Source organism: Lepisma saccharinum, chromosome 14, assembly GCF_977018435.1.
Source record: "Lepisma saccharinum chromosome 14, izLepSacc3.1, whole genome shotgun sequence".
In the NCBI taxonomy this organism is placed as follows: domain Eukaryota; kingdom Metazoa; phylum Arthropoda; class Insecta; order Zygentoma; family Lepismatidae; genus Lepisma; species Lepisma saccharinum.
Genome location: NC_139242.1, coordinates 34,770,045 through 34,842,133, shown reverse-complemented (window position 1 = coordinate 34,842,133; position 72,089 = coordinate 34,770,045). Strand labels below are relative to the sequence as shown.

General features: G+C 36.9%; 1 protein-coding gene across 1 annotated transcript; it reads right to left on the bottom strand.

Moving 5' to 3' along the window:
• Nucleotides 1-25,232: 25,232 nt before the first annotated feature.
• Nucleotides 25,233-69,247, bottom strand: LOC145998473 (prostatic acid phosphatase-like). Its single transcript, XM_083134885.1, has 7 exons — nucleotides 69,140-69,247; nucleotides 66,500-66,598; nucleotides 63,846-64,085; nucleotides 53,029-53,208; nucleotides 51,684-51,807; nucleotides 50,356-50,570; nucleotides 25,233-27,230 (listed from the first exon to the last, which is right to left on the bottom strand). The coding sequence occupies exons 1-7, from the start codon at nucleotides 69,224-69,226 to the stop codon at nucleotides 27,033-27,035; spliced, it is 1,143 nt and encodes a 380-aa protein (XP_082991011.1). The 5' UTR covers nucleotides 69,227-69,247; the 3' UTR covers nucleotides 25,233-27,032.
• Between the last annotated feature and the right edge of the window lie 2,842 nt (nucleotides 69,248-72,089).

The following is a 72,089-nucleotide window of genomic DNA, read 5'->3' as shown; positions in this document are numbered from 1 at the left end:
GACAAGCAGAATTTAAATATTTTAGCAGAAAATGATGAGAAATATATTGCTATTAGCTAGATAATTAAAGTTAATGGTGTTCCCATTCACTTAAGATTTCTTGATTCCTACAGAATTCTGTCGGCTAGCCTTGCCACACTGGCCAGTCAATTATCTGATGATCAATTCAAAATCACATGTGCTTTGTTTCCAAATCAGGACCTGGAATTAATTAGGCGGAAGGGTGTATACCCATATGATTATGTTACAGATTTTTCTAAATTTGATGAGTGTGCTCTGCCACCACAACAAGAGTTCTACAGCAAAATCAGAGCATCTGGAATCACTGATGATGATTATCACCATGCCCAGTTGATGTGGAACAATTTAAAATGCCAGACATTTGGTGATTATCACAAGGCATATTTAAAACTTGATGTCACTCTCTTAGCTGATATACTTCAGGCATTTAGAAAATCTTCCATGGAAAATTATAAGCAGGATCCAATGTATTTTTACAGTGCACCAGGCCTAGCATGGTCTGCAATGTTTTTGAACACTAAAATGCAGTTGGATCTGATCCAAGATCAAGATATGTATCTGTTTATGGAACAATGTATAAGAGGAGGCATGGTGTAATGTTCTCAGAGATATGCCAGAGCCAACAACAAATATAGTTCTGATTATGATCCAGCACTGCCATCAAATTATATACTGTATGTGGATGCCAACAGCCTGTATGGTTATGCTATGATGGATAAACTGCCATATGCAGGGCTTGAGTGGGTTGAAGATTTCAATATTGAAGATCTTCAGGATTTTGATGATAGTAACTATGGTCTGTTCTTAGAGGTTGATCTGACAATTCCTGATGATTTACACAACAAATTGTCTGATCTGCCCCCAATTCCTGAGGTTGAGTGTTCACCTAATTCTAAACAGAAGAAATTGATGATGACTCTAGAGCCAAAACAGGGTTATGTCATATATTACAAAAACTTGCAGTTTCTGATGCGTCATGGTGTTAAAGTAACTAAGGTTGGCAAAGTTTTGAGGTTCAGGCACTCAAGATGGTTGAAGCCATATATTGATACAAACACAGAGCTTCGAACATCTGCAATGAGCCAATTTGATAAAACTTTGTTTAAATTGATGGTAAATTCAGTGTATGGCAAAACCATAGAAAATGTCAGAAAACATACTGATGTTAAATTAATTACTGACCCCAGCCTGAGCAAAAAATTGATTGCAAAGCCTAATTTTAATTATAGAAGAATTTATGATGAAAATATGGCACTCTTCAACATGAAAAAACAAAGATTAAGTTTGATAAGCCTATTTATGTAGGGGCTGTGATATTGGAATTGGCCAAATTACACATGTTAAAATTGTATTATGATGTGTTGAAGCCTATTTATGGTGATTGTGTAAAATTGATGTACATGGACACAGATAGTTTTATTCTTGATATTCAGACAGAAGATGTCTATCAAGATACGTCACAGCCTGCATTGCTTTAATATTTTGATACCAGTGAACATACAAAGATTCAATCCCACAACAAAAAGGTGCCTGGCAAGTTAAAAGATGAGACACTTGTTGATGTTATTGTGGCATTTGCTGGGTTAAGGGCCAAGATGTACAGTTTTGAAGCATGTAGTGGTGCTGTTGCAAAAAAGCCAAGGGCATTGGCAGAGTAACTGTAGACAAAGAGCTCCAATTTAAGATTACAAAAATTGTCTCAAATCACAGAGTTCAATCAGAACATCAGAATGCAGAATTCAGAGTGTAGATCACTTGTTGACTAGCAATATTGTAAGTAAAGTAGCTCTGGACCCACATGATGATAAGAGATGCATTTTATCATGTGGCATACATACTCTACCATGGGGTCATTGTGATTTGAAAAGTGGTAATCAATGCCCAATTACAAAGCATGATTTGAAATAAATAAACATGCCTATGAACTTATGTGGGTTCAAAAAACAGGCTATTATGGACCTGCCAACACCAGCACCCTCTTCTGATATAATATCTAAACTAAGTGCTTTGTTAATTATTCATCTGAACAGCATACTTACAGATGTTGATGATGAAACAGGTAAAACATTGTACATATTTAACAATAATTTAAATTATTACCAATTACCTGTAGGTGGTCAATTACAATTTATTACAACCCCCAAGGGTAATGTCAAGATTTCAATAGGGAGAAATATTTACAGGATTAAGCACTCAAACATGGTTTCTGGCACTGTATATACTGTTTCTGCTGGTGACTGCTTATATATTGAGGTCCCGGGATCCTATGACAAGCTTATACCTTTTTTTATAGAATTAAGAATTAGATATTCAATAATAAATAACCACTAAATCAAAATGCCTAATGATATATTTGGCCATGCAAGACATGAAGATCACAGTGATGAGATTCTGATGCTTGATGTCAGAGTAAAAAAATTAAGAAGTGATTTACAAGCTTTACAAACCACACTCAATGCCAGTCTTCAACTAGAAATTACAAATTTACAATCACAATGCATGGACCCTCTTCTTAAAATTGATTCAGAACTCAAATTGCTGCTTCAAAAATATACTGATTTGGCTACATTAGATAATTTTCAAAATTTAGAGGAAGCTGTAGCAGCTCTTCAAGCCAAATTTAAGACTCAGGCTACCAACTCTGAGCAATTGAAACAACAATTGGAAGAGCAGATTAATAATGTCCAGACACAGCTCCAAACAATTGTCAAAAGCATAAAATCACAAGAAGATTTTGATCTAGTGATTTCCACTCTAAAAGAACAGATTCAATCACTGGAGATTCCTAATCTGGGCCCTCTAAACAATGCCATAGCCGAGGTTAAAGAAAAAATTGAGACACTTGAAAATTTTATGAACAACTTGCCATCTTCTGATGCTTTGAGTGCTATAACTCGGAGTGTTGCTAACATTAAGCTGCAACTTGAAACATATGAAGATTTTGGAAAAATTCAAAGTACCATAACCCATCTTGAGGGTACAATAGCAGCAGTGCAAAGTGATTTGACAAATGTACAAGAATCTCTAGAATCCCGATTCCCTGGTATTGTAGACACCCTTGTCAGTGTCCAGCAACAGATCACAAAACTTGAAAACCTCAACACTGAATCTGAGCTATCTCATTTTCATCACTTGATCGATGATATCCAAACAAAGCTTGAAATTTTACAACAATCAACACCCACTCAGGCAGACATAACCCTGCTCCAAGATGCTATGCAAAGTGTGGCTGATGCTTCTGAATTAAATAATGTGAAATTGGCACTTGAATCTTTGCAGAATACTGTATCAAATCTGCCTACATCACAGGAACTTAAAAATATTAAGAGAGCTGTGAATCGCATATTGAAATCAGAAGATATCAAGAATATCCAGACAGAGATCAAACAACTTACTCAGACAGTGGCCACTCTACCAACCAATCAACATATTAATGAACTACATGCCCTGTTTGAGGATATCAGAAGACAAGTCCATGATCTTACTGCTCAAAATTCAAAATTGGCAGTTGTTGAAAATTTACAGCAAATTGTAGCTAATATCAAGCAACAGCTAGGAAGCATGGAATCCAACCAAGCAAATGCTCTATCTGTTTTTGCCACACAGCTTCAAGAGATTGTACAACAATACAAGAAACTTGCTGTGGACATAAGGATCAAGCCAGGGCACGATGAGATTGTTAGGACTATCAATGAGCACCTTGAATCTGTAACAAGTAGATTGCTTACAGCAGAAAAAGAAATAACTGGCATAATCGAGAATCCTAAACATACAGTAATTCTTGAATTGTACAGTATCCCCAACAAAGAATATGATTCACCATTTACACCAGGTGGCAAAATATATATGCTGTCCCCTGCACAATTTTATTACCAGTTTTTTGTTGGGGGCACACTTAGACCAATCAAGATCAAATATTGGCTACAACCACAGGCACACCACTACCCTACCTTATCAATAACAAATGCTGACAACAACCCAAAAATCACCAGTGTAGAGTTAGAGGATTTTACAGACCCCAATACATTAGAAACATCTTATGCTGAAGATGATGGTTCTCTTGAATTTAATATACAAATAGGAGACAAACTGTATTTAGAAAATCCTGTAGTATCAGCTGCTGAACACCCCATAGTTGCAATATTCTTGTTTACATACTATGTCTAGACAAATTATTGTTGATGAATTACACAGACAAACCAGACATAATTATAAGAGACTGCCAGTGGTTACAAAAGGCATAGATGATTTATGGCAGTGTGACTTGGTTGAGATCGCAAGTGGACAGCTGAAAAACTTAGACAAGATCAACAAGGGCTACAAGTATCTACTCACTGTCATAGATACATTTTCAGCATTTGCCTGGGCTATGCCACTCAAATCCAAGACTGGAAAATGTGTTACAGAAGCTTTCAGGACAATCATCAATCAGAGTGGAAGATCACCGCGCTATCTACAAACAGATAATGGCAAAGAATTCTATAATTTGGTGTTCCAACAATTTATTAAAAGCCAGTCAATACAACATTACTCGAGTTACAGTGATCTCAAGGCCTCTATTGTTGAAAGATTCAACAAAACCCTAAAAAATCATATGTATAAACAATTCACCCTTCAAGGTAATTATAAATGGCTTACAATCCTACCAGAACTTTTAAATAGATATAACAACTCGGTCCATTCCACAATCAACATGAAACCCTCTGAGGTAACTTCATCTGATGAGCAAAAATTGATCAGTACTGTTTATTATCCTAGATACCAGCCAACAACAAGAAAAGCCAAATACAAGGTGGGTGATCAAGTAAGAATAAGCAAATATAAGCACTTATTCAAAAGAGGCTTTACCAGAAACTGGAGCACTGAATTATTTACAGTGGTTCAAGTTAAACCTGGGACCCTTAACACATATATAATAAAAGATCACCGAGGAGAAATTCTCAAAGGCAGGTTTTATGAAGAAGAACTCAGCAAAACTAAGCAGCCTGACACATATCTCATAGAAAAAATCATCCGCAGAAAAGGCAACAAGATACTTGTCAAATGGCTAGGACTTCCAGAACACAGCTGGATCGAGGCAGACAAAGTGATACTATGAACACCTGGGATGTTATAAAGAGACTGCCAGAGCCTGAACAGCAGATTAAGAGAAATGGCAAGCTGCTGCCTGATAATATTAGATGTCTTATTGTTGGGCCATCGGCTTGTGGTAAAACTACACTAATGATTGATAATTTTTTATTGGCACCCAACTGGTTAGACTGGAAAAACAGGCACTTGTATATCTTCTCTAAGAGCTTGGAACAATTAAAATATCAGCAGCTGATGAAGCTATATGATGGACTGGATAACCACTTTTGAACTAGATGTTAAGCCACTCCATGAATGTCTCGATAATTCTGTTGTTGTGTTTGATGATATTATACTGGATAATCAAAACAAGGTTAGAAATTTCTTTACACAGGGGCGGCACAAAAACATAGATTGCTTCTACCTGGCACAGACTTTTTCTAAAATACCGAAGCAGCTGATCCGAGACAACAGCAATTTTATATGTGTGTTTCATCAAGATCATACCAACCTCAAACACATACATGATGAATATGTAGGTGGGGACTTGAGCTACAATGATTTTTCCAAGTTTTGCAGTAGGTGCTGGAACCAGGACAGCTATGGGTTTGTCACAATTGATATGACAAGGAAACCCAATAGTGGCAAATACAGAAATAAAATCAACAATTTTCTAGACATTGAAACATATATAAATAACCATGAAAAGGCCAATTATTGATGATCTTAAATTAAGAGATTATCTTGTAAAAAGATTTAAGGGATGGAAATCAGAGAACCGAGGAATCTATGAAAAACACAAGAAAACAGAACAGCCTATTATTGATGCTATTAGTGAATTAGGTAAAAATATCAAAACTGTTACAGAGCAAAATCAAAATTTGATCACTGAGCTTGTAGCTGTAGCTGCTAGGAACATATTAGATTATCCAATCACCCCACTTTCTAGTATTCATACACCTAGTCCTGTTGCTCCTCGAAGAATTGAAGCTACTCAGGATCATATTGAATTGGGTCTTCTTGTTCAAAAATATTTAAGCACACCTAAAGACAACAAAGATGAGGTCTTTGGCTTATATGCTGACACAGAGCGTGATGGTAGCATCATACATAGAATTGGCAATTTCAGAGTAACATTTATGGGAGATGATCTAATTGTATATTCAGAATCTGATCTTGGAGAAAGAGGTGCTTTTGTTAAGTACCCTGGCACACCTGGATTGTGGGAACTGATGTCTAGGAAGAGACCTGGCAACTATACAGATCAAGATTATGAGCATTACAAAGAAATGTTAATATAATCAGATGCTCTATACCAGAACAATGATCCCACACAAAAAAGAGTCAAGTCTAGCAGTGGAGCAAAATACAACAACTTAATCAAGCCCATATGGTCACAGATCAAGACAGGTAGTGGAATCAAACAATACAACACCCTGCCTAAAGAATTTGTGTGGGTTGATGATGTCAGGAAACTTGTAGATAGGTTGCTGGTGATAGCTGGGGAGGAAAATGCTGGCAACCACAATTTTTACAATGAAAAGGTTGGAATTATGGACATGATAAGCACCAAATTGTCTAATTTTATAGTGAATGACACTAAGGGCATTGGATATCTTATAAAAATTATTAATACTCTACCACCTAAATTTTGGAATATCTCTGAGGGTCGGGGGCTGGTTAATGACATCATAAACAAGCTGCCATTTGAACTACACATTCCAGGTTATCAGCATTGTGGTCCCGGTACAAAATTGGACCATAGATTAAACAGAGGTGATCCTGGTGTTAATCCCCTAGATGCTGCTTGCAGAGACCATGACATAGCATACAACACACATTCTGATCTTGATAGGCGACATGTTGCAGACAAGAAATTAGAAGAGGCTGCATTTGGTAGATTTGTAAGCAAAGATGCTTCTTTAAGTGAGAGAATAGCAGCATTGGGGACCACCATAGCTATGAACACCAAACAAAAACTGGGGTGGGGGTTGTGATTATGTATATAATAAACCTAGGATGAAGGCCAAGGGTGTTATGTATCAGATACCTTATGCAGGTCTTAAATCTCTTAAAACTATTGATAGTCTTTTAACCAAAGAGCAGCGCAAGAAGAAAAGTTCTTGTCTTGCCAAGGGCCATGGTATGAAATTATTACTTAGCACCCCTCAATTAAAAAAATTACAGCAATCTAGAACAAAATTGCATACAGGGGGCTTCATATTTACTATCCCGGCCATCTTAGCAGCTTTGGGGGCTGTTGGGAGCTTGGCTGGGGGATCAGCTGCTATAGCAAAAACAGTAATAGATGCCAAAAAAAATAATGCAGAATTAGATGAATTGAAGCGCCATAATCTGGCCATGGAGAAACAAGGCAAAGGTGTTAAGAGAGCCATGAATAAGTTTAAAAAAAACAAGAGCCGCTTACAAACCAAGATATTGAAGCTTTAATCAAGCCACTGGGCATCAAAAATTTTAGAGGTGTGTACATGTCTGATTCTTTACCAGAACAACCACTCAACAAAGAGTGTGGCATAGTTAATTTGGATAAGTACAAAAATCAGGGTACTCATTGGATCTGTTATCTTAAATATTTAAAAGATGAGGCATTTGTGTTTGATTCATTTGGAGGTGTTCCACCTGAAAATTTAGTAAAATATCTAAAATCAACTAATCTTTATTACAATAATGCCCGTGTTCAAAATTTCAAAGATGTTAATTGTGGACATCTGTGTTTATCTGTTCTTAGATATCTGTCTCAAATAAATAAACCATCAATTGAAGATTTTCAAAAGGCCCTGTGGTATCTGAAGCATCATGGGAGTATTCCATCTCACCAGCCAAAATTCAATATTGAAACTTAGATTACATGATGATATAGTGTATCCCAAAACAATAGCTCTCAGAGCATTTTATGGCATGTACTTGATCCCCAATATTACACACCACAACAACAGGATTGCAGTTGGTGATCAAAAAATTGTCATCACTCCAGGGAAATATAATCTATCTACTCTAAATGCTCAGTTACCCAGAGGTAACTGTTACCCAGTGGCCGCGGTGGCTCAGTCGGTAACGCGTCTGACTGCCATGCTAAAGGTCCCGGGTTCGATCCCCGGCCGGTTCAAATCCGGGAACTTTTCTAACGGTGGAAGCGGCCCCGGCGCCTACCCAGCGTCGAATAACATGGGTACCTGGGGGAAACCCTGGGGGGTAAAGGCGGTCAGGGGCATGATGCTGATCACATCACCCCCACTCACGACCGGATCAAGAAAGTGTGGGGCGTTACCCCCACACCCCCTATACGCCTTCATGGCGTGGTGCTATGCACAGGGAAACACTTTACCTTTTACCTTTTTTTACCCAGAGGTATAGTATTAACTCAAAATTCTGTCACTCACAGAGTAGAGATTGTATCTGCTACAGAAACAGTGGATCTGGGTACTATAGGAGAGCTGTTAGGCTTTGAGAACAACACAAAACTTGAACCAGCCATTAAACACACTGCTATTAATATACCTAAATTCTTAGCCATAGAAACTCTGAATATTCACTGTAATGTGGCCGAGGGTATGATCACCAAATCAAATGGCATAGGCACTCACAAACAAACTAGCATCATTGCAACATTCAAACCTAACTCTGAATTTATGGAGCCGATCATCTACACTCCATCACCAACATTATATTTTCCTGTGTGCCATAATAGAATAGATTACATTGAGTTGATGGTTACTAATGAAAAAGAAGAATTAGTTGATTTTGCTGGAGCCACAACAACTGCTATCACAGAAATTAATATTTAAATAAAAATACATACAAGAAAAAAATGGAAAATATTGAGAGTTATGAGCTACAATCATTCCCCCCAAACAGGAGGACCTTTGCAAATTTAAATCAACCCAACACAGAGATTGAGGTTGATCTTGATGTAGGGGATGGCTTTATACACCCCCACAGAGCAGATCTATACATCAAATTTGATGTTGTAAAGCTCGATGGTACCGATTATCCGGCAAATTCAAATATAATATTGGTAGACAATTTTGTGCCACATCTGTTCTCTGAAATTGAGATCAGAAAACATGGTGTTGTTATAAACAGAGTAGATTACCCTGGCATTACCTCTACAGCTTTGGCGACACTGAAATTATCCAAAACCGAGGCATCATACTACAAAATAGGTGGATTTGAGGCTGGTGATAAAATTATATCTAAAAGCCACACAGTATTGTTCCCCATGCGCCTGTTGCCAGGATTCTTCTCAGATTACAAAGATATTATGTGGAAGGGTGGTTTAAGAATCACATTTAGAAGAGCTGCCAATGATAATAATGCTTTGATGAGGTACAGTACATTAAACTCCACTGGGGAAGCTCTGCCTAATACCCTACCTGATGAAGGCAAGTGCCTTATTCAGACTATGGAGCTAAGAATCCCGGTTGTTGAATATGAAGCCAGTTATGCTCTTAAATACAAAGCAGATATTCTAAAAAATCCACAGGTGCCTTTACAATTTTATACATATCAATGTGTGCAGAAGCCTGCCACTGGTAGCTATTATGAGTTTGATGCTACAAATTCATTCTCCAGTATACAATATGACATGCCAGATTTTGTGGTGGTACTGTTTCAGACTGGAAGACACAATAATCAGGAAAAAAATTCAAGTAAGTTTGATAGCTGCAACATCAAGAACATATATCTTAAAAATGGCAGAAATGAGGTATTTCCTAGAGAAAATTATAATTTAAACATGTCGAAGGATGATTTCCTCAAATTATATGAAGCATTTACAGCATACAAAAGGGTCACTACTGGCAATACTGACATGTATTACACACCAGATGAATTCAAAGCACAGAGACCCATGTTTGTCATCAACACTTCAAAAAGAAAACAAGTTGTGGTTAATGACAGGACAAACATTAAAATTATCTGTGAATTCCATGATACACTCCCTGATGACACCATATGTAGTGTTATTCTTATAGGTGAAAAATCATATGTTTATGATGTAAGAAATGAGAGAGTCACAGAGCAATTCTAGAAGGCCTCTGCATATTACATTGTCTTAGTACTAGATATGCAAGTTGAGCCTGGTGCCCAATTGAACTTAAACCGGAAGTAAACCGGAAATAAACCGGAAGTAAATATGTGTGGGTGGGTGTGGGTGGGTGTAGGTGGCTCTTTGGCTTAGTTTTAGGTGTAGCAAAAACAATATCAAGAGGGGCATATTTTTAACAAGCTTATGGACAACAATCTGGCAGATGTGGCTTTTGTAAGTGTAGGCAAATCAATCTGAGGGGGCTCATCATTTCACGGGAAATTCCCGAGGGCATTTTTACAAAAATCTTGTATTAGACAGAGTACCACACTTGAGCAATAAGCTCATATGCACATCTTGAGCTAGTTTTAAGTGTAAGCAAATCTGCCTGAGGGGGGCTCATCATTTCTCGAGTTTATAATACCACAAATACAACTACTCTGTAAAGAATTTAGCACAGAGGCTGAATCGGTTAAACAGTAGACTACTGTCTGTTCGAACATTCTCGACGACAATGGGACATTTTGATTGTTATGAAGTGTTTGAAAAAAAAACCAGTCCAGCTGTTTTGCCACGGTGTAGGAATGACGTTTTTTTTAAAATGCCATCATTTTTTTTAGCATGAAACGTCTCTCAAATTTAGATTTGGTTTTGAAGCTAACTACTAGACATTTTTAAACGGGACAAACAGTGTTTTTTAAAAATTTCGACGGGACGACCGGCGCATGCCTCTGAAACGGGACTGTCCCGGTCAAAACGGGACTTATGGTCAACTTAGATAAGAAACATTTCTCGCCGATTAAAAATCTGAAAATTTAAAACCTTTCTACCTGAATACTATTTAAAGTTTATCAATATCGGTCCACAAGCTTTTTATTTATAGAATTTCAAAAAGAGTGGTTGTTTGGAAAACATGAAAAAACGTAACTTTATTGTTCTCACTATAAATAATTGAAGGCATACTAGAAAAAAATGGTTACAATAGCTTAACGTTGAATAATTCCATAGCATCCATAATTTTTAATGCGATAATAGAACGTTCACTGCGTAACTGAGATTGCCACCCACTACAGCACAGCTATATTGTACAGCACGTCCAATTCGGTTGACAGATTGCTACCGGATCCAGCACCCACACCTTGGAGGACAATTGGCAGAAAATACCTCTCAAGGTTAGCTGCCATTAGAAAAGACCTACAAGATAGCGCATTGGTTTCTGGAATTTATTCCCTATCAGAGAACATAATCAGTGGTTCGAATCACACTTTACCCAGAAGGTCAATACTCAAAGAAATGTTACGGCGGTGGGGAGAGACTATAAAGAAACGCAAGGGACAAAACGCTATTATTACGATTTTCCATGGAAACGCACATGTATCGTTTGAATTATTGATTCAGCACTCACAAGCATGTTTGATTTTCATTTCGCAGCAGAATCAAAGGTAAATACGATACAGATTTGTTGTGTTTTTTTTTTTTCTTGCAACGATTAAGCCTTCACATTTCCATCACTGGTCAACTGTTGGAAAGGTCTTCCAAGCAGAATCAAGCTATATTAAGCTCTCACAATGTTTTCCAGGACGTTGATAGCTTGGTTGCGTGTGAAAACAAATACACCAGTGAAAAGATTTGGTTTCCCAAAGTTATTGTCGTACAATGTTGTAATAATGGTACATTTGGGACAATACAAGACTGTTCACTGTGCTCTTAGACTTTGTATCGTGTCTACTTCGAGTATCCTGTCTTGATCTCCGATGATGTCTGAGTGTTGTCACTTCATGCACAGGTAGGCTAATTCCTAGGGAAGGGATTTTAAGGTGCAGCACCGATCGTTTGAGATATGTATTTTAGAACATGAAATCAAGTAAAATGAACACACTTTGATGCACCTTTTCGTTAGATTAGCACACGTATCCTCTTTTTACCCCTGTTTGATGCTTCAGCACGTTTTTCCTTCCTTTTCTTTCATGTTTTGTTAATGTATTTGTATTTAGTGTTTTAAGTCCACTTTATGCACACTAAGGCTAATCGGGACTGGACCTACAGTTTAAAGTGGGATCCGAACCACTTGTGCCTCCACCGGGAATCGAACCCGAGACCCCTTGATTACAAGGCGACGACATTACCACTGCTCCATCGGGAAGGCCTCATGTTTTGTTAAAAAATTGCACAGAACAATAAACGATTTTCACACTTCATGAGCAGCTAGCTACATAAAAACCTACAGTCTCATTTTGTAGAGAAGAAAGAGAACAATAAAATGGTATAATATAATCATTGCAGCCCCCACAGTTCCCAGGATAATGTAGCAAAACCCGCGAGAGAAAACACGAACTTCAAAAAAACATATTCGGCAGAACCAGAGTTTTCTATGCGGTCCGCGCTCATTACATACAGAAGAAGAGAGCATTGAATAAAGTTATTTTATCAACACCTTTTTTGCACCTTTTTTGAAAACATTTTCAGAACCTTTTTTCCCTTTTCGGACTACAATTTTACACCTTCAAATCCATTCTCTACTAGGCTAATTACATAATTATATATTGAGTAGCTGTCAGTGTTGAATCCAGCCAATTTCCCCCGGGGAGATATCAAACTTCCCCGGGAGCTGATGTCACAGGCAACAAATTATAATATTAATAAAAATAATACTAATATATTTAATTGCCTCTTATCTCTAATACTTAGTTGCATTAAGTGTAAATTTCTATAAGACTGCACAAGCACGTTGCTACCAGCAAACTGTTGACTGACTAACCGTTAAAATAGCTGCAAGAATTTGAAATTCGTTGCAACAATAGAAGCTTACATTACACCAGCCCACTGACGTACGCAGGATTTTTTTTTCGGGAGAGGCTGGAATTGTAAAGGTGAATTAGTACATATCTGCTTTCTAGGGGGCAGAATATACAATAAGATATTTTGAATAAGAAATTTCCACTCTCAAAAATGGCAATCGGAGGGAACTTCAAAAGAGGTTTGCATTTACGTCTTTGGTTCTTCCCGTTTTTCATTGCTTTAATTTGAAAATGTTGATTTTCTGAACATTTCGGAGGGGCCTGTAGCCCCGTGAGCTCGTGTACCAGCCTTGCTGCTTTACACGTGTCCACTGTAGAGTTTCAATGAAATGAAATTTCATTATATATATATATATATATATATATATATATATATATATATATATATATATATATATATATATTACTAGATAGCAGTTATCAAAACGGACGATAATTTAAATTCATTCATTATTTTGACTTTTGAAAGAGGACTGTAACATAACTTATTATTGCAAGAAAACTAGAAAATGTACGTTCTACGTTAAATTAAAGTGAATGGAAAAAGGCAAAGTAAATTTGGTTGCCAAATTTCTTAGCTATTGTTCGAATGCTCTGCCAGTTAATTGAAATTTCCGGGGGAGGGTGACTTTTCACCCCCTGATTTCATCACTGGTAACTGTTAATTATATATTATAATACTATCATTCTTCAGAAATCAGGCGTCTATAGTGATGTCATATAACATATTCATGGAATATTCCGGATGTATCCAAAAGTATAAATTCCGCCAAGATTACAAACAATATATAAGTTCAACGCACAGTAACTTTTGCTTTGTTTATTTGATTTATTTACCGCCGCTTTTGCTTTAATGGATAACGATGAAACAGATTAAAGCGGGTACACTCAAGAACACAATGTAATAATACTATTGAACCCTGAAGTGTCTGTGAGTGTACGTGTAAAAATATTGGAACAGTAGCTTCTCCTCGATCTCAGAACCTCTAAATTTATTTTCTTTGCTGTTGTGTTCATTATACACATGAATAAAGAGCACGAGGTAAAATTTCAGGAAATACTGTTCTTCCTTTCGAAATTGTACATCCCGCAGCGAAAAACAACAAAAAAAAAAAACTCATATTCTTTATTGCCTATAAGAAGCTTGTGGAACCACAACTGATAAATCTAAATCAGATTTTCAATCTTGGTTAGCCCACCACCACTAATTACAATAGAGGATTATGAATTTCAAAAAAAGTAGATTCATCGGATTGCTTTTTATCGTGGCTTTAATACTCTGACAAAGGAGGTAACTGGATTTATCCTAGTGATTATACTACCTGTTTCACAAAGCAGTGGTGGAAAACTGAGCTAACTGAGCCCATTTGTAGGCGAAAAAGGATCACTTGCGAAAGGAAATGAAGGGTTTTAAGCTCATTATTGATTTTTCAACCCCCCCTCCTCTCAGAGCAAAGTAAATTTTCCACGGATGGAAAACGGGGGAGGGGGTAGAGGGATGTAAGCGTGAGATTAACCAGAGAACACAGATTCAAACTCATTAATAATACATGGAACTAGATTATCGTATTTTCAATGTCTCTAAGTGGTACCAATGTTCAAGTATTACCCCACCACAAAGACAGAAGTTTCTGTTTCCAACGCAATGTAAGAGTATGAGACAATGATAATGAGTCAGAGAGACAACCTAGATTTAACAAGCAATATATCATTTTCCCCATTTAATTCCATCGGTTATTTTTTTTAAATACGAGGTTTGATCAAAAAGTATTCAATCTTCGAAATCCATACGAAGCCCGTGAGAATTGCGGAGAACGTAATTGGATGTCAGTGCGCATGCGCGAATCTTTAGCTCCGCCTCCTTCCGGTTGTTTCATGCAGGGCAACGGTCTGCAAATCGTTCTGTTCGATTACTATTGGTGCAGGCTGGAGAATTACGAGTAAGTTTCAACTCGCTGTTCAGTCTGGAATTGCTTAGTATTGGTATGGTGCTAACAGAGATCATATATGACTAGCTTTCTCATACGTTTGTATTGGAACTCTCATACACACAACTACAGCACCCCATTTACACTCTCCAGTGTAAGATGAATGCTATGTTTTTGTACCATTAAAGATCGTCAACACTGTAGAATGTGGAAGCTACGCTAATATTGGTGTTTGTGCAGGACTATAATAATAATTGTTGTCTTTTTTCGGATGACAGAAGCAACAGGCGACACATATCACTTGGGAACGAACCAATCAACAGCAACATTTCATACCGTAGCGCCATGAAAGGCGGACAAGCCTGCGTTCGATTGGCGAAATCCTCAAGAGACACGCGACATGTGTCGCTTGTCGGGTCGATGTGAAATCTCCATATGCTTTTAGTTCCTTTCTCTAAAAAGCTATTTTTGTACTTACATATTTATTTTTCTCTGGACAAACTAGTTATTTGTTTCTTCGTTTCTTCTCCCTTTCGTATTTTTAACACCCTCCCTCGAATCTAGTCTGTCTTGTTTTCGGTTGATAATTCCCAACGGATCAATTTTTTGTTTTGTTTTACAAGAGATGAACTCTTAATGAGAAAAACGTAATTTTTCGCTTCACGAACGCTTGATTCCTATATATTGGTCCCCCACGCCTCTTTCCTTAAATTACGTGTTTGGGAGATTTCCCCATTCCACACTCCTTGAAAAAGAAGTTGCGCTGAAGTTGCAATTTGTTCCGTATCGGACTGTTTCGTTTACGAGCTTCCAGCGTGAATTCGTTTCCTTTTTGTAACTAATTAAGTATAAAAAACGCACAGAAATTGCTACTTTGCTTTTGGTCGGGAATTAACCCTCCTTCCGCCTCTTCCAGTGTTTCGCGCAGACGTTTGCCTCCAAGACAAGGGAAGGATTACTTAATTCTTGAGTTCAAGAGTTGTTAAGGGAGAAGGTGGATTGGCAGCCTTGAGGTTTAAATTCTTCTACTTCGTTTTCCTGCGGTTTGTTCACCTGTCAACTCGACAAAAATTCAGATTTTAAGCCATTTTGGTGCAAGAATCGGCTGTAACTCAAACAAAACTTTAATTATGTTCTTCGTTCAACTCAAACAAACAGACAAAAACAACTGTTTCAGTAGAAAGAGCTCTGTCTTCTTGGTGCAACCACAGCGCCTTGAATCTATAGGTGGTGATCCCAAGTTAAGAAAGAGTTCAGTATTAAGTCTAATGGGCTTTTACGTTTGAGATCAGCGCCCCCAAATAAAGAGTATTTTTGCCAGGAAAAAAAAAGTCGTTAACATTCGAACAACATTTGGAATTTCTATCCTTTCTCCGACGGTCCAGACCATCTTAAAAAAACATATTCATTTCTTATGTGTTCGGTGATTTGGGGGGCTGAATGCAACAGCCTGCTGACTGTTGTCACTTATGCAAACGCTTGTTGGGAAATCGAGGGGGTGGGGAGTATCGAGGCAAAAGTTTGCCAATAGGCTTCCGTGGGTGTTTTCTTGCCTTGAGTGGTTCTTGAAGCTATGACGAGGCAGTTGGTGATTTTGCTTCTTTCGAATGAGAATTTAGTGGGATTGTAAATCATAAAATTTTATGATTATAATACTATTTCCTCCTGTTTTCTTTTTAAAAAAGTGCCCCTTACTGCCATTGTGGTGATTTAGTGATTTGTCGTGGAATTTTCGGTCTCGTATTACACACGTTTGTTCAGGTGTGTACCAAAGCAGACGTTCAATGCGCAATGAAACCGTCTTCTGCTACGCACAAATGGCAACGATGTTGCCATAAGACACATACTCTTAACTGGGATATTCACCAATTGAGACTGTGAGACCCCATAAGCAACATGCTTTCTTACAAGTTCCACATCGTGATGAAATCCGCTAGAAGCGCTGGCCTCAGTAGGAGTATAAAGATTTCGTCTGCGCTTGCCAACTTTAAAGAATAAAATCCAGGGAGGTTTCTTTACAGGCTTCAAACCCTTTACATTAAAATGTTTCGGAAGACAAATGTCCTGAATATCAACTGTTTTCTCTTTGTGATCTTGCTTTGCTACTGTGAATACAAAATTGAAACAACTTGATCAACCATAATTTGTAAGGAAAAAAACAAAATCAATATACAGATAGGCTGACTCTTCTGAAGTCGTAATACTATAATAAAATTCTTCCAAATGAAATAAAATTTATTTATAAAGTCTCTACATTTCTCCAAGCCAGCTCTTTTCCTGTAACCAATCCAAATATATTTTTCACCCGTCATTTGAAGGCGCAGTAATGATATCTTTTCTTTCCGCGCGACTCTGAACTCGCCTCATAACACGAACACTGAAACGCACTTAATCCCTCTGAAACATACTACGAACAAGGTTCGTCCATAAAAAAAATAACTTTTTTTAGGAAAGAAAACAAGTAATTGCCTTCAAATGACTTTATCATCTTCAAAATAATCACCAGAGGAGGCAAAACACTTTGAACAGCGTTTGTATAGGTCTTTGAAACACTGTTGATAGTCATTGACAGTAGCTAAGTGCTCGCAAAATACGCGTAACATTTAATTTAATGTCCGCGAAGCGTCAAATCTTCGCCCTTTCATAGCCATCTTAAGCTTGGGAAAAAGGAAAATCAGCAGGCGATAAGTCCGGAGAATATGGAGGGTGATTAATCGCTGTCACTGAATACAAGGCGGTATGAGGCCTAGCATTATCATGTAACAGACACCTCCAGAATCACAGAGGTCCTTTCTAACCCGCTTCATCCTGTTTCTGAGTCGACCAAGCACTTCCTTGTAATACCACTGATTGATTGTTTGGTTTTCAGGGACAAATTCATGGTGGATCAGTCCTTGGGAATCAAAAAATGCGATCAGCAGCACCTTTGTCTTCGATTTCGACATCCGTGCTTTATCCTTTACGGGCGAGAACTGTCACTTTCACGTCCACCTTTGAAACGTTTGTGCCAGTCAGCAGTCATACACCTGGGTTCTTGATAATGCTGCATCACCATACACTGCCCGTATCACCTGTAACGTTTCGGTAAACGATTTATCCAATTTGTAACAAAACTTTATGTTGTAACGTTGCTCCATCTTGATGTACGTATTTGGTACGCCGCCTGCACACGACCTGCATCTGACGCACTCTTGCCCCGATACCGACTGCCAGTAACAGGTTGAAACATGCACTGATGGGAAGTTTAGATATAGCTCTTTGCACTGTTGCCAGAATACGGTACCTTTTTATTTGATTTGGTTTCTTTTTTGACACTTCGGTTTCTTTATGGGCGGACCTTGTATATAATGAAGCAAAATTGGGCGAAGGGAAATAAGAAGTCTTCAAACTTTGAGGCAACAATTTGTTTCAACTTTCTACTACTCCCTTCTCCCACAAACTTAACAATGACTTATCTTCAAAATAAGTGGAGTTTAGTTCTTTGGTATTGATTCGATTGGTTTATTTCACTTCGCTTTTCTGCCACTTTTGGCACAAACAACACCCATGTTCAGGCCGGAATTCGAACCAGGGACCCCTGACTTTATAGCACGCTGTGATAACCACTCCGCTACGGAGATTGGCTTTAGTTTATTGGTTTGGAATAACAAATTTCTTCGCAAATGCACACGAAAATAAAATAGAAAGATTATAATGAAGCATATAATAATACTAAATCTCGACATTCCAGGAGATAACAAAGTTTGTCCGGGAGACCGGAAGAGTGAGTTCGATTCCGGGAAGGTTGTCAAACTTACCTGCTAGTAATGATGATAAACTGGATTTTCAATGCAACATCTAACTCCTTTTCTTCTAACTTTTCTGTAAATGTGAAAAATTAATGGACGCTGAGATAGTAAATAAAAATTTCAACTACTGCTGGTTTTGTGTCATTTCATTGTGAAACTTGCAGTTCACTCTGCAATAAAGCCTTAAGCCCATTAAACTTGGTTTAACAAACCTCAAACGACTCGGATTATGATCTCTGCCCTCGGTCACAAAAGCCTCCCTCATCCTCGTTTCCGTTGTCGGCGCAGCAACTGGAAAGAGAGGCGAAAGAATCGCGAAGGGTCAATTTAATTGGCTTTGCTGGATTCGGATCCTATGGATTGCCAAAGCTCGTGATTCTTTCCCGCTGGACTTGACCACAATTACCTCTGCTCATTGCGCAAGAAAGAAAGGCTACACTGAACGAGGACTTCTTATTTACGTCACGTGAAGTGTTGCCAACTCGATTATTTTTGAACCAATACTCCCCCCCTTTTTTTAAGCTTGCTCAATTTTGAAATGATCTGGTGAGGCAGATAATTTTTTTCGAACGTTTCTGGATTTGTCTTCTACAATCCTTGCTCACTTATACCCAGTAGGGGTGTCACAAAAGTTATGAAACTCTACCGCTAATAGAGCATACTACAATAATATATATTATATATACACTCTGTAAAAAAAAAATTAACATCACTGTATTCTTATTACGGATGTTGACAATTTTGAATTTCGCATGCATGCATCTTTCCTGCTCAACTTGAAATCAATTGATTGAAGTATTGGTCTGGATTCACTGCGTAGTGTGGTGTTATTCTTATGTTGATGTAGTGTTTGGAGTGTCCGCTAGAGGGTGTTGCAATCAGTTACTGCTGCAAGGCTTTGTAATCAATTGTCAGGAATCTGTAAAACGATTGTTAGTAGTGCAACTTGTGACATGTTTTATGTTGCAACTACATGTTCATTACTGACAGTTTGTATACGTTATCATATTTGTGAAGTGTTCTGGTGCTCTGTAGTGTATTTGAGCGTGTTTTCTCGAAAAAATGGGCAGAAAGTGTGACATTTCACCACGTAAGCAAGGAATGGTTCTTGCTTTGCATATGGATGATCATTTTCAGAGAGAAATTGGTCGACAACTTCAAATGCATCAATCCACAGTTAGCCGCTGCCTGCAAAAGTAACAAGAACATGGAAAATCATCACTGAGAAGTCATTGTGGCAGAAAGAAAAAGACATCACCTTGACTGAATCGTATGATAAAGGACATGGCACTGAAGAACAGATGAATGAGTTCACGCCAAATTGCACATAAACTTCAAAATAAGGTGGGAGTTAATCTTACTCATGCTACTGTAGTATCCCGACTAAAGAAACAGGGTGTTTCTAAACACGTCCCACGTAAAAAACCCAGACTTACTGACGCACATGCAAAAGCTAGACGTGAGTTTGTCACACGTTATGGCGCATGGAATGATGCAGATTGGGAACATGTGATATTTTCTGAAGAAAAACAATTTAAATTGCTGGGAAATGACAGCTCAGTTAAACTGTGGATGCGGAAGGGAGAAGAACTTGCAAAATCTTGTAGTTTAGAAACTCAAAAGTTTTGTGGCAGTGTTATGATTTGGGCATGTTTTTCTGCAAAAGGGATTGGCATGATGCATATTTGCACATGAACCGTTAAGGCTGATCGATATCTGGAAATCCTGAATCGGAAAGTTCTACAAACTGCACGAGATCATTTTTCTGGACAGAATTTGGACTACTTTATTTTTCAAGACGATAATGAAACCTGTCACCGTGTTCAGGTGGTGAATAACTGGTTTCATGAAATGAATATTGAAAGACTTTGGTGGTCACCCAACTCTCCAGACATGAATCCTATAGAAAACCTGTGGGCTATGATGTGCAAAAAAACTTGGTAATCAGACGTACTGGTCAAAAGAGGAACTTATGGCAGCAATCGTACATGTTTGGAATGAAATTGAAGTCGAATATTGTCAAAATCTCATTCATAGCATGCCTCGAAGGTTGGAAGCACTTAGGAAGGCCAGGGGTGGCCACACTAAGTACTAGTCAATGTATTTACTTACTATCATTTTAAATTAACATATCATGATGCATTTAAAACCTTTGTTCAATATTTTTACTTGTAAAAATTGTCTTTGTGTGAAAACGTTCCACAAGCTATATTTGCAATAATTTTGATATTAGTTCTGTCAAGTGCATTATGTACGTAACTATGACTTAAATAATAAAAATATATTGTACAGATATAGTGTTTTATATAATTGTTAGGAAAACAAATCGACAAGTCGAATTAAATCAATAAAACAACTGATAATTCACGAGCGAAATGCTGACGACCAAAAATAATGAAGTGATGCTATTTTTTTTACAGAGTGTGTGTGTGTGTATATATATATATATATATATATATATATATATATATATATATATAATATTAATATATTAACATATATTATATATATAATATATTAATATATTAACATATATTATATATATAATATATGTTAATATATATACAGGGTGATTCAACAAAAGAGTGCAAAGGTTAAACAGGAAATAGGTGATACACCACTAAACTCTTGGTGAAGCCAGCGTACCGTGATGCGGAGCACAGCCTAATTTCAGTGTGTATATTCGCAACCATCTGTATGTTACCTTTCTTGCTCGCTGGATTGGACAGAGAAGCTCTATTCCCTGGCCTGCGAGGTCACCCGATCTGAATCCACACGATTTTTTTCATTTTTATCAAATCAGTTTTCAAGTTCTAGTAACTGTAAGTAACTATAATTATAACTCAGTTACATTTTAACCAAGTAACTATAACTTTAACTCGGTTCTTTTAGTGAGTAACTTCCAGAACAATTGTTCTCACGATGCTGGGTAAACACCCAAAACTATTGGATATCGCACCAACATCAAACACGGTCCCGCTCTCACCAAAGGCTAGTCATTAGATTACGCGGGCAGCCACAAATACTCAAACAGCAGTTATTGAAACACACACAAAATATTTATTTAGAGTTTGGAGAACAACAGCGTTTGAATCGAGATGCTTAAAAAGAACGCCGTTGCTGAGAGAGAAGGACGAAACTTGACAACTTGTCAAGTATCATCTTCAGTTAGAACATTCTCTTCATCAGAGTAGGCAACCCCTGAAGACAGTAGGAAAGTGGGAAATGGCGACCTTTTATGGAAGTGACCAAGACAATTTCCGTCGCAGGGAGAGACAGAAAAAGCTGCAACCTCAAAGAGCACTCGGGCCTAATGAATCGTCGTTCTCTAGGTGATGATTGAACTCGACGTCCTTCGTGATCGGATTGGTCGATCCTTGGAAGGACGAGGTCCTTTTGTCGTCTTTAACGAACCTACGACGTGTCAATGCGCGTCCCCTCAGGGACACATTGCGCCACAAAAATGGCCTTCTAAGACGACGTCGGGGTTCTTCACGACATTCAACCTCAACAACCACAATTCTTGTAGCAGTTTTGAGGTTAGTTTGACGATACTCACCTAACCCTTAGCCAAGGCTGACCCAGTTGCGGATCGCACTTGTCCTCAAATCAGGATCAAATCTTCCTTAATCGTGTCCTCGATTCGTCGAAGCTCGAACGTAATTGGATCCAATAAACAGGCTTACCTACCTTCGTGGCGGAGTGGTTAGCACAGCGCGCCAAGACGACAGGTGTTCCTTTATCAATTTAATTAAATCATCACTCATCCTCATCGTCGCGATTAGCCAAAAGTTGCAGAAAAGCAACGCTAAATAACAAAAGTTGTGGCCGCGGTGGCTCAGTCGGTAGCGCGTCTGACTACCAAGCTAAAGGTCCCGGGTTCGATCCCCGGCCGGTTCAAATCCGAGAACTTTTCTAACGTTGGAAGCGGCCCCGGTATCACCCAGCGTCGGATGACATGGGTACCTGGGGGAAACCAGGGGGGTAAAGGCGGTCAAGGGCGTGATGCTGATCACATCACCCCCACTCAAGACCGGATCAAGAAAGTGTGGGGCGTGGTGCTAAGCACAGGGGTGCACTTTACCTCCTTTTTTTTAAATAACAAAAATTAAATCAAACCAACAGAGTTTACTAGTTCTGCAACTGTTCTCTTTCGTCAACAATGTTCTGAAACAAAGAAAAATATTTCTAATTTCTGAATTTGATTTGAATTTTGTTAATTAGCATCGCCTTTCTTCCACGTTTGGCTAATCGCAACGATGGAGATGAATGTTGATAAGATGAGAGATGGATGAAGGGACACTCACAAATAACACTCATACCCAGGCCGGGAATCAAACCCGGGATCCCCTGCGTCAGGGCGCGATGTGCTAACCACTCCACCAAGGTGTTCGGCTCTAATTTTTGAAAACTTGTAGCACGTTATTATTAGCGTAGGTTAGGGTTGAAAACGTTCAGAATATATTTTAAGAAGCGCACACTCCATCTTGCTACGTTGCAGTGATTTTTCGGGGACTTTCAATATATTATTCCTGCCAGAGCCAACCTTAGGGAGGGCCCCGCGCCAATTTTAAAAAAAATGTTTTTATTCGGTTTATTACGAATTTGTAGGACGCTGGTGCTTACAATTAAGAAACTAATCTGATTTTTCCTTCATGGATTGCTTTGACATACTTAAAACTATCCAAAATTACTGAAATAATATTCTACATACACTACTAGGCTACATAAAAATCGCATTCAAATATTTCAACGAAAAATAGTTTATGTGCAATATTCGTTTAATTAGATAATGAAATCATAAAGTGGAAATATTATTTTGTGTGAAACAATGTAAATATATATCACAGTCTAAATTCAAATGTATACAAACACAGGTTATCTTCAAGGAAACGAAATCAACTTTAAAAAAGGAAAAAAAAAACGAATATCAAATGTCCTTAATTGCAAAGAAAACACTAACAAAATAGAAGTAACACATCTTTGATACCTTTATTAGAAAATATATACCATATTTGGCGGCGTATAAGATGCATTCCTCTTTTGTACCGATTTTTGTGGAAAAAGCTTTATCAATGAATTTATAATTAATTTAGATTATTTCATGTCATGTAAAATCAACCAAAGTCTGAACCTTTACATCTCAGAAATTGATAATTCTTGGTACAGTGGTAGTATCAGTAAGATTGACGAGAACTGCCAAATTTCAAATTTTTGGGGCTCATAGTTCTTGAGTTACTGACTTTCAAAAAAGCAAGAATCCCAAAATTTGACGACATTTTGAAATGTTTATACAGCTACAGATCAGAAACTATTTGACCTAGAGAGCTCAAATTGGTGTCATTCTCTTCTGATTTTAATTAGCTTTAATTTGAAATGCAACATGGCTGTGTTACTCGATTATTTTAATTTGTCATAAAAAAAGTTTTTTTTAAAAAATCTCAAAATCACCTCCTTTATTTTTTTTAAAAAAAATATATGTTTTGAAGACATCAATTGACTATTTGTGTCAAAATTTCATAATAGGATGACAATGGGTTCACATGGAAATAAATTTTTGTGTTGTAATGTGTGTGAAATTTGCTAAATTTGTTGGCTTCCATGTTAAAACCATAATCATAGGCTGACTGGTTGATGTTCAAGACTTCATATCAATCTATTTTATAATTTTTTGACTACAAATAATAGGAAAAGTTAAAATATTTATCACTTTTAATATCAGGTAATCAAATTGAAAAATGTATATTCGTGTTTATATTTTAGAATAGGATACAAACACAAGGCCTTAATATCGAAAATATATATCCTACGTAGTATTCATAATAAACTAAACAACCATTTTTATCAACCACAGACAACAAATAGTTTAATAACAATTAATTTCAATTAATTCAATTTAAAAGCATCATTTTGAGAGCATAAAACATAGCTACTTAACTGAGTATTTCACAAAAGAAAACTGACTGAAGATTGCAGTAAACAATTGGTGTTGTTCACTTAGGTATAACGAGTGTAGCAGTGATAGATCAATTGATCTCACATTTCTAATCGCAGTATTTATTGTCTTGTCGAAAGCACATTTCATAAGCAACACTCTTTCTCACGTGATTCTCACCCTCCGCTACTATAAGCTGGCAGACTGGAAGGAGCTACTCAGCAGCGTTTTCGACAGCCTGAAGGGAAAAATTGAAATTTCTTTCTCCCTACTCCCTCACCTTCAACCCACCAGCCGCTGCAAACGTTGCAACAAATTGCAATATTCATATCACATATGTTATTGAAACAACAATACAATTTATCCATTTGTGTGTGTTTGTGCAGAAGGGTAAGGGAGGGGGATGAACGTTGCATTAAAGATTACTCACAATCAGTTGCTACCATATATCACTGTTAGTAATCAAGAAATAAGGACTCTGCAAAACTGACTGGAATACCTCACATATCTTGTCCCTCGTCTATCATTATATTGTATTAAGAGGAATGATTTAAATACTTTTTACTCTTCAAATACCTGTAAGGGGAATCTCAACAGCAAAACAAGTGGCAAGTGACAAGTGACAGCGAGGGTTTACCCCAAGCAATCCGGCACCTTCAGTCTATAAGCAAATATTCGCCGAGCATGGGCGAAGAACAGACCGAGACGACATGATGCAGTTTATTGAGAAAACGACCCAGTCCGAACAACATGCGAGTGACAAGCAACATGTGTAGCATGTTGCATGTCACTTCGGTCTGAAAGGTCCTTAAATTTTAATATCAAACATTTATATATTAAGGTTGTTATGTGCCATGCGATTTTTTAAGCAACATCATTACATTATTATTAAAAGCGATAAATATTATAAATTTTCATATTATTTGTAGTCCAAAAATATAAAATAGATTAATATGAAGACTTGAACATCAACCAGTCAGCTTATAGTTATGGTTTTAACATGGAAGTCAACAAATTTAGCAAATTTCACACACATCACAACACACAAAAAAAATAATTTCCATGTGAACCCATTGCCGTCCCATAATGAAATTTTGCACACAAATAGTAAATTGATGTCTTCAAAACATATATTTTTAAAAAAGAAATTATAGGGCGTGTTTTTGAGATTTTCAAAAAAACGTTTTTTCGATTTTATGAAAAATTACAAAATTCAAGTAACACAGCCACGTTGCATTTCAAATTAAAGATCATTAAAAGCAGAAGAGAATGACACCAAACTGAGCTCTCTAGGTCAAATAGTTTTTAATCTATAGCTGTATAAAAATTTCAAATTGTCGTCAAATTTTAGGATTTTCGCTTTCTTGAAAGTCAATAACTCAAAAAATAAGAGCCCAAAAAATCTGAAATTTGGCAGTTTTTGTTCTCTTGACCAAAACATCTAAAAACTCTGAATCCTAAAGGTTCAAAAATGTTTTTTCTTGGTTGATTTGACATGGAATGACCCAAATGTTGGTCTACTTTCAACAAATAACTTGCCTAATCTATATAGGAAAGAATACATTTTAATCTTCTTTGTCACACACCAAGATAGCAAGAAAGAACAGAGAAAATTTCCACAAATAAATGTAATAAAAAACTGAGTATCGGCGTATATGAAGCGCCCTGTTTTTCAGACCTACGTATTATTAAGGGGAAAAAAGTGCATCTTATTCTCCGGGAAATACGGTATTTTTTTACAATCTGCCATATAAAAGTAGACATGACATCAGGTTTTATTAGCTATAATAGTTCCTCTCTATATTTTAACATAGAGCGTCATCTACAATCAGTATGAATAAGACAAGACCTAACCAGATATTTGGAGTAGACGTAGAATTGTAATATTCTGATCCTTCTTCTTCTGTACATTCTTCTTCTTCTTCTTCTGACCCTTACCACCGGGTATATGGCAGTTTTGGTCAAGGATCTGGGATGTAGAACACTGGTGAGTAGGAGTACCATTGAATCGAAGTCGATATTCTGATCCAAAGTAACAGGAAAAAAAAATTCAAATCGCCTACAGACTTAAGCGAAAGCGCCGAGAAAAAAATATTTCATTGTTAGTAGTTACTTGTACATGGTGGTGTCTATACAGGAGCGTCCTGTCCGGTCCATTGCACCCGTCAAGTAAGTTTTGAGTGTCAAAAGCAAGCAAGTCTCTGCGCAAGCGGTGACTCAAGAGTGCTCGACCAATGAACAACTGGATCGCGTGGTGGGCGATCCAGTTGTATAGCAGCGGGTACTTCTTCGCTTCTCCAGCTTTGCTTCTCCCCTTCTTTACCGTTATGCGCGGGCTTGCTCCAGACATTCCCGAAATAGAGTATAGGTGCGAGTAGAAAACGAACTACAAAATATAAAGAACGGATTACCAATGACAAGAACCAATCAACGAGCGTGGAGAAGCTAAAAGCCCAATCCCAACTCTTCCCACAATCTTCTCACGCTTTCGATATCCTTTCCTCCAGAGAAGCACTCCTTCTTTGGATCGTCGGGCACTGTCGATCGGGTGAGGGAAATGAAGGTCTTAAGCGGACACATCTGCGAGCAACCGGGCAATCTTATTGGCTGGAAATTACCATCTGGAGTGTTCCGGTAGAACATCTGGAACGAAGTAAATTAGATCGTGTTCAAAATTAAAGAAAATATAATGAACACACACACATATTTGTTTCTGATATGTTGAATCGTTGAATTATCATTTGTCTGATTGTTTTCGTTTGTAATTACGAGAGGCGTTCGATTATAAATTATACTTTTGGTTTTTCTTCACATGCAGCTCCACCATCAACTTGAATCAGGTGACCTACACACGCAATCGAATCGACAAAGAATGTAAAAATTGAAGCAAAAAAAACATAACTTATCTTATTCGAGTGTTCAGTCGAGTGAGCACGGTCTCCTGCAAAAAAAAAAAAAAGAAAAGAAATATGCAAGAATATGTACAAGAAGCGGCTACATTATTCTTGCATTTTCAGAATTAACACGGAATTTATGTAGATTTATTAATATATTCATTTGATTCGTTCTTGGAAGTGGGAGGGATGTGAAGAGAATATGTAACAAACAAATGGATCCAACTGTAACGTAGCAGCCATTTACACCAGACATTGAACGATATAATGCATTATTTATCTTCCTATATTCTTTACATTACGTTAGCTAAATTTGTTTATCTCAAAGTTAATTTTGCAGTCAAAGTTTCAATGTATCACCTAAATTTGTTTCTTCCAAAGCTAACTGCTTCATTAAAGTTTCATTGCATTACCTAAATTTGTTTATCCTAAAGCTAAATTTAGCATTCAAGTTTTGTTGCATCATCTAAATTTGTTTCTTTCAAAGCAAATTTTACCGTCGAAGTTTTGATGCTACGCATATTTGTTTCTTTCAAAACTAATTTTACAGTGAAAGTTTTGATGTGTCACCTAAATTTGTTTATTCCAAAACTAACTTTATCATCAAAGTTTCGTTGCATTACCTAAATTTGTTGCTCTCAAATCTAACTTTAACATCAAAGTTTCGTTGCATATATAAATATGTTTCTTTCAAAGCTAACTTAAGAATCAAAGTTTCGTTGCGTCATCTAAATTTGTTTCTCACAAAAGCAGAGCTATTTATATCATTGAGTCACCTCAATCAAACTTGTGCTTTACAATGTGTGGTTATTTATTCGTTGGATCTCTATAAGTTAGTCCGTTTAAACCTTGTAATGAGTATGAAGTGAGATCGCAAAACACGTTCTTCTACATTTCAATTAGACGATTTCACAACTGCGAGGAAAACCGCGGATTAAAGTTTAAAAAGATTGATTGTCTGAGACCCTGGAAATAGCATCACGGCGGAGATGAATGGTGAACGAGAAGCTTTTCGAAAGAGAAACGTCATTTTAGGTATATGGATGAAGATAAGTCGAGTGACGCATTCAGTGTTTGCATATCGTTATTCACTCGGCTCCGCCATATTTTCTCATCTTCTCCAAACCCTTTCTATTTTATCAAAGTTTTCCATTGTCTGTTGCCTTGGAAGGTGAAGCATCCATTTTTTAAGAAAAAGATATCATTTGTTTTTGTTATGTGAAGCAGACCACACTAGGACCAGAAAGTCAGAAAAATATTCAAATTCATTTCTCGATTCAGATACTTTAAGAAGCTGCCATGGTAAAACATTTTCATTCAATACGTTGGAACCACTGCTGTACGCAGGATTTTTTTCTGAGGGGGTTGGAATTGTAAAAGTGGATATCACGTAGCTGCTTTCTAGATAGAGCTGGGATAAACTACACAATATTTTGCATTTATCGTTTTTAATTTCAGTTTTAAAAGTTGTTCCTAAGACAAAAATGGTAATCGGCAGGGAGTTTGCATTTACTACTTTGATTTTTCCAGAGTTCAATTTTGATTTTCTAAAAATTTCGGGAGGGGCTGTAGCCCTCATCAGTTCCTCGTCTGTAACCCAGTGATTGGAACTGTGATAACGGCGCCACATGTGCAAACGGCACGAGCAATCATACCGTATTTTTCTTTAGGTTAGTTTGTTTAATATCTCGAGGAATTTCGACACAGCATTGAACTGGTCGTAACTTCCCAATGGTTGGGTGATTTGGTGTTTTCACTTCACTTTATGCACAGTAAGGCTAATCGGGTTTGGACCTACAGTTTAAAGTGGGATCCGAACCACTATGTGCCTCTTCATTATAAGGCGACGACGCTACCACTGCACCATCGGGGAGGCCCTAACTTCCCAATGGATATTCTTCTATGATGTATCTCGTAGAACTATTGATTAAATACTGTATGAAACGAACTGAACTACCGAGTTGCATCAATATTAAAAAAATGTGACTCTCTCTTAGAAAAAAGTAGGGTAGTAATTTGGCTAAAGGTTAATAACTCTGGAGGGAGTCACTAAATACAGCGGTCTCAACCAAAAGTAATGAAAAAAACACTAGTTAATTAGAATAGAGTAAATTGAGTTCAAGATCTAGATTCTCTTACTATGGCAATTGGTCCTAGGCTATGGAGTGGAGAATACTTGGCTCGCCTAAACATCGTGTATAAGTGGTCAGACACACCCATTTTGCTCGTTCTCGGTGTCTTAAGGAAGCCATATTGCCAAGGTTGTAAACTACCAAGAAACGTGGTTGACAACTCTGGAATCACCATCATTTTCACATTGAAATGAACAATGTTATTCACAATCTCTAATCGATTTTTCTGCTGTATTTTTGTCTCTGGGCTTCAGGAAGCATAGCTAACCTAGAATGTATGCTCCTGACTACACACACACACACACACACACACACACACACCTCACACATATATACATTGAGTATTACTCACTGAAGCAAGTCGATGTGCAACATCTTCTTCTAAATTGCTCCATCGCAGTTACAGCACGCCTCCCTTTAAATTAGCCATCGATATGATTCTTTTTTCTTCCTTTCCAAGTAATATATTGTCTAGTATTGCAGGTTGATGAATCTAATTCGTATTCTGATTTATCTTTATGAGTATTGGAACTTGTTTTCTCACCCAAATCTCATTGTAAGTAGGAATCTTATCTCTTTCCAGGGTCCCGGGCTCGAATACTGGCCTGTGCATGGGCGTTCTTTGTGAGTGTCAATTCATCAATTTCATCAATCATCCTCATCTTGATTAGCCAAAAGTGACAGAAAAGCGAACTCAAATAAACTAAATAGATCAATCAAATCTTATCCTTCTACTTGAACTCCACGACAGCAATCTGTATTGTAGGACAATCTACGTGCATAACTTTGGCAGTATTGCAGAGTTTTTTGATATACGAGACAGGAATTGTACCACTGTCCCTTTGTTTAGACTGTGACAGCCTTATTTACTATATGCTATACGGAGTCTCAGTTCTAAATCAGTTGTTGTTTTCCAGATCCTTCTGTTTTCTAGTACAAGGACACTCTTCTCTCCAAATCCTGTTTTCAATTCTCTTCCGCTGCACGCATTTCTTATGATGTGGTTGAATATTTCATTACTGAGATCAAAGAAGAGATTGGTTGTACGTCTCTCAAGAATTTCAAAGGCTGACGCTGAGCAAGTCGAGCATTCTAAAGTAGAAGAAAACAAGCATAAGAACGTTCCAGTCTAAACTCTCAGGCCTTCTATCCTCCAAAAGCACAACCAACAAACACTAAAAGCCGAATCACACGGAATTGGATTTCCAGTAGGAATGCCCTAGTTGGCGCTGGACTTGCTAGCCATTTGCTAGTTTTCGCCTCACACGACACTTGTTACCGTACTTGTCGATTGACTTTTGTTCCCATAAGACATTGCGCAGAGCGGACAATCTCTGTAAAGATGGAGGAGCAATTTGAAGAATGTTGTAGGAGATTTACTGCTTCGTGCTTTTATTAAAAATTAATATAAATATGCTGACCAAGGCAGTAATTTATTTTATTAAAAGCGTAAACTAAACGTAACGTTTCAACCCTCTAGCAAGGCCTTCATCAGACTCTGTATCAAGTACAAAAGTAACAAGATACACAAAAAGGGCATTATATATACACAAACTTTACTCCCTCCAGACTATTAGAAAGTTGTTAGGAACTTTCTAGCAGGTGGCTTTCACTTTCCAACTGTATTTTCACCTAAAAAGCTAAACATAATTACTTTCATATAGAATGTGTAGAGATATTCATATTGAATATCTCACGCTCTTTTTCCTTCATTTTTCTCCCTTCTCCTCTTTCTCTCTTGTCCTTTCCACTCTTTCTAACACTTTCTTCCATTCTTTGTTTAACTTCAGTCCCACATTCCAGTTCATTGTGTCTTCTTCACCTTTCTTCTCTATTTCCTTGGCTTCCTTCCATTTTCTCACTAGCATTCTCTTCTCCCTTCCTATCTGCTTAGCCTCATCCCACTCTATGTCATGTCCTGTTTCTCTCGTGTGTTTAAATATCGCATTTCTCTCTCTCTTAAGTCGTACATCATCCCTATGTTGTTTCAACCTATCGTTTAGTCTCTTTTTTGTTTCTCCTATGTACACACTCTGACATTCTTTACATTTGACTTCGTAGATAATCCCTTCCTCTTCCTCTTCTCTGTTTTCCTTTTTCTTGTTTGCATTCTTCGCTATTCCTAAGATGCTTCTTCCTCCCTTCCTGTAAGTTTTAATGCCCGCTTTTCTAAGCACTTTGCATATCTTTTCCGTGGTCTTCCCCATACTCCTTATTCCAAACCTTCTCTCTTTTTCTTTCTCTTCATCTTTTTCTTTCTCTTCCAATTCTCCCCTTCCTCTTTTCTTCCTTCTTCTGTTTATGTCTAGTCTATCCTGCTTCTCAAAGAATGGAAGAAAGTGTTAGAAAGAGTGGAAAGGACAAGAGAGAAAGAGGAGAGGAGAAGGGAGAAAAATGAAGGAAAAAGAGCGTGAGATATTCAATATGAATATCTCTTCACATTTTATATGAAAGTAATTATGTTTAGCCTTTTAGGTGAAAGTACAGTTGGAAAGTGAAAGCCACCTGCTAGAAAGTTCCTAACAACTTTCTAATAGTCTGGAGGGAGTAAAGTTTGTGTATATATAATGCCCTTTTTGTGTATCTTGTTACTTTTGTACTTGATACAGAGTCTGATGAAGACCTTGCTAGAAGGTTGAAACGTTACGTTTAGTTTATGTTTTTAATAAAATAAATTACTGCCTTGGTCAGCATATTTATATTTTTTCATAATCATGGAAACAATGCTTAATGGTGTTATAAAAATTAAAAAGGAAAAGTATGGACTAGAGATTGGCTCGAAAAAAATAATGATAATCAATGCGTACCGAATAAGCTTTTTAATTAACTCGGGTATGAATATTCATTATTCGTACATGTGATTAGCAGGATTCATTCACAAATTAAAAAATATGAAACAATTTAACACGTTTGTAATAATAAAGATTTTCATTTTCGGCTAATCTTATTTCGTGACATTTGTCTCGTACACATCTCATCGCTTTGCATAAATACCTAAATATTAATGAACTGAACACGAATGCAATGCACGTCATCTCTTTCCTTCTAGTTTATGGAGACAAAAACAGCCAACACTCGGAAACCACAGACAAAAACACCCAGATTATCTTCACATGACCAAACTTTGTTCTGATTGGCTGTTACACAGAATCCAGTCGAGGAAAGCCAGTAGCAATTAGAACATGTTATATTCCTCCAAATCAGTCAAGCAGCCAGTTCAGCGCCAACTAACTGGATATCCAGTTCCGTGTGATTCGGCCTTTAGTTGGCGCTGGACTGGCTACATGGCTGGAAATGATGGCTGCCAGGCTGGCTGCTAGACTGGTATTGACGACTAGACCGTGTTCTAATTGCAGCTGGCTTTCTCTGCTAGATTCTATGGAACAGTCAATCAGAGCGAAAGTTTTATCATGTGAAGATAATCTGCGAGTTTGGCAAGGGAAAGTTTTTTATCTGTGGTTTCCGAGTGTTGGTTGTTTTTTGTTCGCTGCTAGCTCAATGAAAGGAAAGGTAACAGAGGTGATGTGCATTCGTCTTCATTAATATTTAGGAGTTTATCCGAAGGGATGAGATTTGTACGCGACAAATGTGATTTGTCGATAATCAAAATCCTTAGTCGAAGAAAATAATTTTCATGAATGAAACCTACGAATCTCATATGTGAATACCCGAGTTAATTAAAAGCTTGTTGAGTACACCTTGATTACCACATTTTTCTTTTGAGCCAATGTCTCTCCCATAAGTTTCTCTTAATTTTAATAACAGCAGTAGTTTTCTCCTACAACGTTCTTCAAATCGCTCGTACATCTTTTGCAATGCCTTGTTGGAACAAGGCATACCGACAAGTACGGTAAGAAGTATCATGTGAGGCGAAAACTAGCAGATGAGCCAGCACCACACAACTAGTGCAAGTCCAACTGGAAAATCAAGCCTCGTGTGATACATGCCTAAAGCATGATTAATTTCCTAAGAGAACACACATAGCTGAAGTGGATACCCAACTGGAAACGACGTGCTCAACTTTCCCTCCAACTGACTTCTACCAGCTAAATCTTGTTCTGTATTGGCTACTGGGTTCTCTACCAAATGCTGGAAACAACTAATTAGAATGAACCTTTGATCACTTGACAACAATGGAGGCCATGTCTAGCTCAACCAACTTTGTTATATTATTTGATTTACGCCCTCTATAATGGCAGATAGGCAAAACAAGATGCAAATAAGCAAAATGTGAACCTACAATCAAATACACGAGGGATTGTACTGTGCTATCTAGTGTGAGGCGAGAGTAGTAGTATTAGTAGTAATAGTGAAGCTGCAACTTCATGGCGGAGTCGTTGATGCAATGCACAAAAAGGCCAGGCGGCTTAACTTTGATTTCAGTAATTTCTTCCTTCATTTTTAAAATCAGTTCACTGTCTTAAAGCTAATTTAAACGTGCAAGTTTCGTGGCATCACCTAAATTTGCTTCCTTTAAAGCTAATTTCGCATCAAGGTTTCATTTTATAACCTAAATTTGGTTCTTTCAAGACCCACTTTAGCATCATACTTAATTTTGTGGCATCACTTCATTTTGTTTCTCTGAAAACTAATATTAGCATCAAAGTTTCGTTTTATAATCTAAATTTGTCTCATTTAAGGTTGATATAAGCAGCACAGGTTTCTGGCATCACTTAAATTTATTTCTCTGAAAGCTAATTTTATCATCAACGTTTTGTGGCATCATCTAAATTACTTTCTCTCAAAGTTTATTCTAGTATAAAAGTGTTCTGGCATCACTTAAACTAACTTCCCTCAAGGTTAATATAAGATTCAAAGTTTCATACAAGTAAATATTAGCTTCAAAGTTTCTTCTTATGACCTACGCTTTATTCCTACAAGCAAATTCTTGCTTCAAAGTTTTGTGGCATCACTTAAATTTGTCTCAAAGCATCAAATTTAGATTTATTACCTACATTTATTTCCTTCAAGGCTAATTGTAGCATCAAAGTTTCACCTGAACTTGTTCTTCTCAGTTAGAAATGTGACAACCAAATAATTAATATTAATGAATACAATAGAATGAAACCACTTAGTTAGACAACCAATACAACGGAGCAATGGATTTTGCCTGGAATATGAGAGAAAGGCGAAACAGTGCAGAATGTAGAACGCAGATATGAGACTTGGCCCACTTCGCTGTCTGTAAGTTGTGCACATCATAAATTGAAAGTTTGCAGTTGCCTGGAAGCTTATTGGAACGTTTAGTCCAAGAAGAGTTCGCTATCATGGCAGAAACGACCACTAGTGGTCGTTGGGTCGGCTGACAGCGTGACAACGCTTAGCCTTGAAACCGAACTGTGGTGCTTGCGTGCTCGTGCATGTGTGTGTGTGTGTGCACGATTAGAGTACTGGAACAAAACAAGACACTGATAAGGACAACCAGACGAGAAGCAGTCTTGTGCACAACTTGTAAATTCACTTTTGTTAGCATTCTGGAAGGAAGGAGCGATAAACAAAAAGAGTGAGATTCAAGTTTGCAAAGTCTGCCAGAGAACAGTCCTTTCAAACACACTCTAGCGTATCATATAACCGCCAATGTAGTTTACGGCTCAGACTTCTCCAACGCTGAAAGGCAGAAAGTTGTATTTCAGCGTAGTTCCACTTTGTATGTTGTACTGTCAGGAAGTTGTTTCCATCAAGAACTTTATTTTATTTTGAAACATAAACTAAACGTTACGTTTCAACCTTCTAGCAAGGTCTTCTTCAGACAAATTTTTGGTTATCATGGAAACAAGGCTTAATGGTGTTTTCAGTTTCCATCAAGGACGTACCGAGACACTACCGTACGCAGGAGGAGAATGTGACAGACCCTCCCGAAATTTTGAGAAAACCAAAATTTTCAAAAGAAATCAATACATAACTAGGGAAAAACCAAAGTGGTGTTTGATAACTTTTAAAACTAAGATTTAAAATGGTAATCATGAAAGTAGATATAAAACGGGCATTTAAAAACAAACCGGTTATAACCGGTTATACAAGTGTCATGTGCCATCGGGCACTTAACAAGTGCAATCAGGTGACCCTGTGTCGGGATGTGTCATGTGCCCATCTTGCATCTTGGAACATGCATGTTAGAACATGTTATTTCCCCAGTAGGGAACAGTGCATCTTGGGCTAAACTGGTTATAACTGGTTATACAAGTGTAACTTGTCATCGGGCACTTAAGAAGTGCAACTTAAGGCTATGCCTATATACACCTACCCCACACCCACACACACACACATCCACACCCACCCACACCCACACCCACCCACACCCACACCCACACACACCCACACCCACACACACACCCACACTCACCCACACACACGCACACACACACACCCACACATATTTACTTCCGGTTTAAGTTCAATTGGACACCAGGCCCAACTTGCATATCTAGTACTAAGACAATGCATTGTGCAGAGATATTCTAGAATTGCTCTGTGACTCTCTCATTTCTTACATCATAAACATATGATTTTTCTCCTATGAGAATAACACTACATATTGTGTCATCAGGTAATGCCTCCAAATATCTGCATTGTTTACGAGTATCTTGTAGAGAAAATAAGATTTGTAGGTATTTTTATTGAGAAGTACTTTCTTCTGTGTGTACATCCCATTTCTCTGCTGAGCGTACATGCAATCAATACCGCAGCGCCATGCCCCGGGGCTCGCAGGAACTAATTAGAGTTGCGAGCAGAACTTCCCTTTTCTCCAGCCACGTGGAGTTGAGTATTGATCCAAGAGCCATAGGTATAGGCACTTCAATCCGAGGGCCATCTATGAGCAAATGTCTGAACTCGGTGAACACTTGGGAACAAGTTAATATGTCAATATTTTTAACTCTCTTTGCCAGTAATAGGGAATGGTAGGGCCATCTATGGGCAAATGTCTGAACTCGGTGAACACTTGGGAACAAGTCAATAAGTTAATATTTTTAACTCTTTCTGTTAGTAATAGGGAATGGTAGGGCCATCTATGAGCAAATGTCGGAACTCGGTGAACACTTGGGAACAAGCCAACTTTTTTTCAATACTACATCATTTTCAACTCTTTCTGTCAGTAATAGGGAATGGTAGTAGGTGTTAGACAAAGTACTTTGGAGCCGAATAAGCCTTTCTTAAGACGTCGTATATTGCTAAAATATCTCTAATTCACATATTTCTCATACCGCCGTATCTTGTTCTATTAGGCCTCTTCAAGAAAATTGCCAATTAGTGAAAATTAATTGAGCACAACAGCAAAAGAGGATCCTAATAGGGCAAGCATACAATGATATGGGGATATGCGAATTGCTGGTTTCTTCGATTCAGATAAATGGATCGAATTGAAACTGGGATATTTTGCATTTTTTTATACAAAATCTGATATTTGCTACATCCAGCTTGTTTGTTGTAATCTATTCATATTTAGAGTCAAGCCTATATCTGTCCAAGTTGTTATACATAGCATTAGGTCAGTGCCTTCTGGGACATGCATGTCTGTGCAGGTATTTGTGCTAGGTCCCCGCCCGAGCAGTTCTATTCCCGCCAAAGTGGTTCCTAAATACAAAATCTCAAGAACTAATTGACATAGAGCTATGGAGTTTTTTTTGTCTGCCTGGTACTCAAGTGCTCTATCATTGTAGATTATAGTCGAGAGCCCCAACTCAATTTTCTTCTCTGATTCTTGTTGTTCTATAGCTGGTCTAGGAGGTTTTTTAAGTGCTAAAGGTGTGTGAATATAAAGCTCTGTTCTTAAATATTGTATATTAATAATTTATTACCTGAAATTATACAATTTGAAAAAGAAACCTATAAAAATAAACATATACCCCAGTATAAACTCTATTTCATGATATTTGTTGTTTTTTCTATAATTTTTATTAACATAAAATTATAACAATTTTAGTTAAGTGTGAGTTATTCCAACAAATTTTTCTAATTGTATATAAATAAACAATAGGTAAAAAAAAATGAGTAACAAAATAATTAGATCAAACCAAAAACAAGAAATCTTGTATAGAAATGAATATACTACAACAGACATAGATGATGATCTCTCAGATATTCCAAATTTTCTGGCTAAACTGAAGCAAAAAATTATAGATGCAATTCAAAGCATGCTTTTGAAATGTTCCCTCAAAATATACTTCACTCTATCCTCACTGTATATAAATCCTCGTGGTGAACAAGAACAATATTCTCATTGTACCCGTGTGTCAATTTTACACCGTGATGATATCACTTGTTTGAATGATATTTATGATAAAATGTGTGAAACACTTAAACTAAAACAACAAGAATTTGAAGGCAGAGGTTCAGGATGGCGATTGTGTAATACTGATCATAAACTTGAAATTAAATTAGCTCGATATACTCCCCTTGGTGGTGGGTCTAGTTATATTGAGCTGCCCAAAAAGATTAGAAACAAACATGCTGTGTTAAATATTCAAAATGAAGATGATATGTGTTTTCTTTGGTGTATTATAGCACATTTTTATCCAGCACCAAATAATAAACATCGTGTCTCTCACTATATGAAATATTTTGATGAGTTTGAACAAATAATGTTTGGTATCCAATATCCAGTAGGTATTTCAGCTATCCAGCAATTTGAAAAACAATATGAACAGCACCACAATCAACCATTAGCTGTGTTTGTTTATGGCTATGATGAAAAATTCCACATTAATGTACTTAGACACCATCCACCAGCTAATGATGCACATATTATTAGATTGCTGTATGTTTCTGAGGGAAATCAAAAGCATTATTGTTTGATACAGGATCTCCCAAAATTAGTGAGAAACCAAATAACATTACATCATAATAGAATTACCATATGTGATTGTTGCCTATCAATATTTCATGGCACAAGTATGAAAACAAGAGAAGAACAATTAAAAGAACATATTGAAAAATGTTACCTCTACCCCTGTGTGACTTATAAGTTTCCACTCAAAACTATAAAATTCAAAAATTTTAAATCACTAGTGCAGCATCCATTTGTGATCTATGCTGATTTTGAGACAATACAGAAACCAATGGCAGTATGCCTCCCAGATTCAAATTCATCATACACAACACATATTGCTAAACATGTCGCTTGTGGTTTTGCTCTGAAATTGGTAAACACATATCACACAAACAGTCCACCCCCTTATATTTATCGAGGTGAAAATGCAGCCCAAAAATTTATCCAAACTCTTCGAGAGTGGGTGGAAACACTTGCTCCGATTTTACATAACACAGAACAGATGAATGATCTTACACCAGAGCAACAAGACCAACATAATAATGCAACACAGTGTGCATACTGTAACAATAAGTTTGATTCACATTGCCCAAAAATTCAACATCACAATCACTATAGTGGGGATTTCATTGCCAGTATTTGCAGTCCATGTAACTTGAAAATACAGAGATACAAATTTATTCCAGTATTTATTCACAATTTGCAAAATTTTGATGCACACTTGTTTATCTCAGAATTGGGATATGATGCAGAGGATATTAATATTATACCACGCAGTAAAGACAAATATATCACCATAGAGAAAACTATTAGATTAAAAAATGGAAAAATTGTTTCTCTCAGGTTTCTTGATTCATACCAATTTCTATCTAGTAGCTTGGCAACTCTGGTGAAACAATTAACCGATAGTGAATTTGTTCACACGAAGAAATATTTTGGTGATGATAACATGAAATTGCTGAGAAGAAAGGGTGTCTACCCTTATCAATACATGGATAATTTTGATAAATTTAATGAGACACAGTTACCACCACGAGAACAATTTTATAATCATCTTGAAGATGAGGAGTGTAGTGAGGAAGATTATCAATATGCCCAGAAAATTTGGAATACACTAGATTGTAGAACAATGGGAGATTATCATGACAAATATTTGATTCTGGATACCCTCCTATTATCTGATGTGTTCGAGGCTTTTAGAAGTAGGTGTTTCCACATATATCAACTAGATCCTGTATATTATTACACAACACCTGGTCTATCCTGGCAGGCTATGTTTAAGTATACAGGAGTTGAAATTGGTCTTGTTGACAATATTGAGCAGTTCATGTTTATTGAGTCTGGTAAACGTGGTGGTATAGTACAGTGTCCTTTGAGGTATGCAAAAGCCAACAATAAATATCTAGCTGATTACAATCCTGGCAAATCTTCTACATACATACTATACATTGACATGAACAATTTATATGGTTATGTCATGACCCAATCACTCCCAATTGGGAACTATCAATGGATGACCAATGCAGAACTTGAAAACCAGGATTTTCTAAATTGGGGTGAAGATCATCCAGTGGGTTGTCTATTAGAAGTTGATTTAGAATATCCATCTGATCTTCATGATGAACACCATGGATTTGCTATGGCTCCAGTTTCTCAGAAGATTCCGGGTACAGGGGAAACAAAATTGGTGTTATCTTTTGAAAACAAATATAATTATGTGCTTCATTATCGACTGTTACAATATTATGTCAAGCATGGTTTGAAACTCACCAAAATCCACAAGGGATTGAAATTTGAGCAACAAAAATGGTTAGCCCCTTATATTCAAGAAAATACAAATCGTCGCATACAGACAAATTCCAAGGTTGAGAAAAATTTGTATAAATTAATAAACAACTCTATTTATGGGAAATGTCTAGAGGATAAAAAAAATAGGGTGAGATGCTCTTTGGTGTCTGATCCTAAAAAAATCCAGAAGCTTATTAATGACCCCACATACAAGAGCTTTAACAGCATCACTGATGATCTAACTCTTATTGAGAGGAACCCTGTCAGTGTAATATGTGATGCACCAATAGCTGTGGGTGTTGCAGTTCTAGAATTAGCTAAATTGGAGATGTATAAGTTCCATTATGATGTTATGAGGCCCAAAAATAATATTCAGATAGCCTACATGGATACTGATGCTTTTGTATATGTAATAAAAATAGATGATTTATACAGTGATCTGTTTTCTATGAGAGAACATTTTGATTTTAGTAACTATCCAAAAGATCATCCACTGTACAGTGTTGAAAATCAGATGATCCCAGGAAAAATGAAAGATGAGGTGGAAGGGTCCATAATATCAGAATTTGCTGGCCTCAGGCCAAAAATGTACTGCCTAAAGATAGATGGCAAAAATGAAATAAAAAAGGCCAAGGGTGTGAGTCTAAGCTGTACTGCTAAACTCACAATAGAAGATTTCAAACAGTGCCTATTGAAAAATGAAACCTTATTAATGTCAGCTCATCATCTTACTAGTAGATTGGATGGTGTCCATACCACTATAAAAAACAAAATAGCACTCAATGGCAATGATAATAAATTGCAAATATTAGATTGCAATGTTCATACAAGAGAGTATGGACACTATAATACAAGCAAATCTTGCAACAAATGTTCATCATAGATAGATGTAACTTAAAAATTGTTATATCTCCATCCCTAATTGAGCTAGGAGGATGGTTGATAACTTGTTAAACATATAGAAATTAAAATTGTTCTATTATTCTTTCATTCTTCACATCATATATGTATGACTTCTCTACAATTAAAATTGCACTGCATGTAGTGTTCTCTGGTAGTGCATCATGAAATTCACATACTATTTTAATATTAGTTCTATCATTTATAACTACTAATTTTCTTTTTGAAGCATTTATTAGAAACATTGGCCTATGAGCTATGAATTCATCTGGATCATAATACATATTCATATTTCCTTCAGTAACTCTCTTAAAAGCAGAGTATCCTTCATACAATTTTAAATAATCTCGATTTGCTATGTTCAAATTGTAATTTTCACGGGGGAACACTTCATTTCTACCATTCTTTAAATATATGTTTTTAATTTTACAGTCATCAAACTGGCTGCTGTCTTTTTCTTGATTGTCATCTCTTGCTGTTTGGAACAGTACAGCTACGAACTCTGGCATGTCATATCTTAAAGATTGAAACTGTGTTGTAATATCATATTCAAAAAACTTGCCTTCTACAGCTTTAGATATGCACTGGTAAGTATAAAAAACTAAAGGAATTTTTGGATTCTTCAAGATGTTGGATTTATACTTGAGAGAATAATTTGCTTCATATTCAACAATTGGCATTCTTAGTTCCATGGACTGTATAACACATTTTACAGCCTCTGGCAAGCTAGCATCATTTGCTGTACCATCTGCATTTAAAGTTTTGTACCTCATGATGGCATTGTTATCATTGGGTGCTCTACGAAATATGATGCTAAGACCTCCTTTCCACATGATCTCTTTGTAATCACTAAAGAATCCAAATAGCAATCTCATAGGGAACAACACTGTGTGAGATTTTGTTAGAATTTTTGTACCTGCTTCGAATCCAGCAGCTTTGTAGTAAGCACTTTCTGCTTTAGATAGTTTCAAAGTTCCTATTGTAGTGGATGTAATACCAGGGTAATCAATTCTGTCTATGACTGTGCCATGCTTTTTGACTTCAACTTGTGAGAACAAGAAGGGTACAAAGTTATTTATAAGTTTCACATTAGCAGTAGGAGGAAATTCTTCACCAGTGCTCTTCTTAACAATATCAAATTTTATATACAAATCTGATCTGTGTGGATGAATAAACCCATCCCCTGCTGTGATTTCAAACTCGATCTCTTTGTTGGGTTCATTGAGGTTTGCAAAGGTCCTCCTGTTTGGAGGGAAGGACTGTAATTCATAACTTTCAATATTTTCCATTTTGGGTATTTATTTATATATTTATTTATTAAATATTTATTTCAATTACTGCAGTGGTATTGGCACCAGCAAAATCAACTATCTCATTCTTCTCATTTGTGATTGTTATCTCTATGTAATTAACTTTGTCATGTGAAACTGGAAAATAGATTGGTGGGATGGGGGAATAGAAAATTGGCTCCATGAATTCAGAATTTGGTTTGAATGTAGCTATGATACCTGTTTCCTTGTGTCTACCAACTGAATTTTCTTCAGCTTTGATAATCATCCCTTTAGCAATGTTGCAGTGAATGTTCAATGTCTCTATAGCCAAGAATTTTGGTATGAATTTACCTATGTGTCTAATACCTGGTTCTAGATTGGTGTTGTTGGGAAATCCTAAAATCTCACCCATGCTAGACAGGTCTACCGTTTCTTGAGCAGACACAATCTCCACTCTGTGTGTTACAGAATTCTGAGATAGGAGTACACTGTTGCCAAGTTCTGATTGTAAAGTAGATAAATTATACTGTCCAGGGGGAATAACAATTTTCTCATTGCCCACAACTATAGAATTATTATAATTTGTTACATTTGGAATAAGATACATGCTGTAGAAAGCTCTGAGAGCTATGGATTTTGGATATATGATATCATCATGGAGATGTAGTTTCAAGATCGATGTCTCACTAGAAAGATGAAAAATTCCCATGCTTAATGTACCACACAGCTTTTTGAAAATCTTCTAATTTGATGTTATGTATTTTATTCAAAATTCTGAGCATGGTAACACAAACATGACCACATATAATTTGATTGAAATTTTGTATACGCTCATCATTGTAATAAATGTTTACATGTTTTAAATAATTAATTAATTCTGTAGGGGGCACCCCACCAAAGGAGTCAAATATGTAAGCATTGTTATTCTGTTTATAATAGCATATCCAGTGTGTACCAATATTTTTGGACATATCCAAGTTAACAACACCACATTCTCGAGCCCCCCAAGAGGGGGGAGAACTGTTTTTAGGGAGAGCGTCACTCATGAAAACACCTCTGAAATACTTAATTTTAAATATTTTAACTAAAGATTCAATATCTTGGTTGGTGAGTGCTTCTTCTTTTTTTTTAATTTTCTGAGAGCTTGGTATTTCATACCACTGAGTACCCTAGACTTTACACCACTACCCCCTCGTATGGGGCTCTCCATAGCTAGATTATGTCTTTTCTGTTCTTCTAGTTCTGCTTTATTCTTTTTTGAATCTATTACAGTTTTGGCAATAGCAGCGCTCCCGCCAGCCAAGCTCCCGATAGCCCCTAGAGCAGCTAAGATGGCAGGGATGCTAAATATGAACCCACCACTATGTGATTTTTTTCTTTTATTTTGCAACCTTTTTAATTGTGATGTGCTAAGTAATAATTTCATTCCATTCCCTTTAGCTATACATTGTCTCTTCTTCTCTTGTTGTTTTTTAGTTAAAATTGGATTAATTTTTAAATTTTTAAGATTATGATATGGAATCTGGTAGACAATACCTTTAGGTTTCATGTTGTTTATTATTATTATTATTTAAGGGTATTTATATATATTTATATTACAAACCCCACCCTAACTTTTGTTTTGTATTCATAGCAATTGTTGTACCCAATGCAGTTATTTTTTCACCCAACGAAGCATCTCTGCTGGTTAATCTTCCAAATGCTGCTTCTTCTAATTTTTGATCAGCCACATGTCGAGTATCAAGATCTGCATGTCTATTGTAAGCAATGTCATGTTCCTTGCAGGCTGCATCGAGAGGATTAACTCCCTTGTCTCCCCTCTTCAATCGCTTGTCAAGTTTGGTACCTGGACCACAGTACTGATAGCCAGGAACATGTACCTCAAATGGCAGTTTATTAATAATATCATTAACTAAGCCTTTACCCTCTGCCATGTTCCAGAATTTAGGTGGTAGAGTATTGATAATTTTAATCAAGTATCCTATGCCTTTAGGATCATTTGCAATAAAAGTAGCTAGCTTGTTACTAATCATATCTACAATACCCATCTTCTCATTGTAAAAATTGTTGTTTCCAGCATTCTCTTCCCCTGCTATCACCAACAGCCTGTCTATAAGTTTTCTTACATCATTAATCCACACAAACTCTTTAGCTAAAGTGTTATATTGCTTGATACCACTTCCAGTCTTGAGTTGGTTCCAGATGGGCTTGATAAGGTTCTTGTACTTGTCTCCACTACTTGATTTAACTCTGTTCTGACTAGCATCGTTGTTTTGATACAAGGCATCAGATAGTATAAGAATATCTGAATAACTTTGATAGTCTTCTTCAGTAAAATGTTTTGGTTGCTTCTTGGTTAAGAGCTCCCATAGACCAGGGGTACCAGGGTACCTTGACCAACTGTTTTCATCACCCAAATTGACTTTTATGTTGTCCCCCTCGAATGTCACTCTAGACTTCCCTATTTTCCAAACTGCTCCTTCATTAGGTTTCATAGTAGGGTACAGTCCAAAGACCTCATCTTTCTCAAACTTGCCTGTACTCAAATAATCCCTTGCCAAGGGTCCCAACTCAATTTTCTTCTCTGATTCTTGTTGTATAGCTGGTCTAGGAGGTTCTTTAAGTGCTAAAGGTGTGTGAATGCTAGATAAGGGGGTAGGAGGGAAGTCTGCATAGTTTTTAGCAGTGAGAGGCACCAAATCATTGATGAGATCTTTATTTTGCTCTGTGATGCTTTTAATTTCCTTACCAAGACCACTGATAGCATCTATAATAGGCTGATCTTGATGCTTGCGCTGCTCATAAAAGCCTCTGTTCTCATCCTTCCACCCCTTGAAGCGTTTAGCAAGATACTCATGTAATTTTAAATTATCTTCAATTTTATGTTTTGACATATTTATATTTTTGATTGATGGTTATTTATAATGTTTCGACGTTCAAAAAGTCGTTGATTTTATTTCTAAATTTCCCATTGCTAGGTTTTCTTGTCATGTCGATCGTAGCAAATCCAAAATCATCGGTGTTCCAGCATGAAGAGCAGAATTTTGAAAATTGATTATAATTTAAATCTCCCCCAACATAGTCATCGTAAACATGTTTCAGATTAGTATGATCTTGGCGAAATAAACAAATTAAATTTGTATTATCTCTTAATAACTGCTTGGGAATCTTGGAGTAAGTTTGAGCTAAGTAAAAGCAATCTATTTCCCTATGTCTACCCTGTGTAAAGAAATTTCTTATCTCATTCTGATTTTCTAGAATCACATCATCAAAAACAACAACAGAATTCTTCAAACAGTGATCGAGAGGTTTTACTTTTGAATCAAATGTAGATATGTTAAGTCCCTCATACACCTTCATGAGTTGCTGGTATTTTGGTTGTTCTAAACTTCTTGAAAATACATACAAGTGTCTATTTTTCCAGTGTAACCAGTTAGGGGCCAGCAAAAAATTATCTACAAGCAAGGTAGTCTTCCCACAACCTGAAGGCCCTACTATGAGGCATCTTATGTGATCAGGCAGCAACTCACCATTTCTCTTAGTAGTTTTTGCTATATCTGGCAATCGCTGTACAACATTCCATGTTGGTATCAAAGAATAACTTTGTCTGCATCTATCCAACTTTTCTCTGCTAATCCAAGCCATTTAACATAAAGTTTATTATTCTTTTTAAGTAATACTTTTTCAATTAGATATGTGTCTGGATATTTTGTTTTACTGAGCTCCTCTTCATAAAATCTCCCTTTTAGTATTTTATTGTTACTATCTTTTATCATATAGGTATTTCTATTCCCTGGCAAAACTTGAACTATAGTGAATAACTCTGTAGACCAATTCTTAGTAAATTTCTTCTCGAATAAATGTTTAAATTTACTAATTCTTACTTGTTCTCCTATTCTGAATTTTGGTTTCTTAATTGTATGTTTATATTTATTACAGTAAACAGTAGAAATCAATCTTGCCTCATCAGCTTTAGTTACCTCAGCTGGTTTCATGTGAATAGTACTGTGTACTGAGTTATTATAATTATGAACTAAGCTAGGTAAAATATCTATCCACTTGTAATTACCCTGTAGAGTAAATTGCCTCCACATTAGATGTTTTAATGTTCTATTGAACCTTTCCACTATACTTGCTTTGAGATCACTATATGTAGAATAATGTTTAATATTATACTGTTCCATTAACTTGCTAAATGTAGAATTATAAAATTCTTTTCCTCTATCTGTCTGTAGATATTTTGGTGTCCTGCCTTTGCTAAGTATCAATTTAAAAGCTTCAACAACACAAGCACCTGTTTTGGATTTTAGGGGAATTGCCCATGCATACTTACTAAATGTATCAATAACTGTAAGCATGTACTTGTAATTATGATTTATCTTATGTAAATTTTTCAAAGTTCCAGTTGACATTTCTATCAGATCTGCTTGAAACAGATCATCTATACCCTTTGTCACCACACTCAATCGCTTGTAGTTGCGACGAGCTGGCTTATGTAATTCATAAACTATATCTTGTCTTGACATCTAATGGTATAAGAGAATATGACATAAAATGGATTATCCTCTGGGTATAATTGTTTCACTTCAAATAATAATTGATCACCTGCTTCTACATTAAAAACAGATAATTGTTCATCCTCATGTACTTTATATCTTTTTGCAGATTCATCCCAGTATGCAACAGGTATCTGAAGTGCTCTATGAACACCATCTTTTCTTTGTATGGTGAACTGTGGTACTTCAAAATGCTTACCACTCTTCAAGTAACCAAATTTGAGAAATTTAATATTACCATCGAGGAAAAATTCATGAGACTGATTGTATGGGTACAATTTGTAAACATTGCCTGCATTGACATATGTCCAGCGACCTCTAGTATTTGGAATACTCTGTAGTCTAACAATATCAACAGTAAAAAATTTTTTTAATTCTTGTTCCTCCAACCTGCTTAATATTTGTTCCAGGTGTTCCTCTATGGTTTGTACTACTTCACTGTAGCTAGGTTTGATTCTCACATCAACATACAATCGTTTGAACTCTTCCTTGAGGTTGTGGAGTTGTGTGGTGAAATTAGATAATGCTGATTCTTGAGTAGATTCCAGAGTAGCAAGCTGTAGCTTGATGTTTGATATAATCTCTTGTAAACTCTCTACAAGTTTCAATTTGGTACTCTGGCTTGCAAGATCGTGCACTTGATTTTTGATTTCCGCAAATAATGCATGAAGTTCATTGATTATCTGGTTGGTAGGTAAAGTATTAATAGTATTTTGAATTACACCAATCTCTTCCTGTATGTTTTTGATGTCCTCTGACTTGAGAATTCTATTCACTGCTCTTTTTACAGATCTTAACTCTTGGGAAGTGGGCAAATTAGCTACAGTGTTTTGAAGTGTGGTCAAGGCTTCTTTCACAATATTTAACTCGCTGGCATCTGCAACACTGCCCAAGGCATCCTGAAGGTGCTTTAAGTCATCTTGGGTTGGTGTAGATTGCTGTAATATTTGCAATTTGTTCTGAATGTTATCTATGAGATGGTGAAAATGCGATAATTCAGTTTCGGTATTCAGATTTTCCAATTTCGTGATTTGTTCTTGAATAATGTTTAAAGTTTCGGTTATACTTGGCAACTTGAATTCTAGAGTTTCTTGTACATTTGTTAATTCATTTCTCATAGTAGTCAAAGTATCCTCAATGTGAGCTATGGTACCCTGTATCTTACCAAAATCTTCATAAGTTTCTAACTGTAGCTTGATATTGGCAACGCTGCGTGCGATAGCATTTAATTCTGAAGATGAAGGAAGATTATCGATAAAATTTTCTAATGTTTGTAGTTTAGCTTGAACTTCTGCTATAGCTGTATGCAACTGATCTGTTTGGAGTTCAGTTTTAATATTTTCCAGTGAAGGGGTCTCAAAAGATTGAAACTGCTCTTGTAATTCTGCAATACTGGCATTGAGCTGTTCATATTCCCCCTGAGTTTTGATATTTTGAATAATAGAAAGCAGTTCTGTGCGAAGAGTATTCGCTTGATTGTTTAATTCTTGTTTTAATTGCTCTGTAGCAGTTGTTTGTATTTGTCTAAATTTCTCAAGTTCAATTTTCAATTTGCCTACACTCTCCCCCAAGCTTTGAAGGTTGTCTATGGATGCTAAATTTGTATATTTTTCAAGTAGGGATTTGAGTTCACTATCAATTTTCACTATGGGGTTAATCAATTGAGTTTGGAGATTAGTAATCTCTGTTTGTATATTTAAACTTAGTGAATTCTGTAAGATTAACAAGTCAGCTTTAAGCTTTTTTAATCTTTCATCTAGTCTGGCAATGTCACTTGAATTATCTGGTATTTCTTGTCTTCTTCTGTTTCCAAATATATCCATTATGTATATTAATTTTCGAATATGTGTTATTTAATTTTATTTTTTGTTCACGGTATTTTTATATATTCATGAGAGAATAAATTAATTTAATTTCCATGAAGAAGGGGATTAGCTTATCATACTCGCCAATAATTTCTGCATAGAGATAATCATCTTTCTCTACATCGTATGTGCTGTCGGGGTTCATATTATTGTGTTTAATTCTATACAGATTTCTACCTACATGTATATTTACCCCCGTAGGGGGCCCCCCTTCCCCCGTGCTAGAAGAAACAGATATTTGAATTTTACCTGTGACAGGAATTCTGTAAGATGCAAGATTATTATTGAACACAAGCAATTGTTTCCCTGTATCCTCATCAACCTGATACCAGATACTATTCAGATGGATGATAATTATTCCTTTTAATTGGCGATGAATTTCTTTAATTACATCCATGTTTACAGCTGTTTTCTCTACAGGTTGAATATGTTTCTTAAATCCAAACAGGTTCATTGGCATTATTTTTCATTGGGTTATTTATTATCATGAAATAAGTATCAGAACTTTATGCCCAAGATGCAAAATAGGTGTGGGTGAACTTGGACCAAGATGCAAGAAAAATCATGCGACACACCCTTGACACAGAGTCGCGTGATTGCACTTGATGTTAAGTGCCGGATAGGGGCAAGTTACACTGTATAACCGGAAGTAGAGACCGGAAGTGGACCGGAAGTGGACCGGAAGTGGACCGGAAGTGAGTGTAAGTGGCCTCTTGCAGAGGGGTAGGCATAGCCTTAAGTTGCACTTCTTAAGTGCCCGATGACAAGTTACACTTGTATAACCAGTTATAACCAGTTTAGCCCAAGATGCACTGTTCCCTACTGGGGAAATAACATGTTCTAACATGCATGTTCCAAGATGCAAGATGGGCACATGACACATCCCGACACAGGGTCACCTGATTGCACTTGTTAAGTGCCCGATGGCACATGACACTTGTATAACCGGTTATAACCGGTTTGTTTTTAAATGCCCGTTTTATATCTACTCATGAAGTATTTAATTGTTAATCCCGCCCCCCCAGAACACAGTCTAATTTTTACAATTTCAGCCCCCTTTGAAAATATTGTACATACAACGCATTGTACGCTAGCGTGCCGAGAGGAAAGGGGGGGGGGTCGGGGTTTTCAAGGCGCTCTGAAATAACTTGGAAATAGTAGGACTAAAAATATGGCACGTAAAATTAACTTTTACAAATATTTGGAATGCTTAAATCGCAAAACTCTAATTTTATTACCCGCAGATGGAGCAGAATTGTAATGTAAATAGCCGACTCTACTTTGTTGTATGGAAAGTTTTCTCAACTTTAAACCAACAAAAAATTAGAGAATGTAGCACGAAAAGTACACAAGCTCTCATGCAAATTAGGTGAGAGCTAATTCGATTCGATTCGAGAGTGGTGCTGATCACAACACCCCTCCACGGATAGCCGAGATTGTAAAAGTGTGGGGCGCTAACTCTACGTCTCTGGCTTCACGGTATGTTGTAATGTTCAGGAGTTAGCTGTACCTCACACACACACACACACACACACACACACACACACACACACACACCATCACACACACACACACACACACACAAACATACATACCTGGACGGCATATTTTCCAGGCCGAAGCTTGTGAAGTTCCAGCAGAAAACACGCCGCATACCCGACCATTATATCGAGACGATATCCCACAGCAGCAAGCAGACTGTAGAGCGTGGAGTCGTGACCGGAATACATGAACAGTTTTCTTTCAGGAGGTTCCAACATCCCTCGCGCCTTTTCTTGGCAGTTACCTAGCAACAGTCCAAGCAGAGGACCTGAAAAATAAAGTTCAACTCACATCCATGCGAATAAACCATAGAAAGAATTCAAATCGACTATGAAGGACCTTGGTTTGACTCCGTGATAATGCCTCCTCTCTGATTGTTCTTTCATTTACTTATCATCAGGGAATGGATTTATATGTAAATACATATTTATGTATGAAGTTGAAATCAGTTACACTTGTATTATCCGTGCATATCATGGCATTTAGACTCGAAAAATTCAGTTTTATTTTTCATATTTGTACATATATTAGGTTTTGGCTCATATTTTACATATTTTAGTTATTTTTACATATTATTTCCACACTTCACAACATTCCTCTACATATATTCCATATTCGCATAATAACTATGTCCCCGTGTGACCGAAAGAGTTGAGTGAATTTCTTACGAATAACTGACAAAGTCCGAAGCGACGTTACACAAACGAAAGTTACGACATTTGCTATAACCTGCAATTGCGTTAATTACAAGTTTTCTGTCATCCAAACAATAATGTTTTTTTTATTTACACCCCCCCCCAACTGTTTGCTTTTGCTATTGTAAAACAGTTGAAATTTTTGTATATTTACAATAATTGTTGTCAACAATAGAGTATGACATCTCAAGCATCGACTCCTGATTGTTATAAATGTTATTTTGGAAACATTGGATAGAGTTCCAAGTCGAGCAACCCATTGCTAACCCCCTTACTAGTTGCGCGCCCGACAGCAGCGTCAGAAACTACGAATTTGTGGCACACGTACGGGATTCACTTCTGGTTTCTCTTCAAGACTGTCACGGTAATAGTTACAATGTCGAGACTACATTTTATTTAACTTGTGTAGTGTCTTACATTATTAAAAAGGTAAATTTTTACAATTTTTAGTCCACATTTAACTCATATTTTAATTAGGCTACATATAAATTCGTTCCCTGCTTATCATTCATCCTCATAACCCAATAAAAACTTTAAAAACTTCAGCTCTATGTTTTTGTTCAAATCCTTATGTGCGAGTGATGGATAAAGATAGCATGTATAGTGTTCAGATCACAACTCTCAGTTCTTTAATAAAGATTCTTGTGATAAATCTTGCCCTACTAATAAACCCAATTCTGACTTACCTCCACCAAGTCTTATCAGGCTGTCATTCTTTATTGTGCTTTTAAAATATAAGACTGCTTGGGATCTTAAAATCTTCGGATAGATGTCGTCAGCCCAGCGTGGTGTCCACCCATAGTGTATGTCCTATGAAAAAAACAGATAGCCACAACTATTTAGAAGAGGATAATATATTTATATTCTTTTTACTTAACATTGCTTTTCTCACTGTTTAACTTTATCGTGACTACGAGATTGAATAATAATACTTCCTCTCCCTTTTGGACAAAATATATAATTTTTATTGCTAATTATAACCTCTTGAAGTCAAAATGTAGTGACGCACCTTAATTTGTATACTTAGCTTGTGTCTGGATATTGTTGATATAAATGGAGAGGAAGCAGTATGTGCAAAACATGATATGTAGTATGAGAAGTGATGTTATCAGCTATTTCACTAGATTAGAGCGTGAAACAATCTGTCCAATGAACTCTCGGCTAATTAAAGACAAAATTTAAAAAAAATTAAATGTCTTACCACTACTGTAAAATAGAAATTTGACGGCTTTTTATCCCAGGTTGTTGTGTGTAACCAAAGTTTCAATGTGTGTATATAATAATTTGTTCATGCATATTTCTTCCATTTATATTTCGTTTTTAAATTTTACATGGCGTATATGTGGGTGTATAAGTGTGAGTTTGCAATATTAACTCATATCTTCATTTGTATTTAATTTTTATAAAAAAAAGTGTATATGTGTGTGTGTGTTTGAATGACTACAATATTATTTTTACTAATATTCTTTATCTACACTTATATTTTAACATGTTTATATTTTATAATTACTACTTGCAGGCAGAGGCGTCTCCTGAACGCATGCGGTGCATGTTGGGCATGCGTCAATTGTGGGGAAAAAGGACTTCTTGCTCTGCGCCGGCATTAATGAGCATTTCTACATTCTAATTTCTTCATACAGGAGAAGTATTTATTTTACACGAGAGCGCTCAACTAAGATTATATTACATTTCTTGGATCTGAAGTAACGCATGCGTCAATTGTGGGAAAATAATTATTACTTTCTTTCACTTCAGATCCAAGAAATGTAATATAAGCTTAGTTGAGCGTTCTCGTGTAAAATAAATACTTCTCCTATAGGAAAGAAATTAGAATGTAGAAATGCTCATTAATGTCGTCACAGAGCAAGCTGTCCATTTTCCCACAATTGACGCATGCGTTCAGGAGACGCCTCTGCTTCTAGGAAATCTAGTTTTTCCACAATGTAAAAATGATTGAGTGCAATAAAACGCCTATATCTTAGTCAGCCATTGTAGACAAGCAAATAAATGAAATGGATTGAAATAAGTTACCTCTATCAGCAACGTATCGTAGACACTATAGATAATAACCGGATTATTTATGGCGTCAGCCCCCGAATTTTCCTTCACGTATTCGTACAAGCTTCTGTTCTCGTCTCTCGCTTTTCTGAATTCTTCCTTTATAGATGGTACTACTTCGTGTACATATACCGGGCAGTTTTGGCTCAGGTACTGCAAAGAAACAGAGTGAAAGAATCAGCCCCACAGCTAGATAGATAGGTTGGTGCCCCACCCCGCACTACCAAGCACCGGCATTTTTTCTGCGCGTTCAATATTGTGATATTTACAGCCTACAAGTTTTGAAATGAGGAAAGGAAGAGAAACAGATTAAAAAAATATGGTTGTTTGAAGTTTCGTAGTTTGCATTTCTGATTTTGTTTTTAAAGTTTAGCATATTTACGGATATTTATGTACGTCTTAGTGTCTGAAGAACATCTTTAAAAGCGTACTATTACTGCAACTTTGGGAAATTCCAGCAGTGTGTTACCGGAATGTAAGCCTACATGTAAAAGAAGAGACAAAGTTTAGAATAATAATTAAAATAAACACTACAAAGTGATGTGTGTTCTCAGTAGAAAAAATGTACAGTGATGTAAAGTTCTTCAATTCTGCTTGAAGAAAATAACATGCTTATAAACTATGAACTACACATTATTTTAAGTAAAATTTACAAAATATTCATATTTTGCATTTCTTTTTTTTTAAAAAAAAAGGTTTGAATGGCGGCCTAGGCTTCAGCCCGCCTAGCTTGTCCCTCCCTACGGGCCTCCTGTAAACAATTCAGAAACCAGGTAGCAATTCCTGCAAACATACTGATACAAGCTTATTTCGCATGTCTTGATTATTCAAGAAGAGCTCCTTTTCCATTTGAATCATGTTATTTTATTTTTAACCCTAGCTTACACAAGGGTCAGGCCCACGACATTTTTTTTTCAACCGTGAAAATTTTTCACAGGGTGATGTTATACCTTTGCAATGTGCTTCCTCAGTGTCTCCAACACCGACGTGTACTATTCTGCTCTCTAACGATAGTGTGCTGGTACACTATTCCCTGACAGTGAAAGAAAGTTATCGCCATCACCTTCCCTGCAGACGAAACAACTTTAACCTTTTCCGGTGTTAGAGACCATGGCGATTTCCATACTGTGCTGGCTTGCTTTCCTTTTAGACTGTAGTGGTCTGACCCACGACGCATCACCGGTGATAACTGATTCCAGAAAAAAAATCACCAAAGAGTCGTAGCTCTAACGGCATGTGTCCACTTGATTGCTGCACACCGCTACTCATCACCATTGTGTGTGATGCGAAATGAACCCAGTGTCTAGAACAAAGAGTGTTGCTGCCAAACAAAGGATCCGATGGTGCTGCCATCTCTGGATATTTGTATGAAATTCCACCATTGCCATATACAGTATGCACATTACAAGCATGTACCGATACTGGACGCTGTGCAAAAAAAATCAGTCACACTCTTTCTTGATCAGCCATCGTACTTTACAGTTGCACGTTCGACCGTCTATGCTTTTGCAATAATACGTATTTACATTTGCATTGTTGATCATATCTCTCACAATGCTGAATAAAGGTGAAGATGAAGAGCAACAATGACCATGGTTTTGGAGTGAGGACTTTACAATGAACTTCGCGAAAACTGCAGACGAGTTAAATTGAACTCGTTAATTGGAGGATAATTTGGCTAACTTTGTACTCGTGACAAGCAAAAAGCCCCAGTTCTCATTTGCATAACTTAGTTTTCTTGCATTATCTGGAGGAACGTTTGTGTACTGAGACAGAAAACTACAGGAATTATTTTCATACCAGAGAGGAGCATTGGGAAAACGTGGTAATAACAAAAGAGGCGAATACGAGAAACGTACAGCTAGACCAAGAAGAGAAAATTCCTTTGGCACTGTCGTAGTATTTTCAACCTTTAGGGAGCGCAGGGAGAGTGGGCGATGCAATGAGCTGTTTGCCATGCAAACCTGCCCTTGCGTTGCTAAAATACGAGCATGTGGGGTTTCTCAACACATTGTTAAGTGTATCACTATGAAATGGAAAATCATACACAGAGAAAGTACAGACGTGATATTTAACGCTGGTGAAGTTTTCGACAACGAGGAAAGAGAGGGAAGCTGTAAACATGGCAACACGGGGGCAGTCGGGCATCTCTGGAGCAAGCGAACGGAAACAAGTCTGTGCAAGTAGTGACTCGAGAGGGCTCGACCAATGAACACATGATAGGAGAAATGAGTGCATGGAGGGGAAAAAGCTACCCCTTCTCTACCTTCGCGCCCTTGCCCTACAGATTCCAGAGAGAAAGTGTAACTGTTGGGAATACCCTGTATTTGGGGGGGGGGGGAATTCTGAGAAATGACTGACTTGTGAACGTACCATAAACCAGGGGTCCCCAAACATTTTCGTTTCACATTAGTGTTTCAAGAATTTTCTGCGGCGCCCAAGGCCTATCTAAAACTTGAAACACTCAGTTAGTGTGGTTAGGTTGTTGCCTTAAGTTAGAAAATAAACACATATTTCAAATTCAGAAACATTTTACACAAAAAAGTACTAAATAAGCACATACATTGGAATAAGTCATTTCAGTGAAAATATTATAACATTCCGCGGCGCCCCTGTAAGCCATCCACGGCCCCTCAGGGCACCGCAGCGCACACTTTCGGAAATACTGCCATAAACTCTTGGTTTTAAGTCCGACCCGGAAAGGCCTGTGACTGGACGTTTGTTGGAATTTCCCACAAGACATAGTACTGAAATAATTTCTGAATACGTAAACGTATCATAAACTTGCTCTAAAGCAGCTTTCAGACCGAAGCGACAAGCGACACGGGCCCCATCCGTTCTATAGAAAAGCATTCTCTGCACATGTTCGACCAACAGACCGAGACGACATGATGCACGATATTGAGAAAACGGTCCAGTCTGATCGGCACACAAGCAACACGTGCAGCTTGTCGTGTCGATACGGTACGTTTCAAAGCGTGCACGACAAGCTTTTCGCCTACACACTGCACCTCAAGGCCTCCTGCATTGCTTCCTCTCTCTCCTTTCCGCCCCTCTTACACCGCTACAGTAGCCTTCATGGCTCTAAGTTCCACGCGTGCATACGAGAGCGGTCTTCCACAAATGAGACCAGTTGCCCAGTCCTGATTTAGAGCATTTGTTCCATTTAAGGTCACGAGGAACAGTTTCAATGTCCAGTCTTGAAAGACCCTAAACCACCCCTCCCCAATCAATCGATCTTTATCCGCGGCGAGATGGAGAAGAAGAGGTCTGCGCGCTGTATGGTTGTAGGAGGGGGAGAAACTTAACATTACGCTTATGGGAGTATTGTTTTACTTGTTCTCTTGGGAATACGAAACTTCCGATGGCGCAGAAAAAAACATCAACAGAAAAGAGGGCACGTTGAAGTTTTGATTTGTCGTGGGAAAAGTCTAAACTTACATTTGGTTAATAGTAACGATTGATTTGCTTTATTGTGCTTCGCTTTTTGTGCCACTTTTGGCTAAAGTGATGATATTATAAAATTGATGAATGGACACTCAGAAACATCCATGGCCAGGCCAGGATTTGAACCTGGGACCTAATAGTAAGTTGAAGTTATTTTTGAAGTTGTTTTTCCATAATACCTGATATTCAAAAAATAATTATTAATATTTTGCAGATCGCATCTAAAGCCTTGATAATCGTCGCTGCGCTTAAACTTGCAGAACGATTATCAATGCAAATAAAATTGCGTAATTAACGATAACCGTTATAATTAAAATAAATACAATACAGGCGCAGAAAATCTCACAACTTCCATCACCATTTTTAGTACTTATCATTTCTCGTTACTATGGTTACAGCAATTTGATTTCTTGTATTTTATACAGCGTGATAAGATGATTATAACAATATATATATATTTAAAAGAAACATGCATAAGTTAAAAACAACATCAATAACATAAATAATATTAACTTTGAACATGACAATTTGAGAATAGCACAGTCTCAATCTCTCCCCTTCTCCTGGTAAAAAAATGAAGATAACATTTTTTTTATATATATAATATATAAGATTTGAATCCTGCTTTTAATATACACTCGTCAGGATAATGAGAGTTCACTTGACATAATGAACCAATTCACAAATTTACAATACTCTTTTTACTAAAGTACTGAAAATGCCATCTTAGTGTTCGAATTTACAGCTACTTATGCATCACTTGATAACAATTACATTAGCTTAAGCAATTCTTATTTTTTCTCATCAGAACAATTAAATTTCTTGATATTTGACAAGTTCTGCCTTGTTGTTATCTTATTTCCGTCCATAGACATCAAAATTGTATAATTGTTTTTCACAGCATCAACTATATAGGGTCCAAGCCATAATTCCATAAACTTATGAATTTTCTTGTTAATTGCACTACTATGTTCATGATTTTTCACTAAAACAATATCACCTGGGACTATCTTCAATTTATTTGCATCACACTCAATAGTTTTGGGTTTATATCTTTCCTTACTACGTGCTTTGGCGATAAAATACTTGTGTTTCCAGGGCACAAACTTTAAATCATCTGGCCAGTTAATTTGATTGACAATTGAATCCTTTAATTCGTGATGAAGGAATTGTTCACTAGGTGTGAAACTTGTTATTTCCGAAACTGAATTATTAAGAAGTCCTGTTACATGATTCAAATATTTTACCCAGTCCTGATGATTTTGCGAAGTATATAATCGTAACAATTGTATTAACTCTTTGTTGTACCTTTCCACAGGATTTGCGAAAGGCGAATAAACTGACGTGGTGATATGTTTTATGTTACAGTCATCCATATATAACTTCCACTCATGTGATTTAAATTGGGAACCGTTATCTGATAATATTACCTTACATGCTGGATGGTGGTAAAAATACTGGAGCTTGAATTTGTTAATTATTTCACGTGACGTTGCCTTCCTTAACGGACATGCCATTAAAAATTTGGACATCGTGTCAACTATTGTTAATATGTAACTATATCCTTGTGATTTGCGTAACAGTCCAACAAGATCTATTGATAACATATCATGTGGAGTAGTGGAATATACATGCAATTCATCCTTACTAATTTTTGTGTGAGCTTGTTTAGTTTTTGCGCATGTTAAACAGTCGTTCAAATACTGCTTGATACTAACTTTCATTTTAGGCCAATAATATAAACTTCTGCACTTATTAAATAATTTATAGTATCCAAAATGACCTTGTAAGTCATGTAATTTATGAAGAATTTTGGGTACAACAACAATAGGTATTACAAGTTTCCACTTGTCCTGTTTCAAATGTTTCAGGTATATTATCTTGAATCGAATATTGCCTTTTTATATTCTTCGACAAATTCCCATTTTGTAACTTTTGTACAATGGCACTGCAATAAGAATCCGAATTTTGAATTTCTTGCCAAAATGTTACACTATCTTCGTCAAGAAGATCAAGACTTATGTTATTTACATATAGTTCCGATAGAGTTGGAAAACCTGTACTTAAATCAGGATATCTGCTTAAAACATCTGCAGCTTCATTAAATTTTCCCGGCACGTGATGTACGTTATAATCAAACATTTCTAATTTGAAACTCCAACGATTTAATCGTGGATTCAAAGTTTTAGTAGATTCTAGCCAAGATAAAGATTGGTGATCGGTAAACAATTTCACCTTAGTTCCAGCTATGTAAATGTAGAATTTTTCAAAAGCAAATAATATTGCTAGGCATTCAATCTCGTGAGTATTGTATGATAACTAATTGCCTTTAAGAGATCTGCTAGCGTATTGAATTATACGTGGTCCCTCTTCAGAATTTTCAGTTGAGTCTTGCCATAGAACAGCTCCTATTCCTTTCTTCGAACCGTCTGTGTTAACATTGAAAGGTTTCGTGAAATCTGGTTGATACAAAGCCTTTGGAGATATCAGTAACTTGCGGAGGTTTTCAAAAACTGAAGCATGAACATCATTCCATTGCCATTTTGATTCCTTTTTCAACAGATCATACAAAGGCTGTGCCATTTCAGCAAATCCTTCAATAAACTTTCGCCTCCAATTAGCCAATCCTAAGAATCTTCTCAAGGAGCGTTTGTTAGTTGGAATTGGAAAATTAATAATTGCTGAATTCTTTGCAGGATCAACCATAATTTTACCATCGGACACTATGTGTCCAAGGAAGCAGATTTCTTTGTAAGCAAACTTACATTTGGAAAATTTAATAGACATATTGACACCCTTTATCTTTTGTAAAACTAGTTCTACATGTTGCATATGTTGAGACCAGTCTTTGCTGAAAATTAGAATATCATCCAAATAACAAACAGCAAAATTTCTGCAATCGGTGGAGAATATTTTATTCGTCCTGTCTGCAGATTAATAATTTTACTACCAACAACTTTACACTTCTTGGATCCAGCGAAACCGGTGAGTTTTACATCTTCCACATTATCCAGTTTAATGTTGCCTATCAAAGACGACAGTTTACACCAAACATCAAAACTTAGAACATTTGCCTGACTTCCAGAATCTATAATACAAACTACAGGTATTTGACAAATAATTCCGTGAATAACTGGAACTTCAGTTAATGGAACCGGAATATCATAATCACTAACATTCCATTCACGTTCTTCTTCAAACCATTCCAATAAAAAATTCACTTTTAGTGGTTCCGATATTAAGTCTTTATCATCACGTACATTCATAATTTCCTGTGTTTGAAATGAATTTCGTTTGTTCAAATTTGGCCTCTCTGAAAGAAAGCAGAGTGAACGAGGCACTTCCATCCGCTCCTTTAATTTAAATTTGTTGTTGATTGGTAAGATGTTCCAATACCAAATTGTCGTGTAAAGGTCCTTGATACATTTCCAGAAGGAGAATTTGGTATTCCAGAAGTTGTAGATGCATCTTGTGGTTGTAATAAAGTCACATTAACAGGTTGACTGTAAGTAGGAGCGAGAGCAGGCTCACTTGTATACTGCGCTTGCCTATTGTAGAAAATCCTTCCATTCTGACTACTGTTAGGTAACTGAGAACTTACACCATCCTGATTATAATGCCTATTTGTAATGTCACCGGAAATACCAGAGTATGCATTATTTCTTTGGAATCTGAAATTATTTCTGTTATTATATGAAAATCCTGAATAGTCTCGATTATTTCTACGTCCTCTAAAACTACCATTGCTACCTCTAAACCGTCCATATCTTGAATTAGCATTGCCAAATTCATTAGTAAAGGGTACTTGAGCATCCATCGACGAAGTCTGAGTAGAAGACGAGCAAGTATTTTTGGTGTGTTTAACATTAATTTGCTTGACACTAAATTTTGATTTCATACTGTCAGGATTCTTGTTGGGTTTAACCTTACTACTATTATCGGTTTCTTCCGGTAGGAAAATAAGTCCTCTTCTACTAGTTCGGACAACATCTAATTTCCTTAACATCGTTGTTAACTGGTCAATAGAACGTATTTCATGACAAGTTATGTTATTAGCTATATTATTTGGTAACTGGCTAATAACTATTTTGTGTCGCGTTGAGAATCTGCATAATTAGTTTGTAAAACATCAACACGAGATTCTATATGTTGCAACCTGCTATCACAATCAGTAATATACGTACCAAAATGTACATTTTCCCTACCAGCAACTTCCAACGATGACAATCTATTATTAATATTAGTTATTTTGGATGAACATACTGTAATAGAGTTATCGTATTCACTAATCAAATCTTTATTTAATAAAATTTGTTGCCCTTGAACGTCTTGTTCTGTTCGGATTTGAGAAATATTGCTATTTAAAATACTTCCCAAATGTTGTTCATTTTTCTTGACACATTCGGAAGCTATTGAATCAAGTTGTGTTTTAACATCGGAAGTCAAGTTGTCTAATCTTTGATTAACAGTATTAATTTCTTTATGACCCAATTCAAATTTGGAAGTTAGGTTACTATAAATATCCAATTCCAATTGTTCAAACTGAGACTTAATATTCTCATTAAACTCTGCAAATTCTTGATTAGATTGCTGTAACTGTAATTTCATATCTTGGTTAGCAAGATCCATTCGTGTTTTTAGTTCTTCATTACACTGTTCTAACTGCAATTTCATTTCAGCATTAGATTGTTCTAACTGTGATTTCATTTCAGCATTAGACTGTTGTAACTGCGATTTCATTTCAGCATTAGAAACTTTTCTAGTTTCGCCTTGAGGTCTTCATTAGAAGCGACCATTAGCAATTGAATACTCTTAACAGTGCTTAACAAATCACCAAAATTCGGGTTAAGAGTTTCTAGATAAGCTGGCAAACTAAAAGGATCATAATCTGGTTTGCAACCTTTCCAATAATAATTTTCTAGTGTAGTCGAATAAATTGTCCAGTGAGTGACTGTAAGTTGTGATGCCATGACGAGCACTGTGTACATTGAACATACCTCAAATCATTGTCAGGATCATTACAACAAGATAATTTGTCGGGTTTTGTAGAACAAACATCATGTTCTGTAGTATTCGCATTACTGGAAGCGACTACGGGATTACCAGCATCAAAGTAAGTAGTCATTGTATTAGCCTGAATGTTTGTGTCTTTACGCGACGATTTAGATTTACTTTGCTTTAACTTATCAGCCATTGTGATCTTCACACATATGACGATTCACTTAAGAAGTTACGTTATACAAGCACACTGAAGATTGTGACATAAGTCTTAATTCAGCATATGACAAAAATTCTGTTCCATTACAACAGACATTCTTACCACTGTCAGAAGATTGCACACTTTTTGAACAATCCTGGCTTCTGGGTCGCCACTCTTGATAACCGTCGCTGCGCTTAAACTTGCAGAACAATTATCAATGCAAATAAAATTGCGTAATTAACGATAACCGTTATATTTAAAATAAATACAATACAGGCGCAGAAAATCTCACAACTTCCATCACCATTTTCAGTACTTATTATTTCTCGTTACTATGTTTACAGCAATTTGATTTCTTGTATATTATACAGCGTGATAAGATGATTATAACAATATATATTTGGTCTAGGAATTAATTCGTGCGCCTGGACAAGAGATGGCGTAACGAGCGTATCGTCCCACAGTTCCGTGTAGCCACAAATGCGTTGAAAACTCCTGTCAGCGCGCATCGTTCGTAGTATAGAGCAGTTGATTGACGCGTCAACAACAGCATTTTGTAGTCAACTGAACATGGCGCAGTTCGTGCCAGATAAAGTGTTTTTGCGGGGTGTTCTGCTTCATTACTTTAACATGCAGAAAAGTGCTACCGAAAGTCATCGTATTTTGGTGGAAGTGTATGGTGACCATGCGCTAGCTGAGCGAACGTGTCAGAAGTGGTTTGCACGGTTTAGAAGTGGTGATTTCGGTCTGAAAGACCAAGAGCGACCTGGACAGCCAAAAAAATTTGAAGACGAAGAATTGAGAGCATTGCTCGATCAGGATTCGTGTCAAACGCAGGAAGAACTTGCAGAAGCATTAGGCGTTGATCAAACAACAGTTTCCAAACGCCTCAAAGCCATGGGAATGATTCAAAAGATGTCACATTGGGTTCCACATGAATTGAAAGACAGAGACGTTGAAAGACGAAAATCCATTTGCGAATTGCTGCTTCAAAGACAGAAAAGAAAGGGGTTTTTGCATCGCATTGTTACTGGCGATGAGAAGTGGATCCATTACGAGAACCCGAAACGTTATGCTGTGCATATGGTGGGATATGAAAGGTGTGGTGTACTGTACTATGAGCTGCTGCAACCGGGTGAAACTATTAATGGAGAACGTTATCGACGACAATTAATGTGTTTGAAGCAAGCTCTGGCCAGGAAACGACCAGAATGGGAGAACAGACATGATAAACTTATTTTTCAACATGATAACGCTCGCCCACATGTCGCAAAACCGGTCAAAAACTTTTTAGAAAATGTCGGATGGGAAGTTTTACCCCACCCGCCATATTCACCAGACGTTGCTCCTTCGGACTACTACTTGTTCGATTGCATGAATAACGATTTGATTGGACAGCGGTTCACTTCTTCAGAAGATATCGAAAAATGGGTCTCTGACTGGATCGCTTCAAAGGATGAGGACTTCTTTCGCCACGGAATCTGTAACTTGCCTGACAGATGGGCGAAAGTGGTGGCTCGCGATGGACAATATTTTTCTTAAGGTATTTATGTATTTTGTGTTTGAACTACAGCTTCAATGTGTGCGTAACAACCGCACGAATTAATTCCTAGACCTAAAAAAATCGAAGTAAAATAAAGCAAATCAATCAATCAATTACACTGTATGTCCAATCGCAATTAACCTATCTGTGCATAAAAGTGAACTTAACTTAAAAATCGACTCAAAAAACATCTTAAGCTTACAACATGGGGAGAAATCCATACTCTCTTGTACAATGTTTTTTTCCTCAGTATCATTGCTAGTTTCGATGATATTGAAAGAAATACAGCCTGGTGGGAAACTATCACTCGTCGCCTTAAGTACTTTGGTTTAGCCTTCCTATTAAAGCATACTATACTTTGCTTTGGCGTATGGCACTCCATAGGTTCTTTGCCATCTGCTTCTATTACAGTATATATATATATATATATATATATATATATATATATATATATCACTGCTTGTCGGTATAGTTCCTTGTTATCCCACCCCTCTTCCCCAACCGCAATATAGCGTTTCGTAAGCCGAGTTAATCCGAGCTCTTGCAATCTTCTTGTCTCAATTAAGGAAACTTTTTTTTTCTCTTTAGATCTTTACTCACCAAGTCGTCTTCCTCGGCGATGTCCCTGACTGGTATCGGTCTCCATGGCAACCAGGGGACGAAGCGCTTTGAGCCTGAGGGCGTGTAGAGTCCCGCTAAATTAGCCAGCGCGCTTTCGATTGTCCTGTCAGAATCACTGGACACAGCGAGCAGGTCGCTCCAGTGGTAGTTCTCGCTCAAGAAACGCGAGTAACGTTTCCTGAGGGTTGAACCAAGGTTGAATTGCTGCTTCATCCCTAGCTGGGGAGAGATTGTAGAAAGAATGAATCACTTTGGGTAGGATGCCATGTAACGAACCTGAGCGTTTAAGGTTTTATATTTGTAAGATATTAAGATTTTAAAATGGTTGTTACTTCAAATAATGTGCAAGCTGCCACAGACAACTATAGTTAGATTGATACAGTTGTGGTTGGAACTTGGGTATATGTTTAGAAATACGTCATAATCTGTTCGTGTTGACGTCACTTTCTCATCTCAGCAGAGGAAGTGAACCCGCATGAATGTTTTCTCCTGACGACAGACTGAGTTGAAAAACAGGTGAAGGTGAGAAATGAACAAGAACGTGGTAACGGTTAATGGAAGGCCCGAATAGTGTAATTGGTAATTAATTTCGTTTCATTCTAGCTATACTCGGAAATAATAATTAAGTATAGAAACTTTCGTGTATTTACGTTTGTCTTGTCCAACGTTAATTCTATATGCAAGTGTGTTTAGTGACTGTGATGTGATTTAATATGCTATAGAATTGTTCTTTACGTCTCTTCAGGCAGAAACGTAAGCAAATCTGTACCTTGCTTGCAAGTCCACATACGATAGGAAATATAAGTGATTTTAAAAGATAAGTGATTATAAAACTGCGTTTAACTTTGAATACCGTGTTGTGTTTCTTTTCTACCCAGCAAGCCCTGATGAGTGATAAAGAGTCTCATATTCCCGACACAAGGAGCAGCGGACTAACTTTGTAACGACTAGTGTCCAACTGGAGTACGTTGCAACCAGAGGTAAATTCTTGAGAGGGATACAGTATTTTCCTAAATCAATTGATCCGAATTGTACCCCTTGTACCCCCTCAAATAATTTGACACACAAGATGCTGCCATTCAAGGAATATCATTTATAGCACCAAAGGCAAAAAGTTGCTTTTGTTGACATTATCTCTTTATCCAAAAGAATCGAAGCCACTGTGAGTCTATTTTTTTTAGTTACCTATCAAAATGATGGAATAAAGCCCAAAGGTTTATCTGTTCCGGAATTATTCTTGATTCAAAAACATATTAAAAAACTATCTTGCAATGAGCTATAATATTTTTAAAAATATATAAAAAAATTAAAATTATTTTTCTTGCTGTTAAAGGTTATGCAAGTTTTACTTTCAAAATTAATAGCTGTGTGACCTGTTTTGAAATGGAATAGCCTACACACTATAGTGTGTGTGTGTGTGTTCGTATGTATGTGTAGATTATTTTGTACCCTCAAACCAAAAACGTTCCTGCACCACTGTATATTACTATTCTGTACGTAATTTGTGTAACTTTTCAACCTCAAAACACTCGTATATTTATGCAAATCAATAGTTGAACCCAAATATTTCTTGTAGCGAGCATTAAGGCAGTATGTTCTTGGGCTCAGTTTTTTTGTCTCCGTTTTTTGTTTCACCGTTTTTTTCCGGTCCACACGCACAGTAGGATAGCTTCATTTTACAACTTTTGAATTTCTTTACAGGATACCACTCAACAGATGCAATTCCTCAAGCAAATAAACCTTGTAAAATTTCAATTCAATCCAACAATGGAGTTTGAAGTTTTAAGAATTTTTGTCTTCTTTCAGAGATGTAGTAGTCCAGTCAAGGAAGGGGAAATAGTGTCTAATGTCTGGAATAAATCCTTGAAAGCTAAATTCTGTTTAGTTTTCAGCCCACTACTTTGAGCGCAAAATCCCAAAAGTCCCCGCCCCACCTTCCCCTGTGCCTCCCCTTCTCCGCAGCATCCCATCCAACCACATGTTTGCAGACTGTTAGTTCCTGACCTACATCTCCGTAACTAATGGAGGCAAGCAGATTATCTTTGTTAGTCTTAATCCTCATTACATAGGCTGCAAAAACCATTCTGTTTGCTTTTCACCGACAGTGTTTTGCCGTAATTTAAAACATAATCATTAAAAAATGGTGATATTTCGAGTAGGTTTTTAAAACTTTTACCTTGTAACTTTTGAATAAATTAAGCACCAGGAAATTGTTTTCTATATAATAACTTGTAGCCTAATTTATGAGCTTTAAAACGGAAGTTTTAATGGATTTTAATGAAAGACACGTCATAAAATGTTTCTTTAAATACAAGATATTAGAACCAAAAGGAAGCCTAAAAGTCTTAAAACTTCCATTGTTGGATTGAATTGAAATTTTACTTGCTTGACGAATGGCATCAGTTGAGATGGTTTCCCGGTAAGAAACTCAAAAATTGAACTGCGTAGGCAAGACATGGTTGAAAAACATTGCGTGTGAACCCACCATAAGGAGATATGCTAGTCACGCTACAACTACGTAGATACTACAAACTTCATTGTCACGATCGTTTAGACAATTCCTAATATATAATATATTGTCCTAATCTTTCTAAATGGTTAACTTCAAATATACTCTGTTCGTGTTCTCTCACCTTCGTCAACTGGCCCCAACCTTCTGACCAATAGGAAACATTCTTGTAGCGGCTTGTTGGGTATGACTGAAGGGGGTTCCTGTCTCCATGACGAAATACCTGAAAAAAGGAAACATCGAAAATGAAATAGTCTATCTATTGATTGTAAGAATGATTCATTTATATTTTGAAACTTGAAAATGCGTACCTTCATTATCTGCAGTGCTGACATAGAAGACGTACCATTAGGAGGCCCAGAATTAGTGTATATACTGATTAATATCTACTTCCTTGAGATAATAGGCAACCGAACCCTTCTTTAGTGGTTAGCACAGCGCAATACGACGACACGGGTACCAGCTGGGCATGTATGTTCTTTGTGAGTGCTCCTTCATCAAATTCATCATGTCATCGCTCATCCTCATTCCCGCGATTAGCTACAAGTGGCAGAAAAAGCAAAGTGAAATAAATGAAATCAATAAATCAATCAAAACTAACCTGATATTGACGTATGACCAGAATGATTACGTGCTCGTAGCGAACACGTGTTCTTAGCGAACATCGGAAGGAAAGGATTTGCAGGTGCGTGCTGTTAGCGAACACACAGACTTGCCCTGTCTTGTTTGTCCTTGCAAGTGGTCAACATGCAACCTTATAATCATTTTGTGTTTGAAATTAGCTAAATGAAGGATCCTCAACAATTTAGGTTAACTACAACAAAGTTTTTGTTAGCTATATATTTTAAATTCTATTTCACTCATCTTGCTGGTTTCACAGTCGGTTGAAGAAGGATCTGTCTCACTTATAGCACAACGCTTGAGCAACCTTGTGTCTTGACGTCACGGAAGAAAGCTTTTAATTTTAGGCTAAATGCCTACGTTGTTTTATTTATGCTAATGGAACCTAACCTGACAGGCCTAACCTAACCTTGCAGGCATTCCTTGTCTGACGTCAGAACATCAGGTAGCATAACTGTTGTGCGACAAGGAAAATCCGATTGAAGAATGATCAGGTCAAGAGCCACTAACGTCTTTTTCCATGCAAGTTGGCTTATCACTGGCAACACTTGCATGCTGACCAGATTCAAGGAGAAATGAAACAGGACAAGTTTGCGTGTTCGCTAACAGGACGCACCTGCAAATCCTTCCGTAACTGTGTTCGCGAAGAGCACGTGTTCGATACAAGCACGTTCGCTAATAGCACGGCACCACCAGAATTACCAACAATCATCATTGGAATTGTTTACAATTCCTACTGTAAAACTTCTCTGGTAACTTCGTATTAATTATACTTTACATTATTTGTTACAGTCACAGAAAAAGTACTTCCCCCACAGATCCTTAATCCAGTAGTCTTCTGGGGACGTATTTCTGTCCACGACTGCACAGTATAATGTTAGTGTGAAGAATTTATGGGACACATACTTTGTAATTATAGTGAAATATTTCGTTATAAAATGAGAGTTGAAATCGTTGTGAGAGCGCAATTCATCCTTCAAAGACACACAACTAATTACGCGTAAAAATATAGTTCTATTTTTGAACAAATTGCATTCCATTTTATGCAGACTTTCTACAAATGTGGTAAGCGAAGAAGTGTCATACACGTTCATGTTAACCTCAATACACACTGATATTTTATTGCAAATGAAGCTGTCCACTAAAAATCACAGGATCGCTTGCCAACGTTCAAATAATATTGGAGGACGCATCGAAATTAAGAGCGAGCCTACCGCGTGAAACAATAGCTGGTCAGACATGCCGTTCTCAACTCGCCGTTTCAAGAGTAATTTCCTTACTTCCTTGTGAAAAAATCTTTTAAAGTTCAATCCAAATAGACCAAAAGGTGTACGTGGGTTCGTATTTGCAGTAAAACCAACCATGTTAAATTAAATGCAATCATGCAGCACCTGATATCGCACGAGGTTTTGTATGGTTTCGACCACAGGCGTACGCAGAGGGAGAAAGGGGGCTGATGGAGCTACAGCCTCTCCCGAAATTTTGAGAAAATGAAAATTTCAAATGAATAAAGTAAAGATCTCTGGAAAGAGACCCCAATTACAATTTTTCGTTCTTGAACAACCTTTAACACCAAGGTTAAGAATGGTAATTATGAAACAGGATCGCGCCAATCCCCCCCCCCCTACAACGTAGCTATGTAATATCCACCTCTACAATTTTAGCCTTCTCCGATAAAAAAGATCCTGTGAACGACGGAGGTTTCGACAAGGAAGGTGGATTTCCACGCGCGCGGATTGATACTGTCATTTTCACACGCAGTAAATCGGTCAATGCTTACGTCATTGCCAGGACGTAGCTTAGCACTCTACCACCTATGTAATAATTTTCAAGACATGTACCCATGCAGCCAGGGGGAGGGCTGAAGCCCCCCGAAATCCTACAAATATATAATTTAAATAGTGTATAGTGGTAATTAATTTTACTTCCTTTACAGGGTTAAATATCTTGTGAAATAAGTTATAAAATACTGAGAAATTTATGGTCAGGACTTCTACCCTCCCAACTCTTTCGCCTTTAGATAGCAGCTGCTGATAAGGGGTGAGCTTCCCCCCGAAACAAAATCCTGCCTGGCTACGGATCTGCATGTACCGTTCCGAAAGTTATATGTTAAGAAAAATCGCTTGTGTATATAAAAACTCACAACTTGGACTAAAACCAGCGTGCTTTCCAATGCGCAGTCAAGTCCGAAGAGGCATATCATGAACACAAAAACACTGAAGAGTTTCATTGTCGATATCGTTCTGCTTGACGACTGTGGACTGAAGTGTTTGTATGAAACGAAGAGGAAAATATCCAGTTTTGCTGATATCGAAACTCCCTGCGTGTACTCCCTGCACATAGCATGTCACTTCGTTTTTTTTCCTGGCAAAGAAATGATAGTGGTTAAACGTTTGAGAACGTAGGACTAGTACCAAGGATAATCTTGCTTTTACGTCATCATTACATCCGATCTGCTTTCTACTGATGGAGAAATTGTTATTTTGTGATCACATGGTAACACGATTAAGCCTTGTTTCCATGACAGAAAAAACACTACATAAGCTAACCAAGATAGTATATTTCAGTGAAAAAACTTAACAACGTTACATTTCAATCCTTTATGAGGCACTGTGTAGTTCCAAAATTTCCACAGGGTATACACTAAGTTTCGCGAAACGTTAAGTAGAGACCACGTTTACATTAACTATGGATTATACTATTTTCGTTAAATATATGCATAAAATCATTTAACTTCTGCAAAAAAAACCTAATGGTGGTAGAATATTGATGATGATGATATAACAATAAATTGGCATAAACGAGGCATATAAGATAAATTATTTTCAAAATATGAAATGCGTATTTTAATGATTGTGATACGTTTAAGTGTATTATTATATTATTAACGAGGTATTCAGTGGTTGTATTTTGTTTGATAATAACAACCGAATAATGATCAGCGGTGAACGATGAGACTCGCTGAAGTACACAGACTCCTCTCAGGTACAGGGGTAGTGTTTGGCAACGACAATACTTCACAGCACAGAGAAATAAAACCACATTACTACAGTATATAAAATGAAAGATTTTATTCTTTATTTATTGCAATTATAACGCAAATATACTTGGAAGGAGTGTGAGGAATTTGCTTTGACGGTATCTTGAGTCAACTATAACACATAACCTCAATGCGTGGATATCGGCGCACCTATAGTCGGATAGGCCTAGCTTATGCCCCGAACTACCACACCAAGAGGTATGTAAATATAACTGAGCCAATATCTGCTCTTAGCCCTTTGTTCGAAATTTGTCTTTGGGCTGACTTTATTAGCATATGTACATAGAACCAATGCATGGCTATAAGCGTACCTATAGTCGCATAGGCCTAGCTTGAACCACGAACTACCATACCAAACGTACTGCACAACACCGAGCATTTCTTTTGAGTTAAAAATCTTTCGACGATCTGCGGCGAATGTGTTAATTTCATATGTGAAATCCTCGCTTTTATACTATTTCAAGATCACAGATCAAATACGGATAAAGAACTTGCTAATTACAAAAATATGCTAGAAACAAAACCGACATCTACATTTTCTCATACATTGAATCAGTCAAAATAGAACATAAAATACAATAATTATTATTAAAAAAGAGATATACATCACAAACAAGGTGCAATTTACATACAATAACACAAAATTTACTCTTTCTATCACAATAGCATACAAGTAATATATTTTCTAGTAGTGACGTCACATAAAAATATGAATCATATCAAATGCATTTGAACGTAAGAGATGTATATAACATATTATTGTATTTCATTTTCTTGATATTGCCTCTGTGAATTGTTACTGCTAATAACTTTAACAATACTGTCAATAACACTAAAAATACTTGCACTACTTACGGAGATGTTTCTTAACTGTCTACTTGATTTTTTTTAGTTCAACTTAAGCACAAATAAGCAAATCGGGACTGGGCCTAGAGTTGGATTTGAACCACTATCTCACTCCACCATGTATCGAAACCGGAACTCCTACATTACAGAGCAACAACGTTAGCACTATGCGATCGGGGATACTCATGTATACACGTTGGTACGTCACCACATTTGTCATAAAAACGTACTACACAAATTCTTGAATTAGCAGCAAGGCGGTCTTGCAGCCATATCTTCACATATTTCTATGTTCTGATCTCCTGAAATCAGTCAACGTACAATAGATATTTGGTCAAGCTTTCTCGGTGTCATTAGTTCAATAGCTACTTTTTGTACATGAGTTATCTTAGAATGTACACAATGTGTATAAATAACACATAATATAAATATAAATCAGAAGTATTTGACACTATTAAGCTCATTGAGTAATGGCCAAATTTACTTATATAAAAACAAGCAAAACAAAAGTTGAAGGTATACTTATTATCAGTGTGCGAATTAAGCTTTATGCTCTGTCGTGTTCGTGATTTCATTTCTGCGGAGGAAGGCAAAGTTGTATATGAAAGCAGTTAGTAAACACTACTATTGCCTTCAGTACTAAATACTTAGAACATTAAATGTTATGAAAACATTTACACTTAATTTATAAACAGTATTTTTACATTCTAAGATAACCCATGCACAAAAAATAGCTATTGAACTAATGACACCGAGAAAGCTTGACCAAATATCTATTGTACGTTGACTCAATGACGGCGTGAGGCGAGAAATGTGATCTACGTACCTCCTCCAAACGAATAAAGCTGAAAAAATCAGCTATGGCGGTAGGCTTTCAATTAGTTTATTTGACAATGAACAGAGCAACGGCGTTACTCTGGGAGTTCATTGTAAAACCTTTGGACCAGAAGACAATAAATAGATAAACAATGAGCTATTTAAAAATAGGACTTCCAGAAGCGAAGTAGGAAGCAATAGTTTTAAACGTTAATTAAGTGTTTTCGGGATTGATTTTTCAGTGGTGTGTATTCCATAGTTAAGAAATGGTATTATATGCTTTTCAATTCCATTTTCATTGGCAGGGATTACAAAATGTTTCTTCTGTCGAGGATAAAACTAGGGGGAGATTCCCGGCATCCCCCCCGTTAATTCGCACACTGCAGAAGGT

What these genes read in the sequence shown, in the direction of transcription:
- LOC145998473 (XM_083134885.1), bottom strand. Translation starts at nt 69,226, where the DNA reads ATGAAACTCTTCAGTGTTTTTGTGTTCATGATATGCCTCTTCGGACTT. An exon ending in TCGCCGAGGAAGACGACTTG is followed by an intron (nt 53,209 to 63,845) that starts GTGAGTAAAGAT and finishes GTTTCTTTGCAG; the next exon opens with TACCTGAGCCAAAACTGCCC. An exon ending in ACGATACGTTGCTGATAGAG is followed by an intron (nt 51,808 to 53,028) that starts GTAACTTATTTC and finishes TTTTTTTCATAG; the next exon opens with GACATACACTATGGGTGGAC.